The sequence below is a fragment of the Saccostrea echinata genome, unplaced genomic scaffold (assembly GCF_033153115.1).
Source record: "Saccostrea echinata isolate AGI-Se365-2 ecotype Australia unplaced genomic scaffold, CSIRO_AGI_Sech_v1 ptg000029l, whole genome shotgun sequence".
Lineage (NCBI taxonomy): Eukaryota > Metazoa > Mollusca > Bivalvia > Ostreida > Ostreidae > Saccostrea > Saccostrea echinata.
The window spans coordinates 8,278,718-8,350,806 of NW_026889778.1; the positions used below are offsets into that span (position 1 = coordinate 8,278,718).

The 72,089-nt window shown below is 32.5% G+C and overlaps 1 protein-coding gene and 1 long non-coding RNA gene across 2 annotated transcripts; both read left to right on the top strand.

Moving 5' to 3' along the window:
• The first annotated feature begins 11,037 nt into the window (after positions 1 to 11,037).
• On the top strand, positions 11,038 to 13,497 carry LOC133194870 (uncharacterized). The gene is made up of 3 exons (XR_009722198.1): positions 11,038 to 11,073; positions 11,355 to 11,483; positions 13,452 to 13,497. It is a non-coding gene; the product is annotated as an uncharacterized LOC133194870 (long non-coding RNA).
• An 8,147-nt stretch (positions 13,498 to 21,644) lies between these two features.
• Positions 21,645 to 55,521, top strand: LOC133194928 (transient receptor potential cation channel subfamily M member 2-like). Its single transcript, XM_061330826.1, has 9 exons — positions 21,645 to 21,764; positions 25,403 to 25,648; positions 25,987 to 26,164; positions 27,377 to 27,536; positions 28,202 to 28,491; positions 29,100 to 29,181; positions 29,743 to 29,776; positions 55,263 to 55,319; positions 55,381 to 55,521. The coding sequence occupies exons 1-9, from the start codon at positions 21,672 to 21,674 to the stop codon at positions 55,519 to 55,521; spliced, it is 1,281 nt and encodes a 426-aa protein (XP_061186810.1). The 5' UTR covers positions 21,645 to 21,671.
• The last annotated feature ends 16,568 nt before the right edge of the window (positions 55,522 to 72,089 follow it).

The window sequence follows — 72,089 nt, forward strand, 5'->3', positions numbered from 1 at the left end:
GAGTCAATGCGCGATATTAAGGTAGCACAAAATACCTATGAGATCAGTTTTAACCCATTTCTTCTATAACACACCAGAAAAATATAAATAAAATGACTCTCTTATGTAAATAGTCAATTATCTTTGGAAGGAAAAATATAAGTTATGAAATGTGTTTACCCTATTGTGTCAAGAAAATTAAAGACATCCCATATATTGCACTTTGTTGAGCCTACATTTAGAATATGTTTATGTCATTTACATGCAATTTAACAATCCGTTATCAAATAAAATGTAGATTTTGATTCCTTTATAGTAAATACCTAATATTTGAACATATGAACAAGGAAACCCCATGCTTTATGTACAATATCACACTAAGCTGTCAAAAATGTGTGGTGAAATATATGGAGATAACGCACAGTATTCAAGCTCAAAAGTCCATAAACAATACAAAACAGGAGCAGAGCAAACACGGACCTCCAAAACATCAGAGGTGGGATCAGGTGCCATGGAGGAGTGAGCATCCCATGCCAACCGGTCACACCCGCCGTGTGCTCCTTGTCATGATCGGAAAATAAAACGAGAAAATCCGTCGACAATTCAGTGTGTAAATAATGGCCTAACAATTAATATGAAAAACATCAGTCAGCATTTGACTCAATGATGAATTGTAATTGCTGACAAGGTCATTGTGTCGACCATAGAACTTACGAAATGATGACTTTAAACGAGACAGCTGATATTCTTGTTTCATCAACTTGTTTGTCAATAATTTTCCTCGTTTTAGATATTGTACATACGTAGAGCATGCTCTTGCGTATCGAATCAGCAGAGAGATATATACCCCGCATGCAGGTGATGAAGGTATATTGCTGCATAAGTAAAGGAAGTTGACGATTGAAAAGTTAAAATCATCACGTTTATCATAAAGCTTAGCTGTTAGTTTACCATTAACGTATTTTTCAAGTAAAATATCCAAATATGAAACAGATGTGTCAGACTCTGTAGTATCTTTTATCTCAAGCTCACCGGGATATATCGTATCGACATAAGAATGGAAATAACCATTGTTAATTAACAATACGTCGTCGATATATCTAAATGTCGAGTTGAAGGCCACAGCAAGTGTTTTCTTCTTTTCACGTACAAGATTTTGGACAAATTTTGCTTCATATGAATACAAAAAGGTCTGCTAATAACGGAGCGCAAATGGTACCCATGGGAATTCCAATAGATTGTTGGAAGACCTGGTCTCCAAAAAACTACATAACGGAATTTCTTTCATATTGCATGTATAGAGAGATCTTATACTTTAGAACAAAGTATTAAAGTTTCAAACCATTTAAATTTGAGGACAAATTTTCCCTATCTGTTTTATACTACTTAAGTACCATTCAAAATAAAATAAGGTATCTACAGTATATCTCTCCTCCCACTTACAACGTACAAACGTGCAAAAATTTACACATGTAGTACTGGCATGTAAAATAATGCTTTTCAGGTTTCAAGCATAATTATTTTTTTTCTAAACCAAAGATTGTCAGTTCTAACAATGCGCTAGATATTGTGGTTTTTGGTTCAAGAAAATAATTTCAACCAGGCCCGTTCTGAGATAAACCTTTCAAGAAGAAATAACATTAATTAGGATCTTTATTTAATTTTAGGTCTTGAGCATTAAAACATTTAAATTAATTCCAGGCAAGGATTTAAAAATTTGTCCACGTCCAACAGTTACAAAAACTAAGATAAATACGAACCTTTGTACAGAATCGAAAACAACGCACCTTTATATATTGAACAATATTAGTATGCTAAAGACTGAAGTAATTAAAATGCTCTGAAACGGAACGAATGTTAAAAAGAACTAAGTCCATTTTTTGCTTTTTTAAGGAATTGACCACAGCGCATATTGTGACGTTTGTGGAGACTTTACACGTCCTATCACGGGTATTCGTTGGAAATGCACAGAATGTTATGATTTTGATCTTTGTACTTCATGTTACATGAATGATGAAGATGACATTGATCATAAGTATGAAAGGATCATTGACAAAGACAAAAGGTGCTGATTGTATTTATATAATGACAAAAACAAATCAAAGCAAAAGAACTAAGGATAATTTTATTAAATAAAAGAGGCTTCTTTGTATACTAAAAAAAATCGTTTTAAATTTTGATTCTATTCTTAAAATGAAATACGTATAAGCTTTCCAATTGAAACATTTTTTCGTATTTAAAGTGATTTTCTAGAAACTTCAAGGAGAGATTTATCGCAGAAGAAGAAGACGCTGTCCGGAATTTTTCTTCATACCGAAGTTACGGCAATAGAGGGTATGTTTGTTTTTAAAAAATGGTATTAATAATTTAGAATATTCATTTCAAGGTTGTTCAAAACACGATATTCTTTAAGAATTATAACACAAGATTTGAATCCAAAATTTGAATGTTATATATTGAGAGGTCTGCTAGTGGGCCGTTTAATATTTTTAAAGATATTTCATCCTTCCCTGACAAAGGAATAACAATAACTTGATGTATTCAGATGACTTAGATCAGAGCGTAACGAAAAATATAAATTCAAAAAGAAAAAAATTTACTTAAACGTTTTATTCTAGGAAAAGAAAGAAATTGGTTATGATTTTTCATATATGTACTATAAAAAAAGAAGATAAAATGTGCTGAGTGAGAATAATCTGACAGTCTATAGACCCTCTCTCTACTGCACACTTATTTCAGGGTACTTTTATGTAGTTAGACAATTCCACCATTTGATACAAAATAAAATTTATTTCGTTCTGCGCTCAATGACATAATCTGTAATTAATTCAGGTATTCTTAAAATTATTTTACACCAAGATGAAGTAAATGAAATCTTTATTTGCATTATTTCCTCTATTTGAGCAAGCAAATGGGATTTTATATAAGTGCCTGTTTGTCTTTGAAGATTTTTCCTGAGTAAAAGAAGGCACACGCCTATGTTAAAAATGAACGAGATAATTTTAAGATGTACTATAAGCTACATAATTTTTACAAGGTTGTTCAAGAAACATCTTTTATCAGTGTATCGAGTTATCGCAGATATATGGCTGAAATAGTGCCGATTTAGCGTAAAACATTAATTAATCATTCAGTGTACAAAGGGTCATTTAACATGTACACAGGAGAGTGGAGAACAAATTGAACAAATAATGTTCTTCCGATCGTTCCACTCAGTAAGCATATTTCTACAATTATAGTAAAATTATTATAATAAATTTATTGTAGATTTGAGCGCCAAGGGTAAAGTAAAAAAATTTTGCAATTTTAAGATTGATATCGAACGAAACGCTGTCAATGTAAGATGGACAAGGACAAATAGTGAATCATGGAAAGAAATTATTGACCTAATCTGTACAACAAATGAAGAGAGTGATGAAAGATATTATCGTGAACATTTACCAGACCTAGGAAATGGTGAGATATCCTTTTCATGATCATACTATTCATTCTGTATTGAATTAAGTTGTAAAGAAGAAAACTGTTGGTAAATCTAATTACATTACATCATGTACAAAAACATAGTATTCTTTGCATAAAATGAAATGAAACTTTATTCTTATTCCAAATTGAAACAGATACTCGTGGATATATCAAAGTAAAAGAAGGAAATTCTGAGGTGAGTATTAGAGTTAATACTTTTGTATGCCAGGGAAGATCTTACAAAACATGGACCCTGAAAGCTGTAGTTAAGAGATCAGGATATGAATATCCTATCGAAAGGTCATGCCCACAATAAGCCCTCTGTGTTCCTTTGGTGAACGAAGTTGTCGAGACAAGTTTAAAAAAGTGTAACATTTATCAATCAGAATTTTGTCCATTGATACGTTATAAATGCAAAAATCTACTATAGAATTTGCTGAATTACAAATCATGTACTTATAAAAAAATATGTAAAGACAACGAACAGTGATCGATTTCAGAAAGCGCACAATCAATACAAATCTGCGAACAGGGCGAACAATAAAGCCCTCGAAATTCCAGGTGGAACAAGGTGCATAGGAGGAGAATCACATCCCCCTGTCGACCGGTCGATCTGTCGAACCCTTCATGAGCCACATGTATTGGTCAGATGGACGGAATAATCCCTAATCAAATTTAGTATTTAATCAAAAGTCTAACAATTGGTATGGAATATATCTGTCAAAATACGAGCAAACGATACTTTGTAATTGCTAACACAGTCAATATAACAAACATGGAATTAACTAAATGCTGACTTTGAACCAGGTTGTTGAAATCTCTGTAACATCAACTTATTTCTCCCTAGCCTGCCTCGGTTTAAAAATTGATCGTATTGAGAACATGCTCTTGAGAATCTCTGAAAAAAATCATGGGCATCATTACGTGACAAAGATACAGGGTATCACCACGTGGTTCATCTCAAGCGAGAGGCCTACATCTTCATTTTGATGACAATAACTTCTTATCATTTATCACTGAATTTATTACATAGATGAATCAATGTGATGAACAAATGCATTAAAATTTCTATTTATTTTATTTCTTTTAAATTATTGATTTATTTTGCTTTGAGGACAGTCTGAAATAAAAATGACCACTCTTCCAGCTTTGAATATCTTGTGCTTTCCTTGCATGGATGCTTTTAAAATTGTGAAAGTACCTTTTAAAATGCTAAATTTTGTTTGTTTATGTAGTAATTTTCCATTATCATCTGTACATATTCAAACCAATTTTCACTATAGTTCAACAACTTTTCAATTTTTGTTCATTATGCACTTTTACCACTTAATTCCTCAGTATTATCCGGAAAATCATAACGATTTGCTTTCATATCTTGCACACTCCCAGGTTGGGGAGTGCCTATTATAAACTCTTTTTATATAGAAATGAAAATGAAATTGAAACATAAGAACAACAATTAAGACAAAGTTTAAAGCAAGTTTTTAAAATATTATACTCATGATTTTTATAGATGTTAATGTGTTACATTTAAGAATTATTTTACTGAACTAATAAAGACATAACGTCTCATTTCCCCATGTGCACTTTCTAACACAACCACAAATAGATCGACCGCTGCTGCGACCGATAATAAAGAAAGTTGACGACTGAAAAGCTGATGTCATCCCGTTTGATATACAGCTTAGTTGTAAGTTGACCATTATCGCCTTTAGTCAGTAAAACATCCAAATATGAAACAGATGTGGCAAACTCTGTTGTGTCTTTTATTTCGAATTTACTAAGATATATAAAATCAACATATTAATGGAATTAACTGTTATTAAGTGATAAAACACTGTCAATATATAATGAATTATCGAATTAAAAGCAACATGAAGTGTTTTCTTTTTCTCATGTAGATGTTTAAACCTTTATTTCTTAATAAAACAAAGTCAATTTGTTTTACTACATGTGAATTTCATTTTTTCATACTATAATTTTGGTTATAAAAGTGAAATGCTAGTTTTAAGAATTGTTTCCTATGACCAATGAAACAAAAGTGCAACGTCTACATGTATGAAACTCTCCCTTTCTTGTCAGCCCAAGTTTGCAGCGTAGAGACGTTATATTCCATTATGTAGTCATAAATATTTTGCTCAGAGAAGTGACTGTAGATGAAGCAGTGTTTTATTTTACGGATTGCCTTAACGTGTCAGCAGAATGGACATGGTTTTTAATCAATAACAAGAAAGAACGCAAAACTCGGTTCAGGATTGAAAAGTTTACGAGTGGGGGGGGGGGGGGGCGCAGACAACAGACGGACGCCGGGTACCCTTCGGCTCAGGTGAGCCATAAACCAATCTATTCTTATATTTTCTCCTTGTGGGTATGATCGGTTGATAGTGGTTGCTTACATCCACGGCATCTGATTATATTTCTGTTTCATGTTCCCATTTTTTGTATTTTTTAATTGCATTTCAACTTTATAATCGTCACATTTACATCATTCGCAAAGTCGGTTAGCGATTTTGACCAATGAAGAGGTAATTATATGTCATTTTACATGCATCTTGTCCCTTTTTTATTTGATGAAAATGACCATGAAAGAAAATGATTAATATAGTTATAACTGTTTAAGAAACTTTTTATGTCTTGTTATTATACTCAGTCCATTGCTTAGAATTGTATTTTAATTTCGAAAAACAATTATTATTTATATCATTATAATTTTGATAGCGCGTGTTAAAATTTACATTTTTTTCAGTAATTGAACATGATAAGAAAACAATAACGATTTTTGAAAGAATAATAGATACAATTCAGCAATATTTCTTGCCAAATTTCTTATCTTCTGACAGGCTTTGATTAGTCTATGGTTTAACAAAGAGCAGAGTTGTCATAGAAATCATGAAAGACCAAGACTTTATGTAATTTTTGCTGACAATCCAAACAACAACGACAATGATTGCTTGAGAAAGCATCTGAGGGAAATAAAAAAGTTTGCAAGTAAGCTATAATGCGATTTTCTGCCTTCCTTACATGTAACATACCAAATGAAATATAGAAATAACAAACATTTCTGGACACTTCAAGAAAACAGTCAATACATTAGGGCATTGTTTTATCATTATCAATCAAATTAAATAAATGAATAAATACACCCCCTCCAACACACACACACTTACTTGTTTACGTGTTGCAGTTATATATGCATTAGAATTCTTATTTTTTCTTTAGGGAAAAGCAAAACTCCATGTGTTTCCGTGAGTCAAAAGCTGCTTTTCATCGAGGGCAATGTATTCATCCACTACAGAACAGAGGCCTCTGTCATAAAGGTTAATCTTTGATTAAGCTTACGGAAAAGTTCAAAAGAACGAAGATTGCGTGATAAAAACATCGTCCTTTAGTACTTGTATCTGTTTATTGAGTCATTTGTAGGATGAATTTGTTTCGCATCTTCGATTTCTCCAATACCAATCGGTAAACCGCTTCTATACATGCCCGTACATGCCTCGGGTTTGAATGTTTTCAAGTTTCTTGATAAGTAGTGCATTTGTAAAGAAGTAATGAGGAAGTTTTTATTTTCCTCATAAACAAGAACAGTAAGGCCACAACATTGTTTTTTTTCTTGAAATACAACAAATTCATGCGATGTAAACTAAATGATTGTTTAAATCATCAACCCTTTTACTAGAATTGAGGACACTGGTGGGTCAACATCTGGAAAGCATTAATCTAATTAACATTAATCGATGACAGGAATATATGCTCTTATATTTTTTGGAAGAGCACATTTTTACCACTGATCGTTTTTTTTAAAGATGAAATTTGTTACACTTGTACAAAGGACAATGAGACGATATCGCTTATGTTCATTACTTGGAATTTTCTTCATTTTTCATATACTTAAGGTTCAAAGCAATTTATAAAAAAGAATCAACACGTTCTTACTGTTGAGAATTCAAATTTATGACATCGTATAATAATTTGTGATTGGTTTATTGTATCAACATACCTGAATTTCATTATGCTCTATCGTTACAGCTAAAAGTGTTTTCTGTAACACTCACAAATTATTTGTTATAAAAAACTATGCCTCTGGTATCCATAAACAAAACAGTATAAAACGATCGGCAATATATGGACTGTTTTCAGCTGTTGATATCGATGGGATTTTCGACAATTCATAGAGGGGAAGCCAATGAAGATGAAGAAGAGATCGTTTATTTCCAAAGAATGGCTGAATGTAAGAAACATTGAAGATGAGAATTTTTCCTTTATATGCATATGGCTAAAATGGGGAAAGGGGTCCGATTATCTGTTGTAAGCGTCATAAAAAATGATTTGCCAATGACTATGAATAAATAGTCATCAAAACAAAGGTTTTATTGCAAAACGTGTGCTAGTGTTGGTATGGATCAAGTTTTTGTCACTTTCATTCCATTAGGTTACCGATTAATTGATTGATTTTATAATTTCTAACGTTCCATTCGATAGTTTTTCACTCAGAAAGGCTTCAAATTTAGACTTTGCACTCAGGGTCATTCAGCACTGATGGCTCTTTTTCGTGCCAATGCCCAACACGATGTGACACGGGACCTCGGTCCCTAAGGTGTCATCAGAAAGACCTTTGACTATAACATCTAATGCCAAGCGCTTGACGAAGGAACAGACACTACCGGGTACCTATGTTTACGTCTAAATTTTGACGTCGGGAGGTGAACGTGGATCAAACACGGGCCTCTTTATCACGAAGCGAACCCCTACCACTCGGCTACTGTGATCGATAAAATGGGTTATCGAAATCCCTAGGATAGACAAAAGAAATATTTCCCTACAATTGCGTGACTTTTCCTTTGTGCATTTTTATTTTGATCTATTCACTTATCTGCAAATTGTCAAGCCGCAACGAAGTGAAATTTTGTAGTTTCATTTTGTTATAAATATTTTTTTGTGTTATGTTGGAAATGACGAAAATTTGATAATAATTATTATCATACTTTTCGCAGAACTAGATTTATTATACATATTACACTTAATTTCATTTGACATGATTTGGTTAAATAAGCTTAATCTTACACTGTATTAGCAAATGATTTTCTGATTAAATTTTCATCGGAGGTTATGTTCCAAAAGGTGCATCGAGAATTTTTATATATTTTGAATTATCATCAGGGTCATGTAAGATCATTTCCAAAATTATGTTATGATGTTTTCGTGGATCTTACTTCTGTCATAAGTAGTAATTCATTTGTATCATTTTACACACAATATATCATGCACTTTGGACGGAATATGATAAGAAGGGAAATTTATTTTGATACAGATTACTGCGAGGATTTGTTCCTACCAGTTATTATATCAACTGAGAATGGAAAGTCTTGTAAAGAGGTTCTTCAATACGCTTCAGATAAGAAAATACCTATGGTGTATTTCAAGGTAATTGTGTGCTTCAAAGGATCCCAGTGAAAAAGTGTATATCTAAATCCAAAACGTCCTTTAATTGCTGGCTAGACACTTCCCCATGGAGTTTTATGGAATATTGTGAATTTATCATAATAATGAATTTGTAATTTTTTTTCATATCAAAATTCAAGACGATGATAATTGATGTCACTGTCAAACTCGCTGATCGTGTACTTTGGTTCATTTTTCAATAATCAATGTCATCTTGCTGATATAAAGGATGCATTAACGTGGCCCTGTCTGGTTCGAAGTTATGAAAAACGATCATCAAAATAATTTTGAATTTTGAATATTTTTTACATTCTTATGAACCATGCTAAAAAAGAATGAATTTTTAACAAATTGCATTGTTGTAGTGAAATGGTGATCATTTCAAAATGCTGACCATTTTTATTTACACACAACTTTTTAATACAGCCACCTAATCAACAAAGGTATTTGTATATTAAGAAAACAAACAGGCGAAATCTTTTGCTTTCCATAAATAAGGCATCCTTTATTTTAAAAAAAGAATGGAAATTTCTGGTATTCTTTATTGTAGTGAAAAGATGCATATCAAAACAGGGCAATATGGTTAAAATTATCTACTCCCACCTCGCGAGTTTCTAGGGTTTGTGGTTTATGCCCTGTTTTTAACGTATTGTTCCTAATTTTCCTTTGGATCAATTAAAGTTCCTTACATTTTTCTCTTCTGAACCGGTGATGGTTGTGTCTTTTTGAAGCCGGAGTCTGTTTTGGGTAGAAGTACATGTCCACAATAACACTTCAATTTTGACTACTCGTATCGTTTTCACGTATTCATGCTTAAACTTCCTAGTTCATGTTATACACCCAGAAAATTTTACAGAGATATCAAGATTTCTGCTCAGTTTACGGGATTTGGGGACAACCGTTGTTGATATCATTTATCTCCTGATGATTCCATGTGTTTTTCATGAATCCTTAACTGTTATACTGTTAAATGATTTCCCTTAGTCTACTCTGACTCATACTTACATTAAGAAGTGTAAGGTGCAATTCTGAAAGAGCTATTTTGATCAATTTGCAATTAAATTTAAATTGTACTTGTTTTTAGAAGGATGGACACGAAGCCTTTGTCTTAACCCCTGATGAAGAGTTTCGTGAGTCATGCAAAGCAACTGAGCACCGATTTGATCTACGAACACCTTGGCAAAGGCAAAAAGTTGAAAGACGTGAAATTAGAACGGATAGAAATGATTTGGAAAGGGATAACGAGTTATTCTTTGTTGATGCTGTTAAGCTAAAGCAAAACTACCCCTTTGATGCTCTGGTTTGCTATTTACTCATTGGAGGTATTTTGAATGTTTTTTTGTTTGTTTGTTTGTTTGTTTTGTTTTTTGTTTTTTTTTTTTTTTTTTGTAGTACAAGAAAAAAATATTTTGTGTGAAAGGAAATGACACTTTATAACAATTTTCGGTTAAAATTTATTTACACAAAACACAAGGAGTTGAAATTGGACAGAGCAAATCAAATATTTACTTGAAAATTGCTTCACATTCTATGTACCGAAAAACTGCCATATTGTACTTAATAAATTTCATTTCTTTCTGGTAAAAAAAAAGTATAATTTCACTAAAGACATATTATAAAATTTTATGCGTTGTCAATTATTCTCATGAAGCATGACTCTTCCATGTGATATATTTTTTCTTTGCTTTATTTTACTTTATTGTGTGAAGAGGTATTAAATAGACCATGGAAAGTAAAAACTATAACACTAACAATGTACTTCTATCCAATTTCTAAATAAATTAAATACATGTTCCGACAATAAAATAGATATTGTTGTATTGTCCTTTGCAACATTTACGTGCTTGAAGCCCCTCTACATGTACTTTGACAAAGGTTAAGTGAATTTTGTTCCTTCTCAAGTATCCTTATATTAATTTAAATACTCAATACTCTTCCAATGGTAGACAGTTAAGTATCCAAATCAGGTTGTGCTGATTTAGATTTATTATAAATCTAATGTGTCAAGAGGTTAAATTTTTTTCTCTAAGTATTTGAATTTTGTTCTTTTTATTCGACAGTTGCAATGGAATCTGATTTAGATATATTATATATCTAATATGTCAAGAGGTTAAATTTTTTCTCTAAGTATTTCAATTTTGTTCTTTTTATTCGACAGTTGCAATGGAATCTGAACCAGAAGCAGAAATATTTGTAAGATTTTTAAACTGGAATATAACTTTTTATATATTTCCGATTAAAAGACTAATGATAAAACACAAACACAGATATTCATTTCAGCATATTTTTTTTTAAATAATATCAATTAACAAGACATGTATTTATCAGAAGTTTCAAAAACTGTCATTACTGTAATGAATTTAAAATGTATATAACTATGTTTTCTAAATAGCATATTTCTAAAAAAAGAATCTCTATTTCTTTACGACAGTGAAACAATTTAAAAGATTTTTTATTTAATTTTTTTTCTATAGGGAAGCCAAACTGATGTGTATCCAAATGCTCTGTCTATGCACCTTTTAAAAGAAGGACAGTGGAGAATACCAAAGAATGTAATAAAGAAATCTTATAGCCACAGATCCATCGAATACATTAATGGAGAGGTACACAATAACTGAAGAATCATCCCCTCTCTTTCTTTATTTTTTTTTAGCTCACCTGAGCCGAAGGCTCAAGTGACTTTTTCTGATCACATTTTGTCCGTCGTCCGTCTGTCTGTCTGTCTGTCCGTCTGTAAACTTTTCACATTTTCGACTTCTTCTCCACAACCACTCAGCCAAGTTCAACCAAACTTGCCACAAAGCATCCTTTGGTAAAGGGGATTCAAGTTTGTTCAAAAAAGGACCACACCATCTTTCAAGGGGAGATAATTAAGAATTAGTGAAAATTTGGTGGTATCTTCTAAAAATCTTCTTCTCAAGAACCACTGGGCTGTAAAAGTTGAAACTTATGTGAGACCTTCATTACATAGAGTAGATTCAAGTTTGTTCAAATCATGACCCCTTGGGGTAGGGTGGGGCCACAATGGGGGATCAAAGTTTTACATAGGAATATATACGAATAAATCTTTAAAAATCTTCTTCTCAAGAACAACAAAGCCACAATTAGTCATATTGATATGGAATCATCCTCAGGTAGTGCAGATTCAGGTTTGTTCAAATAATGTCCCCCGGGATAAGGATGGGGCCACAATGGGGAATCAAAGTTTTACATAGGAATATATAGAAAAAAAATCTTAAAATCTTCTTCTCAAGAACAACAAAGCCACAATTAGTCATATTGATGTGGAATCATCCTCAGGTACTGCAGATTCAAGTTTGTTCAAATCATGACCCCCGGGGGTAGGGTGGGACCACAATGGGGGATCAAAGTTTTATATAGAAATACATGTATGTAGGAAAAATCTTGAAATTGTTTTTCTCCTAAACAACAAAGCCACAATTAGTCATATTGATATGGAAGCATCCTCAGGTAGTGTAGATTCAAGCTTTTTCAAAACATAACCCCTAGGGGTGGGGTGGAGCCACAATGGGGGATCAAATTTTTACCAAGGAATATATAGGAAAAACCTTTTCAACAAAAGAAAAGCCATGTTTAGTCATATTGATATGGAAGCATCCTCAGGTAGTGTAGAATCAAATTTGTTCAAATGATGGGGGGGGGGGGGTAGGGAGGGTCCACAATGGGGGATCAAATTTTTAACAAGGGAATATATAGGAACAAAATCTTTAAAAACCTGCTCAAGAACAGCAAAGCCATTTGTTATATTGATACGGAAGCATCTTCAGGTAGTTCAAAATCCAAGCCCCCCCCCCCCCTCTTTAAACTTTTCAATACTTTCCTAGCCAATGTGCTCAGGTGAGCGATGTGTGGCCCATAGGCCTCTTATTAATATTTCGTTTTACTTTTTTATATTTTTAAGAAATTCATTCTGAATGTTCCTTTTGATTTTGTTCAAGATTTTTCTTCGTGTTTTTTAATTTAATCTGACATATCTTGCTAACAGAAAAAAAAATTGAATGTCCTACTTTTCTGTCGATGAATATTCCACCAAATTGTAATAGTATACGTATGGTTAGAAATAAAGCTGTTCTAATTTGAAGGTGATGTGTCGTAAAATAAATTTTGCAAAGTAATGTGTTTCGTAAAAAAAAAATTTTTCTAATCTTAAAAAAAGTTTCGATATTATGATCAGTAATTCCAACATTCCTACCTAAGTTAAAACTTATTTCCTTTAAAAGATCTATAGCTCCATTTGTATTAATATATCTTAATTTTTGTAATAACACTCTACTCGTATATCTTTTTTTAAGCATACTTAATTTCGAATCCGTTATTAAAATTTTTAAAGTAGTACCGCACATCAAATTTGATTTTCTAGAATTCTAAAGAAATCAAAACTAACTGATATATTTAAAACATCCGAAAATCATTGCCTTTTTCAGAAACGCAAATGGTACAGGTACACTGTAGAGGGAGTACAAGTTTTCTTTTATGTAACACAGAGAACAGGCAATAAAAATTATCTTTATGCCTCATTCGTACGTTACTCTCATGAAAATGCATTACAGAGTATGACAGAGCAATTTGCAGAAGGTTTGTGGAAGGAATTACAAGAGATCTCTTCGGATGCATACCGACCTCCAGCCTGGATAGAAACTAGAAAATGTAAGTATAAAGATTTTTTTTTTAATAATGATAATAAAGAAATTTTTTACGAATGATAACAAAACTAACATTAACACCTGCATATGGAGTTTATATCTCCCATTTGATTCGATGCGCAAGAGCATATTCTACGAATGAAAAATTTCTAAAACGAGACAAGATATTGACAAATAAGCTGATGAAAAAAAATATCAACAGTCTCGATCAAAGTAAGCATTTCCCAAATTTTTGGTCGATATAATGACCTTGTCAGCAAATACAATATATCATTAAGTTGAATGTTGACAAATTTTTCATACAAATTGTTAGGCCATTATTTTCACTAAATTATCTAGGAATTTTTCCATTTGCCCGATCATGACGAAAAGCACAGGAGGGATGTGATTGGTAGACAGGGGATGTTTTCTCCTCTATGGCACCTGATCCAACCTTTATGTTTACCCTGTTCCAAATTTGTATTGTTCCAATAAACTTTTGAATTTGATTACTGTTTATCTCCATATACATGTATCATATTAGTCCAAGAGGCTGCACACTCTATAGATATCATATAAAGTATATTTTTTCTTCATTTCATTAGACCCAAAACTGAGTGTGACTACATCCGAACTGTATGGCTTGATTTTCTATGCTTTGCTGTTCCGAAAATTTTATCTTGGAGCAAAACAATTGGTTGAGACCGGATGTGTAAGTAAATAAATATCCGTGTAATTCGTTTTTCCTGTTAACACTTACTACTGTAGAAGCAAAAGTTGTCCATTCTTGGATTTTTTAAAGTTTTCTCCAAAATCTCCCTGCCTTTATTTTATTCAAGAATACAACACTTTCCAGAAGTAGCAGAGAAATTAAAAATATGATTGCACTTAAAGGAAACAAAGATCGACAAACTTTTAAAAATTTAACTTTAAAGAATTCTAAATGAAAAAAAAAGAAATTTTTAGTTGGCTACAATGAGGATGCAAACATTCATAATGAATATGCTAAAAATGTTTTACATCTGCAAGTCGGTCTACGAACGTATTTTGTGTAATGATCAAAAGCTTTTTTTCTCAGGTACGCATTCGGCATATCTTGGTTGGTTGTGTTATTTTACAACAAGAAGAGAATAATTGGCAAACAAGTCAATTGGAACAGGAACAGATACAGCTTATGCACAGGTAGAATTGAAATAGAAAACACCAAATTCATACGAATCAAGGCCGCGACTGACCTAACTCGATAATAAATAAGTACGTAGCAACTGTTCCTTAGCCAAGCGTTCGGCAGTTTGAAGTGAAAAGTGCGGGTCCTTCGGATGAGACCTTAAAAAATCGAGGGCATGTGTCGCGGAAGGCGTTGGCACGATAAAGAACCCTCACTGCTCAATGGCCCTGAGTGCCGAGTAAAGGTCTAAATTTGAGTCCTTCACCGGTACATATGGTTACGTCTCTATAGAGAAATACCGACATCTTACGAACGAACGTAACCAAGAAAGGGGATCGTTCATTGTACTCACATTTGCATTATTAAACTCTTCAATGTTATTGCGATTTCAAAAGATAAAATCCCCGCAGGATACCTCAAAACTACTTCTTGTCGTTGTCGCTACCGTGAGGCTACAATACATTTCAATGGACATTTAAACGAGCAAAGGGGTTCCGAAAAGGGAAATACACATGTAAAAGGAAAACAAAAAATTTCTCATTTTGAAGCATGAAGTCAAAGATTCTGTCTTACGAAAAAGAGGGCGAGAGAGAGTTAAAAAAAACAAACAACATAAAACAATGTTCTTTTTGTTCACACTACTAGCTAAACTTCGTACATGTAAATCATATACGGTGCCAATTTTGATGCAGCAGAGGCGCATTTAAAGTTACATAGTGAGTCAATATCATGTGTTTCTTTAAAGTTTTCTTTTTCGTGTTGGGGCAAACTAAAATTATTTTTACTTGCATTTTTCTCCACAAAAGTAGATTTTTTAGGTTTTGAAACCTGTAATTTTCTGAAACGTAATACTTTTTAGAATTGAATTAAATTTGCATGTGTCTTGCAAAAAATTTACTTCTGTAAATTTTCCCGTTTGTCCGTCACAGTGTCTCTTTAAACACATTATGTCTCTTAAGTAGATTCCTTATTTTACGCGAGTACTCAATATCGCAAAATGGCCGAAGGGCGTCAAATCGCGAGAACAATAATTCGCGAATGGTTGATGTATCTAGAGATTTTACATACAGTAAAGCATCATAAAAATAAAAGCGAGTGATTTTATTTCGCGAGTGGTGCTTCTCGCGTAATTACGCGATAATTTATTCCTCGCGTATATTTAGGAATCTACAGTATTGCTCATGCCGAATCGTTGGAAATCCGAAATATTTAATGGAAAAAAAAATCAAAAAGGGGGGAGGGAGGGGGCAAAAACTGGAGCAAAATTACGTCTAAGGATCGTATGTATCTAAGAAGAAGCCTTATCAACCGAAAAATTACGAATGGGCTTTTTTCCCACGGATTCATGATATCGCTATAATACATGTACATGTATATTGAAGCCGGGTTTAATTTTATTTTGATAGTTTTCTTAGCCATTATACAAGGAATTATCACCTCTTACAGTATCTGCGTAGAAAATTAATCAATAGCTTTTCCTGATGTGATATATATGAGAATGATTTTGCAACTGAAACTCATGCACATTTCATTCAAAATATTCAGTTTTTTTTACAAATTAAAATGCAATGCAAATCAGCTGAACAAAAATTGGCCTTAGTAACCCCTGTCCACATGAATGCTGCTTCGGTAAGTAATTTCCAGACACGTGGTATCAGCCAAATTAGGTTAGACCATCTTTAATAAATTGTCTCTTTGCCCTCACCGACTAGGTAAAAATGACCCGACTCAAAACTTGTTTAACCTGAGGAAACGATAATTTTTTCTCCTGAATTTTCTTTCTCCATCAATAAGAATGTTGAAATTTTCAGGAAAAAAAAATTATTACCTATCTACCGACCCAATATTTATATGATAATGTATGAAGAAAATTTTGTTCCAAAAAAGTTGGAACCCCCCCCCCTCCTTGAAAGAAGGAATTTCGACTTTAAACCCCCACCCCCTTTTTTTTGTTTTGTTTTGTTTTTGTTTTTGCTTGTCAGATTTTTTCTTGCAAGTTGATTTTTTTTCTCTGGCTCCCCCAACCCCTCCCACTTTTAAAAACGAAAATTATATGTTTCTAATTCGACTATTGAATGATGTCCTCAAATTATTTATATTTTGAGAACTACAGTATCTTTTTGTCAGTATACTTGAATCAATCTATGATTTTTTTTCTTAAAGATGACGCAAGTTATAATTTCGACTACAGTTTTTTTTTCTCTGTACATTAGAGCTTCGGTCGAAATTACTCTGAGTGCGGGATCAAAGTTACCCTTCACGTATACAGTGTATCTTGTAATTTTATATTCTGACGAATAATGCATCCTTACACTAACAAACAATGACATAATGGTACATAGCTTGAGTACAAAGAAAATTTAATAAATATACAGCACCAACAGACATATAGCATCAGAGGGGTCTGCCCCACCTTTTGCACACATTACTTTTTACTGTTCGAAATGTTCATTGAAAGGCTTGTTGCCCCCCCCCCCTTTTTTTTTTGTTGCAGTACAGTCAAATAAGGCTAATGTAGTAAAGTATGGAAAAAAAATGGTACCGAAAGAAGAATTTTTCTTTGGCTTGTCAGGTTTTTTCAGGTAAGTTGTTTTTTTTTCTCTGCCCCCCCCCCCATTTAAAACGTCTGTGACCCTACCCAAATGCATAATTTGCAGCTTTTATAATCCACATATCTATACAGATATAACATATATCATGAAAGGCAGCCGAAAGATAAATTAAGTGAAGATTGCAACATAAAACATCATCCAAGAAGACACTGTCTATCATATGAATGCTCGTTTATTTCTTTGAAGTGATATTTCACATAAAGAAAAACCTACCCTTCTTTCTTTATGAAGTTACTTTTTCTTTTACTAGATACGGTATGGAAAAAAAATTATTGCATATACATGCATTTCCCCATTCTACTTTTAATCGTAGTATCGTATTATTTCCATGTATTTACTTAAATGTATTGAAAATGGACATTTGATTCGATTAATTGAGCTTCGACCCCCTCTCCCTCCCCAAGTACACAAACATCTACGCGAGACCAATTTAAAAATATTACGTTTTCCGGAGAAGTGCCAACTATTTTCTGATTTTTAATGGTTGATTTCTGAAACGTTAGAAAGCAATGCTACACTGTATAATTCATTACAACAATTATTGTCCATTGTGCTCTCTCTCTCTCTCTCTCTCTCTCTCTTACAAACACATAGATGTACACTTTTAAATACAAGACACTGTATAAGCGCATCACCTAGTAACTTGTTGCCTTCGCATGGATTTATACAGGGTATGAGTTTAGATTCCATCCATGCTATAAAACGTAACTTTCCCCAAATGAACATAGTGCACACTAATATATACACTAGACAAAATTTCTAACGCACCACTTATTTTTTTATTTGTGAACTGATCATTTTCCTGATTGGTACTAGTATATAAAATATGCCATCTTTTCCAAAACAGTTGGATTGACAAATGTCTTGGTGTCATGTCAAGACCCTTAAAGGACCTTCTTGTCCGAAAACCAATTCCCGACGTGCACTGCGCACCGTTTTTGCCAAGATATGAAGTTGATGATTACCGATGGTGGTCCTTGACCTTGCGACGGGAGCAGTCTTCCACTTAAAAATCAAATGGTATACCCTGATTGACTACCATATTGCTTAGTTGTCATCCAGTGCCTTGGTGTCCCTACCAAGTCCACCCAACTTCCGGTTGCCCCAATTTTGTGGAACAATCTTGAAATTATTGTGTGTGGTGCTCAGTTAATGCCGTCGATATCTATTGTAAACATTTTTATGATCAAAAATTCATTTTCAACAGTTTTTCACCAGAGAAATTCATAATCATTTAATTCTTTTAATTTTTCACAAATTTCTTTAAAGGAACCCCCTGCAGACACCATACTGGCTGCCTTAGAACGCTCTTCTAGAGTCAAACACTGCATACGGTGTAACTTTTTTTCTGAGTTTTTGATTAGTACAAACATAAAGAACACAACCACAAAGAAAAAATTAGAAATTTATTCCACCAAAAAAGTATGGATATAATTTTATTTTTTTCTATGAATTGGTTACGCTTCCGTAAACATTGTTGTTATTTATCAGTTAAAGCATTTAAATGTCTCATTTTTTATTAAAGTAACATAATTATATATATCAAAAACATCATAAACAAGTTTTGAAAAGAAAAATGTTAATTTATTTAGGTGGTGCGTTAGAATTTTGTCTAGTGTACATGTATACGTATAACCACTGACGCATGACAAATGTGTTTCCTAACCCGTCATAGGTATTTTGGCGTATTTTCTTCTGTTTGTCCGCTTTTAATTACATTGTAAGATATTACAGAAAATTAGAAAGGAGAAATTATCATTTACAAAGTGATTGAAATACTGTCCGTTCTATTATATACATATACTTAATTTTTCCGATTTATTAATTTTAAACTAGGTGCAATAACTGGTCCCGGGAAAACTACCGAGATACGGGAAGTCAGGGCGAGTTACGTTCGTTCGTAAGATGTCGGTATTTCTCTTATATGAGTGAAAAATTCTCGAACGAGACGTAAAACAACATACAATCAATCAATCAGTCATTAATCAGGGAAAAGAGGATCAAACTGAGTTAAGACGAATCTAAATTTAACGTATGGTTAATAGAATAATGACTAGTTGGTAGAGGGCTGGCTCCGGGATCGGAAGGTCGTGGTTTCAAAACCCGGCAGTGACGGAACTAAGTCGAAAAATAGGTAGCAATTAATTCTTCGACACTTTGAAGTGAAAGTTGCGAGTCTTTCGGATGAGACCTTAACAACAGAGGCCCCCTGTCACGGCAGACGTTGGCACGATAAAGATCCCTCACTGCTCCATGTTTCTGAGTGCCAAATGCCTTTTATGACCAAACATTTGCATGAATCAGACTTATGTCGAAAATGGTCGATATTGTGTGCTAAGTTTAGGTAGGTTATTGATAAAAACGACTTATCATGTACTTTAGCTAAATATCAAGACATCAATCCCAGTTTTCCTTTGCAGAATTTCAGAATATTTTTCCTTTTAAATAGATGATGCACAATTGTGCAATATTTTACAAAATAAAAAAAAAAACTAAATTCTCATATAAAAAACTATGTTAAAATGTTTTAACTCAATTTTTTTCCACAATTTTTCCCACAAAAATACGAGTTTTGGCTGAATTCTTCAATTGTGTTCTTTTTAAAATCAGTTGTTTTTTTTCAATCGCTCACGCGATTATAATATTTTGTAAACAGCCTTTGGAGGCATAATTTAGCGCCACATTTATGGGGTTCGGTATACTAGAAGTGTGCAGAGTATTGAATCCCTTGTATGAATCAGTTGTATAATTAAAGAACTATAGAAGCGTGTCATTACTTCCTGTCCCTCCATTATACTGTAGATTCCTTATTTTTCGCGAGTACTTATTATCGCGAAACGACTCTTTAACGTCAAATCGCGAGAACAATAATTCGCGAGTGAATAGTTGATCAAGTGATTTTAGATTGATTTCAGTACCATAAAAATAAAAGCGAGTAATTTTATTTCGCGATTGGTGCTTCTCGCGTAATTACGCGATAATTAATTCCTCGCGTATATTTAGGAATCTACAGTAATATATTACAATTGTGTCATTGATATATCTTTTTATACATTTGTAATCTACATGTACATTTTAAATCATGAACATGCATTGTAAAATTATGAGACATTTTGAAGTTTGAAAATGAATTTGAAACTACATGTATCTGGCTGATAATAAGTTATACGATGTTGACTACAGAAAACCAAACATTTACCGGTAAGAGATCTTTGGAAGTTTTATTCTTACATTTACAAGACTTTTTTAAAAAATGTTATCTTTGATTTTAAAAATGTTAAATTTGTTTTTATTTATTAAGAACGTTTTCTCATCATGCACTACGTATTATGAGCTGTATACATGATGTTGATAATCGGAATAGTATAAAGAAGAATCGTGATGATGGAAGATTTATAGAATATCTCCTCGGAGATCCTGTTATCCATTCTGGGCGGCTTCTTTTGAATCATGGGTATTTAAAAGATGCTATTAAAACAGAAAACAAAACGTTTTTGGAAAATGAAGTTGTAAAAGATGTTTTAAATGGAATGTGGTACGGAAAAGACAGACTGACTATACGTCGAGTAAGTGACAAATTATCTATCATATATGAATTGTGCTGAGAAAAAAAAATCATATCGTGTAAGGTTTATCTTTACTTTCAGGCAGCTATGTTTCTTTGTCTGTCTCTACTGCATTTTGTATTATTACCTGTTCTCATGATTACAATGGAACATCAGCCTTTGCAAAAGTAAGTGAAACGCTTCCCTAGTATGATCATTGGTTGTTTTATATAATGTTTCATTGTCTTTCAAATTTCACCATAGAAATGTCTTCAAAGGATTGAGAATTCTTACTTGAAGAAGTGATTTACAGAAAATAATACCTATTCCTTAGCAATTATATGTATGTCGTGGAATTCCTCGACCACAATATTTTTTTTTAAATTTTGGATGCTTGCTTTACAGGCTGTATAAACTTTACAATATCCCGTTCATGAAAGTAGCCAATAACTTGGTAAGATATGTTTAATGGTTATTCATTCGCTTTTTATGATCAATCAAGTTCATGAATATACTAGTCTGTGAATTATATACATGTTATATATATTCCAGTCTTCATATGACGAGATTTTATAAAAGTATATCAAAAATAAACTTAGATTAAATATTGTCTTATATACCTGTATTTCATACGGATAACTTCGATAGGCATTTCTGCAGATTTCACACCTAATGATGATTATACCTGTATATTACATGGCACTTTCATTCTTTCAAATATTGATTTAAGAATGTGACTGTTAATATTAAAGTCCAAGCTGCTCAATGATAAAATTTTCAATTTTAGGTTGGATTGTTTTGTCTTCTCCTGGGCTACGCCTATATGTTAATCTGCAGCCACGAGGAAAATATCTCCTATGCTGATGTGTTTCTTATTATTTGGATGGGAAGTTTTTTCATTGATGAAACCAAGCAGGTATTAGAAGCATTTTAAAAAAAATCGTTGACTTGATGTTTTGTTTTTTTTCAAAACTTTAATATTCCTTTGAATGAATAGGTTTGAAGACCTGGGTACTGACTAATTTAAATGAAAACCTATTTAGACTGCAATTGGCGAATAAAGACTATCATAAAATCAGACATGTACACCAATTATAATATGAAAAAAATGGTGTGCCTTTAAGCAAGTTAACCGTATTTAACTTGTTATTCATGTCATACGGAGAAATCTTCTCTCTCTCTCTCTCTCGTAATGAAGACACACTGAATTGTCGACGGATTTTTCCGTTATTTCCCGATCATGACAAGGAGCACACGGCGGGTGTGACCGGTCGGCATGGGATGCTCACTCCTCCATGGCATCTGATCCCAGCTCTGAGGTCCGTGTTTGCTCTACTTCTATTTTGTAATGTTTAATGGACTTTTGAGCACGAATACTGTTCGTTATCTCCACATATTTCATGTTACAAATCATACCTAACAAATATGTAAATTCCTAAGACATTTCTTCAGGATAGTCGTTTGGTAGTACCTGTTTGAAGAAAACAAATATCTACACGCACGCGTTTTACATGTTTTGAGATTTCAGTAAAGCCAAACAAATTGTTTTTAATAGTTGTAAAGCTTGAATAGATAAACTTGCATGTTCTGCTAAATGTTGAAAAAGCTTTAGCTTAATTTTGAAAAAAAGTCTCATTATAAGGTGCTTTTCATTGACAGTAAAATCCATTCTTATCCTTGTTCAAAGAAAAACAATGGCTGCAAAATTTTTTTGTTTATTTTAACAATTTTCAAAAATGAGAGCTTTGTCTGAAGTAAAATATATAATATTGAAATTGAGATGTTGTCATTTCAACAATTTAAATAATGTGATGTGGTCGTCCATCATGAGGATAAATAGGACAGATCCGCAGATGAAGGTTCCGAAATTTATTTAATTTTAATAGTTTTAAATCAATATTAAATTATTTCTTACCAGATGTAAAACCAAGATTCCGTATGGAATATCTTCGATAAACTGCATTAAAGTTTTTATATTTCTCGCAGGAGAACATCGACACATGATCACAGGCACTTAGGGTATGGACTCCCTTCCCCTCCTCTTTTTCCTACTTTTGTATTTAATATGCACTATATGTTATCGATAATGTAACCCTTTTGTCTCTATAAGCTGTTTTATATATATTATTTTCGACTGATACATAAAAAGAAAGAAAACAATATATTTAAAAACAACTTATAGAGACAAAAGGGTTAAATTATCGATAACATATAGTGCATATTAGAATACAACAAGAGGCCCAAGGGCCTTAACGGTCACCTGAGTATAATACAACAATTTAGAGGATCCATAGATTATAAAATAAACTGAAAGGTGAAGCTTTGTAGCAACCGCTAATGATAAAACACCGCTTAATGATAGAAATATGTCATGAAATTCACTACTCTGGAAGAAGCACTACTGCTCATCATAACTATACACTTAGCTTCTTTGCTTTTTAATCAGAAGCAGAAAAAATATTTTCAAAGAAATTTTGCTTTTTTCACTATATATTCAATACCCCCTCCCCTTTTCACCAGAACCCTTGACCCTGGGGCCATGAAATTCACAATTTTGGAAAAGGCATCCTTGTGTATCATAATAATGTACTTAGTTTAAATAATACCCAGGGGCAGAAAAGAAGATTTCAAAGGAATAATTCACCTGAATTACTATACGATCTATATAGCCCCACCCTAGTACCAGAACCCCTGTCCTTGGGGCCATGAATTTCACAATTTTGAAAGAGGCATCCTTGCTTATCATAACAATGTACTTGGTTTGTTTAAATAATACCCAGGAGCAGAGAAGAAGATTTTTAAAGAATTAATGCATTTCCACTATATAATCAAGAGAGCCCCGCCTTAACACCGGAACCCCTGATCAAGGGACCATGACATTCACAATTTTGGAAGAGACATCCTCGTTTATCATAACTATGTATTTAATTTGTTTAAATACATGTAATACCCAGGAGTAGAGAAGAAGATTTTCAAAGAAGTAATGCACTTTTACTATATGTTCTATATAGCTCCGCCCTAGCACCAGAACCCTTGACCCTAAGCCATGAATTTCACAATTTTGGTAGAGGGTTCAATGCTTATTACAATCCTGCCAATAGTTTGACTGCTTCATGTCCAGGAGTAAAGAAGAAGATTTTTAAAGATTGCATTAATTTTGGTGGTTTTAGCCCCACCCCTCAGGTCCCACGGGGGCAGGGACCATGAAATTCACAAATTTTGTTCCCCTTCACACATAGATGCCAAATGCTAAAATTGGCTGAAATTGGTTCAGCGGTTTAAGAGAATAAGGTGAAAATGTTCAAATGTTAACACACGATGCACGACTGACGACACACGAAAACAGATAGCAATAGGTCACCTGAGTGACTCAGGTGACCTAAAAATTAGGAAAAAAGTTGATCCCATATTTCAAAAGATAAAAATGGAAAAAGGGAAGGGGGTCCGAGTGCCCCAAGTGCCTATGACCATGATAATTTAAAGTAACGTCCAAGTTAAAAGAAATAATCGTGCCGCAGTACTCATACTAGCACTCACACATGCGTACATAGCAAATACCGCTCTCATCCAGGAATATACAATAGTCTCAAGACAATCACATGACATTCAAAACCAATAATCAGATGACACGGAACACCTAAAATACCAGAATACAATACAAACTCGATGAGAATGACCACGCATGTTTGTTTGTTTGTTTTATACGTGCCTCTAGAGAATTTTTCACTCATATGGAGACACCAACACTTCCCGGTGAAGGGCTGCAATTTTATACCTATTCTCGGCACTAAGGGCCATTGAGCAGTGAGGGATCTTTTCGTTCCAACACCTACTGCGACACAGGACCTCAGTTTATACGGTCTCACGTCCCGCAGTGAATTCGAACCCGCGACATAATTATCAGCTTTTAACTCCGCAACTCTAGAGCAGACGCTCTAACCACTGCATCACGCGGGCGACAAGACCACGTATGAATGAATGAATAATGAATGAATAAATGAAATTTTATCTACTACTTATACTAGCTGTACTAATTAAATAATAAGTATAAATAAAAATGAAACCAAGTGATTACCACCCTGTTTGCTAAACCTTGTTAAAATGTTTTTACAAATGTTTGTTACAGTTGATATTTATTGGGGTTTTGTTTTGTTAAACTGAAAATGGAAAGAAAGATCGTTGTGGTGTTCGGGTCCTGTTTGTTTTTAGATAAGATATTGTCAAAAATAAGTGATATGAACAAGACAAAAGAATTGTTTACTTTTTACTTTTTTGGATTCGTGAACTATAACAAGTACACATGCTTTTTAACAATTTTCCATAAGTTTACAAAATATACAGTTTATTTGATTATTTGATCTGTTTAAAATTTGTTGAAATTTTCATGAATAACAAGTAATCATATTTTTCTTCAAAGAATTCAACAGTAAAATGAGTGGTTTATATTTGTTGCATTTGTAAATAATACTTTTGATATTCTCCTATTAAACAAAGTCCCCTATTTACCACTTTGTTAACACACCAGTATAGCTACATGTTTCAAAAACGTTTTAGGTTTTCATTGCAATATGGAGAAAGAAATTCACTGCATACATCAGGGATCCATGGAATATACTAGACTGGCTCTCAATGATAACATTTACATGTGGGATGCTGCTCAAGTTAGGAAATGGATTACATTATTACAACGCCTCCAAAATTCTTCTCGTTTTAGCTTTTATCATTCTAAGCATCCGGGTTTTTAACTTGTTCTGCATTTCTGAGCTTCTTGGGCCAAAACTTGTCATCATACGGAAAATGGTAAATATTTTGAAATACACAATTGTAATACTTCTATGACAAAGGCATTTATAAGCGGTATCACATTTATGTTAATTAAAAATTCTTAAAGTGTTTTATACAGTAAAGATTTTTTATTCAATGAAATTCTGTATTTCATGTTTCATTTTAAAAATAATAATAATTGCAATTATTTGATACTAAACAAAATCTGAAAAGAATTCTTCAGTTTGGCGTCATAATGAGTAAAAGTTTCATTCGATGTTTTCAAAGAATAATAGAAAATCAAAATTATCAAAATCAAAGTGTCAAAGTATAAAACGTGCATTCAATTATAAAAAAAAATGTATATATTTCAGTTTATAGACACTTTTGCCTTTATGGCGATTATGACAGTCATTACCATGTGTTACAATGTTTCGTACTACGCCATATTGTATTATGGTAACTCAGACTTCAGCTTTGATACATTGGAAAAAGTTACCAGAAATGGATATTGGATGCTTTTTGGAGAATTAAATTTGGAAGGAGATCGGCGTATGTATTCTCTAACAATCATATTAATATCGAAAAAAATATAGTTAAAAGAATGTCATAATTTTGTTTACGATTTGTTTCTAGTTGTTTACAGTACAACAAATAATGTTTAAACATTAAACACAAATTGTGGGTAAGTCAACCATTTAACAATTTGAATTTACAGTATATATAAGATACATTTCAACGCCATATTAATAAAGTTTAATTTGAAGCTCTTGTCTTTATCCCTTGAATATATATATGACTAATCTTGATCCCATTTTGGGTATATGTTTTTCACAGCTACATGTAAATGTCTCCAATTACATATATACTTGTAATTTTAAAGCGGCCTCTTGAAAATAGATCGGGAGTCAAATTTTAAATATATGTAAACCTACATCTTTGGAAGATACCCATATATCAAGAGGGTTCACTGTTAAGCTGCCAATCTATAGATGCTTTGTCATGTTACTTTTATAAAGGTTTTATTTTTTTAAACTTCTCCAGAAGTACTCGACCTATTTTAAACACCTGTACAATATGCCATATTTCATGTAGTGTCTGTTCAAACCATGACCTTGTCGCAAGGGTTGAACCACAGCAGAGTTCAGTATTTGTCATCATAATATGTACATGTAGCAAACAATAAATTTAAAATTTATTTTTCAGAAGGGGTGGACCAAAGCAGTTACATTAATATGCAAAATTCTTTATGTAGAATGGTCCAAGTTTTTTTTTTTAAATCATGGTTTCTGTTGCCAGTGTGGGGTCAAAGTTTTAATCAGGAACACTTAGGAATATTTTGTTAAAAAAAAAAATCCCGCCTTTCGACTGCATACGTAGGATCAGCAGGACCACAGTAGGTCATATAAATATAAAAGCATCCTCATTTATTTATTCAGGACTTAAGTTTGCTTTAAAGATATTTCTGACTTATTTCTAGCTAAAGTCGGACCCCTTCTGGCAGCCCCGTCCTTTTAGCAGGGACCATGAATGAAATAATCTTGAATATAGTGCTTACAAGAAGTATTCACCTAAATTTTGTCATTCCTTGTGAAGTGTTTTGGAACTATAAAGAAGGTTTCTTCGCAAGTCTTGTGTTTGGCCATGTAGACATGGTTCTGAAAATATTTTGGAAGTATGAAGCTTGCAGATATTATTTTAGTATCTGTTTCAAGTGATCTTAAAATCCCTTTTTCACAATTTGAATTTTAATATCTTTGATAGTAATAGAACCAGAGTGCTCATTTGAAAAAGTGTTTTATTCCAATGGAACACTGGAGAGATGTCCTTCATCGCTTGGAAGATTTCTGGCACCTTATCTAAAGGCACTGTACGGATTGGTAGCTGTTATTTTGATGCTTAACCTATTGATAGCCATGTACAGGTTGTTGTTTATCTATATTTACAATTCTAACAGATTCTTTATTTCAATACTAGATTCTTTCAGTTTTCAGCATAATTGAACGATTTGAAGCCACACGCAGAATTACAATCATTTAACAGATAAATACATGTATAACCTGAGTTCCTTTACCAATCCAATTTTTCTGTTATAAAAATATACCTACTTCGCAGTTGTCTTATACCTCCATTTTTTTTCTCTTCAATATATCAGCTGATATATCTGATTAAACAAAATGAAAATTTACATAATTATATACTCAGCTGAATATTATGAACGCGTTATTCTTGTTAAGCAAGGGTATGTCATAAATCTTCATTTATTTACTACATTTTTTGTTTCATTTTTTGATGAATAATAGTGTATATAAATCATGTATCTTTTTGATGTTCCTACTATCTGTCTCTTGAATTTTTAATTTGCAAAATTAAAAATGTCTTTCATTCGAAGATTATCCAAATTATTTCGTTAACTTTTAAATAAATTTCATTCTAACATTAAAGATCAGTATGCAATATCTTGTTTGATATAACTACGAACATTCTATTCTGTAACATAGAGAAAAATTGCTTTCGTTTTTTTTAAATGCATGTAATCAGTTACATGTAAGTAGAAAAATCTTGTTTTCATTTCATGCTTGTATTAAGCCACACATTCTCCGAGGTGCATGTGAAATCAAAGTTTTACTGGTCACAGCTTCAGACTGACTTTTTAGAGGAATATAGCGTTAAATCGATATTTCCCTTTCACATGCAATGGATAGCCATGATCTTCTGTTTATTCCATCTTTTGCTTTGGGGAATACAATATGGTTGTGTGAAACTTCGTGCAAGAAAGGAGAACCATGATGAGTCAACAATCAGTATCAGTCAGACTGATGGAGGATATAAGGAAGAGGGGGATAAGAAACTCAACAAACACCCTATGTTTGTCAGAGGTATACGGTTTTGCAAAGGAAATGTATGAGATATCTTTCTAAAAGAAATTCTGTATTGAAAATGAAATGTACTAAAGAAATCTGATATATAGTACAGGCCGGAATGTTTACTATTTTCCGTATAAATTAAACTTAAATTATGCTTATAATGAGTTTATGAGAAAAGAAAAAAGAAAAAAAAATGCAAAAAAGAACATGAGCTAAGTGAAACGTTTAGACATAATCCTTTCAGGAACATTCAGAAGCGTTATTTCTCCTTCAAAATTCTGTAAAAAATTCAGTTTCTTGAAAATCTTTCATGGAAACCTATATCTTTAATACATTGAATCCGAAGACTAACATTGATGCAGAATATGCTTACTGAAAATTGTTTCTTTTTTTTCATTAAAATCATAATCTGCCCATAGGTTTCTATGTAAAACTAGTTTGGTCAAGTCTTTTAGGAGAAAAATTAGAAATAAAATCCCTTTATTAAGCTCATTTTTTAGTTTGTTCGATGAAATATTGACATATTTCCTTACTTTGACTTTGAGAAGACACTAATATCTTTTACTATTTATTCATCAAAATGTTAGGGAATGACTGGGCCAATATACATGTACTTTCAGTATTTTTGTTTGACACAAACTTTGACATCAAACTGAGGAAAACGAGAAAAGTTGAAGGTTATGCTGCTTTACAAGCTAGACGGTAAGTAGTTCACACTTGATTTAATTCGTCATGTACATTTTATTGATAACTATATAATATTTATTTATAATTTATTGTATATTGATTTTTTTAAACGACAAATAATGGATTGGGTACTTGTACTTTTTATTTTTATGACATTTATTTTAATTATTTTCATTTAGTGGTGTACATGAGTATTATTTCATTTTTCCTTGTAACAGTGGATATTATTGGTCAGTGCTGTATATTTCCAAGTGAATACTATCATACAACACGGACCAATAGAAATCAATGTAACAAGAAATAATACAACATCTACCTGGAATTTAACATTTACAAAATAGAGGTTTTTAGATTATTACAAAAACTGAACAAAAAAATAAAACATTACGTGTGAGTAGAGCATTGAGTAGCACTTAATTAAAAGAATGATTAATAAATGAATAAATCAAATAAAGAAAGAAAATAATATACACCACTTAATCAAAATAAGTATCCTAAATATAAAAAGTACAATTACCACATTTAGCATTATCATTTTGACACTGAAGTTGCTACATCACATGGTTTCTTTTCCAGAGAGATGGATATTGCAGAAGAGGACAAAATATCGGTACTCTCTCTCTCTCTCTCCCTTTCTCTCTCTCTCTTAGCCCATTACCTTTTTTACACCTATCGTTGGACAGACCGTATTATGGAATGGGGTTTGGTCTGTTTGTCTTACCTTATTTATTTTCAAGTCCAATCTGTTCACGCTTTGCATCAAGCACAATATCAAACCTTTCAACTTATTCACCCTTCGAAGTAGGATGGGCGCCCGTAAGTAGTGACCTTGTTTTGGGAATTTATGGTTTCTTTTATAAAATGATATCTAGATCAAATCTTGTACACTACAAAGTTGAGAAATGTCAATTTTTATCCTATATAAAGCGTGGGGCAATTTGTTTTCGAGAAGTGGTATAAATCAGAGGTGGATGCTAAAAAACCTTTAGATAATTTGAAATTACAAAATTTCACCAAAATCCATCAAGACGTACGACTTTTCAACACTTTACACAACCAATGCCAACGATAAATTAAAGTCCGGACAGGCATTTTGACACCATAGTCAGCTTCTTTGTTCAATAAAAATGGAACTCGTAAAGAGCAAGAGCCACGAACCATCAAAAATGGCCCTGTGTCAAAAATTAACGGATTTTTGTCAATTGATAGTGAAGACCTTTAGCTCTGCTTTGCCGTTTTTCTTTTTTCGATATCGATTATATTTTTTGAAAAAGAGAGTCTGAAGTGTGGTGGTGTTTTAAAAGAAAAATGCTAGTAGAACGTCATTTTCTGTAACGTAACATCGTAGGGCGGAAAAATTTCCTTGATCGATTTTGCATGTATGAATATGTGACTTTGAATTAAAACTAGTATTAATAATATAATAAACATCATAATTAATTTAAGACGATTAAAAGCATTTGGAACTTGATTTAACTTGCCGTCTTTATGGTAACCTCGTGTTTAACTGATTGAATTATATAGTTACATGAAGTAAAAACTAGAGGTACTGTGAGCACTGAGCTCACAAAATGATACCCCGCCTATCATATATTTATAATGGCAAAGTCCATGTTTTGCTATGGGAGACCCGAAATATGTGTCTGATCAAAAGTGAAATAGGAGGTGCACAATGGCACAATGTAAAAAGATTCTGTGAAAGTATCATTAAATCTTTAATTTATTCAGGCGTATAAGAGGAGTTGCGGATAAGAGATGGGTACCCTAAATATTATTTAAAGAATGGCAGTGTCTATGTTTTGCTATTGGAAACCTGAAATATGTGTCCGATCAAAAAGTGAAATAGGAGGAGCACAATGGCACTATCTACAAAGATTCTGCGAAAGTATCATTAAATTTTATTGAGTGGTATAGGAGGAGTTGCGGATAAGAGATGTGTACCCCAAAGCGTAATGGACGGACGCACAGACGGACGGAAAGGACACCCCCATCACTATATACCCCAACTTTTCAAGCGGGAGTATAATAATCTGTGTGACTGTCTTGGAATATTTTCATTCTACCTGGTCCCTATGATAATATTAAAAAAAAGGAACATTCTATTTATATCCCTTCAACACATTTTTGAGCGATGCTTCGCTCCTAGTGAAGTATTGTGTATAGATCATCATAAACAATATACGACATGCTTCAAATGCCGATAGTCTGACCAACTAAGTTTTCCGGATTTTTCCCTACAGGCCAGCAGATATTAAGCTGATCTTTGGCATGTGCGTCCAGGCACGTAGTATCGTTTTTCAAAGTTGGGAAGTGGGCAGTCGGGAAAAAAATAATTGACAACATACCTGAAATGATCTTGAAACGAATGTTTCTGAACTGAAGAGCTAATTCTATAACTACAGTGTAGGTAAAAGTTTAATTGCAAAAAGTTTTGTTTAAATTGAAAGAGACTTTCAATGCAAAATTCTTAGATCCTGATATTGCGAGTATTTTAACGTATAAAAGATCTAAATTATTTGGACAAGAGGAAAAAGGAAAAAGTTGGAAGGACTTGTTTCTAATCCATTTATTCATTTGTTTTCGATACAGAAACAGGGAAAATTTTAGATTAATTGGAAAGGGATTTCGCAATTTATCAGAATGGTTTAATTAGTAAACAGAACTCATCAAAACATTTTAGCCCTAAATGTAAGTTTCTTTGGAGTAATATGGAAAACAGTAGAGTACACTTCAAAAAATATTCTTAAGAAAAATAAATTTGTTAAAAAATCACTCGTCACTGTCCATTATTATATATTTAACAGTATTTGCTGGAACCCCCCACCCCCCATTTTTTTGCAAAATATTCGAATTTTTTTCTCCAAATACCTTAATATCTGCAGGGATTTTGTAAAGGTAGAGTCTGCGAAAATTCTATGATTATTTTCCATGTAAATGTATCAAAAGATTAAGCATGAGGAATTTTTCGTTATTATCACACGTAACCATTGTGTAAAATCCACACTTTCGATTTCATTTGCACATTATGGTTTTTATGGTTTATTAAAAGAGTAGAGCTACACTGATATTGCTGATATGTGGGTCACTATCCTATTGAAATACATGTACAGGTGTTCATTTGTCCTTGTTTTATTGTCTCACAATCAGCACAAGATTGATTTTAATCAACAAAAGCTTGCTTAAAAATATTTTACTCGGAGAAGCAATAAGAGTTGTCCGTACATATTTTTTTCAGTTTTCTTTGTGATTTTTTTTTTTCGTGAAAAGAGGCGCTGCCAAACCAGTCCCCACCCCCTTCTCATTGAGGAAAAAATAAGAGGAGTAGGAAAGTCTTTATCAATTTTCAATTTCTAGATTGATTTCTATTAATTAACAATAAAGAAAGTTAAATTCAAGACAACCTAAGAGAATAAAATAAAAATAACTACATTAAATGAAAATTTTGTTGCCATTAGTTTGTAACACCCCCCCCCCTCTTTTTTTCAATCTCAACTGGAAGTCTTGGATCTACCATTCTACATATCATGATACTAATAGTTTATACTGAGGGAGGAGGTACAAGTGGTACAAGTGTACTAACCAGAATAAGCTGACAACAGATTTAAAAAAAGAGTAAAAATTATATCCAAAAAAAAAAAATCTACTTCGTTGGGTTTAAAAAAAATCTAGCTATAAACAACTTACGGCCATACGTTTTAAAGAACATATTCCCGTTTTATTGATTTGTTTTTTAAAACACATTCTAATCTCTCTCTCTCTCTCTCTCTCTCTCTCTCTCTCTCTCTCTCTATGTGTTTTCACTGAATTCTTATATAAAACCGTATACTAATAAAGTTGCAATGAAGAGATGATGACGGATAAAAACTTTGGGTAAATTATATGATTTAATTTATGTTTTGTCTAAATAGACCTATAATCACTACCCTTTCACTGACTGACGATCTGAAGCATAACTATACTAATAATTAAATTGTGTTAGTTACAATGAAATATTTGGAGCACAGTACAAAAAATGCATAAACATTTTATACTGATGTCTAAGACATACGACATGCATTTAATGCAATTTTACTCACTGGGGGTATATTTGAATTATGTTTCGCAAAGGATGACAAGATCGGGTATATGTTTTATGTACATATGCATCAATAGCCTCACTTCGATTTTAATAAATACAGACATATTAAAAATATACCGATATATTCTTTTGTTTTTGATCACGGGCGCGGGATCGTCATGTGCAAGTGATTTGATGAAACCCGATATCGGTGCACACATAACTGTATACTATAACTATACGTTATTTTTTATCAGCATGTATAAGCCATCGATATAACTGAATTTTGTTAATCAACTGAGATGATTCTTCTGCATGAACACAAAAGGGTGGATTTCGGTGCGGAAATGCAGATGATTATCTTAATGCGTATTTTTTTCATTCTTTTTTTTTTTTTTTCATTTTTTTTTTTAATTTTCACTTTGGACAGCAACCCATATCATTATTATTTCGCTTGTTTTAAAAAGGTATAGCGTGATATCTTTGCTACACTCTCAATTTATTTGTTTACAATTTAAGTCATGCTTGATAACACTATTAACAACAGTATTTTGAATTATTTCAGGGAGGGGAGGGGTAGTAAAGAAAGACACCGTGGCGGGAATTTCTGATAACTTATAATTTGATGGTATCATCCAGTTGGGTTTACATGTAATTAAATCATATACATGTAGGGGCACTATCTAGAGCGTTAAAAACTTTTCAGCAACATCCCAAATAATTTACAACCTTTATGACGTCACAACTGACGTATTACTAGTAACGTCATACATAATGACCTAGTCAAGTAAAAAAAAAGTTTTTCCAGACATTTATTTCAGAAAATGTATATAGTTGACTATTTTTCACTTTTAGCGTTTTAAATGAACATTACTGATTTTCTAGCATCTTTTGTGAAATTTATATTTTTTTTATTATTACATGAATTGAATGTAAACGATTGATCTACAAATTAATGATCATTTGATCCATCAAAATTTAAATATAAAATCAAATTTCATATTGGCCACAGCCACGAACAACAACGATATTAAACATAAAGATTTGTATCCGTAATATCTATATCTATGGGAAGTATAAAAGTTGTTCTTGACTGTGGCCACATCTAACTTTGGGAAAATCTGTCGAAAAAACGGCATTTTTTAACGTTTTTATGAAACCGTCGCATTTTCCAACCGTCGCACGTGTTTAATGGCGCATTATATAACGATATAAGTTATGTATGGAAAAGAAGAATGTTGTCCTCTAACATTTAACGTATAGTACTCTTTTTGAACCGAAACTTTATTTTTGTGAAAAACACAGGGCCAAATATGATGGTTCGTGGCTTTAGCTCTTTACTTACCTTGTCATTGGTCTTTTACAAACTTATTTTGTTAAAAACATTCTGATTGTACACACATTTTTAGTACTAAAAAGATGCTTGAGTTTCTGATGACAATATCTTTGTAGTTTTTGAGATTAAGTCATCCAACAATCTGTCGGAATTTCCATGGGTAACAATCGCGCCCCTTTATAACGGAACCTATTTTTAATCCATATGAAGCAGGATTTATTAAAAAAAATCTTCATGAGAAGAAGAAAACACTTGCTGTGGCCTTCAACTCTATATATATATATATATATATATATATATATATATATATATATATATATATATATATATATAGTTTTGTGCCATGCGGATTGTGGGATATTTTGTGTCTTTTTCACTCACGTTGTGGGTATCATGGATGGTTTATGGGTCATTATATATTGACCCACAAACCATGTGCCTAAAAATTTGTTTATGACAATAATATAGTTACTATTTTCATTTTTTACAAAAAAAAATTTTTTGACCCATAATTACACACTCAAAAAATGACCCACAATGCAATTATATATATATATGAAATCTTACCACTCTGTGGATTGGCAGAATTTCGCGCGTGACCCACAATTTTTTATATACTTCCCCATGAGTATTGGAGGGATTATGGGAAACAGCTAGATTTTATAGCCTAATTGTAGTGAATCATTATCAGATTGTAACGCATTATTTATTTACATGTATGTCATGCCATGCATGAGCTTTTGTTTTTAATGTACTATGTACTACATTGTATAAATCTAGAAAAAATAAGGTTAAATAATTTTATAAGTTTTAATCGTTCTATAGTTGTGTTCTTCCTAAAGTCTATATAATTATTCAGATATGAAAGAAAGCTTCAAGTATATCATTTTATAAGATAAAATGACTTTAAAATGTTACTATAAAGAAGGCGCGTTACCCTGATGTGTTTAAGTAATAAAGAAATATGTCAGTATGAAGTCGCAGAAAATCATTCACAACTCAAGGATTATTCAGAAAAAAATTATTACGCGTTAAGATTTTAGGGAAGTGTAATCAAATCAACAGTGATTTTAATATTTTATAGATAGACAAGTACAACTGTACATATCCCACGATGTTCTTTATATCAATATATTGACCCAGAATGATGTATAGTTGCCTGTAATTTGATCCCGCAATATTCTATATCTATATATATGTACATATAAATGACCCATAATTATCCGATACATGCATTACATGTACATGTAGAACCTTGATATAGATATATTTATGTAATATATGTGTTTATAATATTAACACATTTATGTGAGAGAAAGAGATAAAAGATTTGGGAACAAAAAAAAATTTTCGTCAAAAACGTATTGAATAAAACAAGTAATTCAAAATAGGACAATCTCTAACCATTTTACTCGCTAAATAGTCTCGAGTATTTGCTTTCATCCTCCCACGGGATGAACCTCTGCCATTCAGTCATTGAATGGTCCCTGATGGTTTGAAAAGGTGACCACTTCGCGGTTTATAAAGCGTAAACTGCCTAAACCCAGTATATATCCAACAATGTTCTTTCACTTTTTTGGATATATACGTATATCTTTATACTTATATACTATCCCACAACAATATACTCGTACTGTACATTGATCCCGCAACATTATATATATATGTATACAAATTAATGACCCACAATTATATCACATATACCTAAATATTGAGTTATATAAACTAATTAAAAAATAGATCATTAATGACATAAAATGTCTCTAAAATTTATTTTAAAACAAAAGGTTGGGTCATGATGTTGGGGTAAGAAAGATCTGCCACTTACTAACAAGTCTTAAGCATCTGACCATGCAGATATTTGTTTTGTAAGACATAAACACAGCGGTTCTTAATCAATGTAAAGTTTTCCACCAAGAAACTACTCGCACTCGATCATTTTGCTTAGTAACTTATATTATAGAGATACATTGCTTCTAGTAAAAGAGGCTTCGTTTCGGGATAGTGTATTTTGTGTATTGAGTGTTTAAATTCACTAATTATATTAAAAATCGGAAATCGCTGAAATCCATTTTTTTTAAAAAAAATCATATTTCAATGTACATAAAAAAAAGGGATGACACTCGACATCTTCGATACCAGGAAGTGCCTCGGTCCACACTATAAATAGGCGTCGGAACCGGGAGGGGGGGGGGGGGTAGGGGGGTTAACCCCCCACTTTTTTGCTAAGGTATACATAATATAGGCATTAGAATTGAAAATTGAAGCTTACTTCTTCTTTTTTTTTAAGATTTAACCCCCCCCCCACTTTCAATTAGCCCCTCGCTATAATTTGCTTTTGACGCCTATGCTATACAATTATTTAATGCCTGAGCAGTCAATAGACCAGAATATTTTTCCCGAGGTGCACAGAGCAGCTGTGCCTCAGTGTGTTCTATTGCCCGAGGCCAACAGCCGAGCATTGTTTCAATTTATTGTTTACCACTGACGTCTGTTCAATGTTACATATAAATTCGAAACCCAGATCGGTTTTTCCGAAATACGTTGCGGTCCAATAGATCGCAGTATATTGACCAGCAGTTCAATAGATCGGTTTCAAAAAGTAAGATAACTTAAATGAAAAATTACATTAATTTTTAGGGACCTTGTAGAAAAGAGTTATCCGTAGTAAAGTATAAAAACAAAGGCATGAAAATAAGTATGAACTTCGCCAGTAAATTGTTAACGTTCTGAAAACTAATAATTATTATACAATTATTGCTGGCTTTTGAGGTCAATATGATGATTTAGACACCTGAGGAGTACAATATTCACCGAGCCCGAAGGGCGATGTGAATATTGTACTTCGAATCGAAGGTGTCTAAATCATCGTATTGACCGAAAAAAAGCAATAATTGTTTTATCATATGATTCAATGATTAAATGACACACATTCATTAAGCAATCCATGCCATCTTACATAATGTACTTGTTCACATCTACTGAAGTACTAGCCAAACATAATGAGAGAAACGGGGTTAAAAAAACAACATTGTATTATTCTAGAATTTTTAATTCTAGTTTAGGTGCAATGTAGAAAAAATAAATGTTAAGCACTTATATAGGATTGATTTTGAAAAAGGGGGTATTAAAAGGGAAAAAAAAATAACAACTTACCTGAAAACAAATCTTTGACTACCCCCCCCCCCCCAAAAAAAAAAAAGAAAAGAAAAAGAATTCGCAGCAGTGTTAAGGCGTACTTCGAAGAAATCAACGGAATATAAACGTGCATAAATACATACCTTTTTAAACTGAATTTATTTTTGTAAAGGTACTATATTATCACATGGCTTTAAATATTATTTGAAATAACATTGTATACACCGCTCTCTAATGAATTTGGTTTGGTCACGTTATTTGACAGTCACGTGATAAATGCATATAATGTGTACTGTATGTAGCACAGGCACTTGGGGTATGGACCCCCCCCCCCTTTCCATTTTTTTTCTTTTTAAATCTGGTGTCGAGTCACCTTTTTCCTATTTTTGTATTCTAATATGCACTGTATGTTATCAATAATGTAACTCTTTTGTCTCTATAAGCTGTTTTTAAATATATCGTTTTCGACTGATACATAAAAAGAGAGAAGGCTTGCAACTCTTTTCTCATCGTTTTCTCAGTATAGAAGAAATATTTAATATATTCGCCAATTTAGAGAGGGAATATCTATGATACAAGTAACTTACAGAGTTTGAAGTGGTGGTGAGTTGGGGTGGGGTTGCTGATTCATATCTGATAAAGTTCACATCCACTGCGATCCCTGTATTCTGAGGTCAATGATCAAGCCAATATTACAATTAATAATAGATGTGTAGATCATAAGACTGACCTTTTATCCCCCGCTTTTACTGAAAGTGAGGGATATTATTTTCGGTCAGTCCGTCCGACCGTAGGGCTGTCTGTCTGTCTGTAACATTTTCGTTTCCGCGTGATATCTCGAGAAGCTTTTGGACTTTTGCAATGAAATTTTACACAACAACTTCCCATGGCGATTTTGAGGTCGAAAGATCAAAGGTCAAGGTCGTAAATTCATAAATTCTGTCTGTTTTGACACTTTCGTTTCCGCGCGATATCTCGAGAAGCCTTTGAGCTCTTGCAGTGAAATTATATACCACAACTCCCTATGGTCTAAGAAAGACCCCAATTGACTTTTAGGTCAAAGGTCAAAGTCGTAAATTCATACATTCTGTGTGTGTGTAAAACTTTCATTTCCGGGCGATATCTAAAGAAGCATTTGAGTCTTTGCAATTAAATTTTATACCTTAACTCCCCATGGCCCAGTCCGCCCTTCTTAAAGTGCCCCCCTCGGACCCCCCCTTCCCGATCAGCGCATGCTTTTTTTTTTTCCTTAAGCGTGGGACACAGTTTCTCTGAATTAGTTTGTCATGATTACACCACAACAGCATATTATTCAACATCAATATAACATTAATTAACTGTACAGGGTTCGAAATTCACTATATGCAACTCGCAAAATGCGAGTTAGAATTCCCAAATTGCGAGTTAAAAATTAGGTAACTCGCAAAAACTTGCGAGTTGATTTTTTTTTTGCATTGAAACTGTAGCAAAATTATATAATATGACAGAACACAATGCTTTTGATTTAAATCAGTAATTTAGATAAAAGCCACACTGTAGTTGTATTTTGTGTATTGTACAGTAGTTACTTTTTCCTTAAGTTACATGTATTTAATTTATATAAATTTAACTTTATATGAAAATTGCGAGTAGTCTTATAAAATTGCGAGTTCACTTTCTTGGTACTCGCAATTATTTGCGAGTTGTAATTTTAGGGAGTTTCTAACCCTGCTGTACAAATCACAATACTTTTTTACTGGTAAGAATACAATTCAATTAAAAAAGAGAACAAAATAAATATTCAATACAGTCAATTTATTCTAACAGCTTGGTCAATTTCGTATTACTTTGAATTTAAAGTCGACCTTCGAAACGTTTGGGCCGGAATGTGTCAAGCACATTCTGTCGTCGGCGACAATATGTACTGTGAATATTTGCACATTTTGTCGCCTATATATTGTGTTGAAGAATATTTACTAAGGTCGTGAAAAAAGAGAGAGAGAGATATTGAGACACACAGAAACAGAGAGAGAGAGAGAGAGAGAGAGAGAGAGAGAGAGAGAGAGAGAGAGAAGGATAGGCAAAGTGTATGGCAGATAAATAAGTAAACAAGTTGTATTTATCTAGCATAACTCCCAATAATGTAGGGGAAAGGTTTTGGTCAGAAAATTGTGTCCAGGATTGGTGTATATCATTATGATATGTCAAGATACCGTATTTCTTGAGATATCTGATAAATCAGTCTAACCTTTTTTTCTCGTTGTATATACATGTACTTCGATATAGATTTTTTTTCAGTAGTAATGATTATCTGGAAATTATTTTCGCGTTATTCTTATTCATGTGCCGATATTATTGGTGCTGGGGTTAACATATTTTGCTCACCTGAGCTGAAAGCTCGTGACCTTTCCGGATCACATTTTGTCTGTCATTCTTCTGTAAACTTTTTCACATTTTCAGCTTCTTCTTATTATACCCCACGCAACAAGTTGCGTGAGGTATAATGTTTTTGACCCGTCCGTCAGTCAGTCAGTGTGTCAGTCAGTCAGTCAGTGTGTCAGTCAGTCAGTCAGTCCGTCAGTCCTGTTTTTTTGTCAGCGCAACTCCTCATAAACCGCTGCACAGAATTTCGTCAAACTTTGCAGATATTTAGGACAGAATGTGTAAATGTGCATATTACCAGGAAATTCCGATTCCTTTATTTTTTCTTGGAATTTTGGCACTTTTCAACTTTTATTTTTTGCCATATCTTGAATATAGAGATGAACAGTTTGTTAGCGCAACTCCTCTTAAACCGCTGCACAGAATTTGGTCAAACTTTGCAGATATTTAGTACACAGTGTGTAAATGTGCATATTTCCAGGAAATCCCTATTCCATTATTTTTCTGGGAATTTCGGCACTTTTCAACTTAGATTTTTGGCCATATCTTGAATATAGAGATGAACAGTTTGTCAGTGCAACTCCTCTTAAACCGCTGCGTAGAATTTGGTCAAACTTTGCAGATATTTAGTATACAGTGTGTGGATGTGCATATTACCAGGAAATTCCGATTCCATTATTTTTGCCTTAAGAGTTTTAATGCCTATTATTGAAGAAACTTTCCAACTAGGTAATAAGGAAATCCACTGGAATCAGCTTTTGTAATGAAACTTTATGTGAAATATTTTATGACCTTAAAAGACCCCTATTGATTTTGAGATCAAAATATTAATGATTTAATACACACACAAAATCTTGGATAGTTCTCTTCCCCCCCCCCCCCAATCAAATTGGTGCTTTGCCTTAAATAATTTCATAAGTACAGTATATAAACAAATTCATGAATTATACTGTGTATTTAAAATGCACTGTGCCATTCATTGCGTGTTGCATTGTCGAGTTTTGGGGGAGCGTGGGGTATGTGAGCTTGCTCACTTTTTCTTTCATTATAAGTAGATCTACTTCTGAGACAATTTCAACCAAACTTGCCACAAAGCATCCGTGGATAAAGGGGATTCAAGTTTGTCTAAATGAAGGACCATGCCCTCTTTCAAGGGAAGTATAATTATGAATTAGTGAAAATTTAGTGACATCTTTTAAAAATTTTCTCAATAACCACTTTGTCAGAAAAGTTAAAATTCATATTAAAGCTTTCTTATAAAGTGTAATTCAGTTTTTTTTAGAGCATGTCCCTCGGGGAAATGGTGGGGCTACAATAGGTGATCAGTTTTTTCATACATGTAGAATAATTCTTTCAAAATCTTTTAAAATTCTGAAATACGCATACTTTTTCTTTTCACTTGCATCTAAAAACGTACTGCCCGACTATTGCATTTTCACGTGACCCACAATCATATATATATGTAGTACTGCATAATGCCGATGTCGGCCGCTAACTAGTGAGTGTGGATCGTAGTTGCTGATTTGAGGGAAGAAATTCTGTGGATGCTTTAGACTGAACTGAATCGAAGTGCAATTAACGCTAATCTTTATAATTCCCATGAGAGTAGTGCGAGGCAAATGATGTCAGCAGTTTTGAGGAAAGGATGCAAACTTTTACAAATTTCAAATTAAAGCTTTAAAACTTTATTCTCATAGAACAATATGAGGGCTTTCAACATTTTTTTTGGAGGGGGGTGGGGGAAGTAATGATTTCAATATCCTACGTGCTCAATAACAATAATGAGTAAAACTATAAAATAAACATATGGCAGGAAATAAACGAGTAAACAATAAGCAAAGTAAAATAAGAAAAGAAATTAAATGTTCGAAACTGTAACCTTTAATTTGATGTTATAGAAAGCATAAGTACTTAATTTACTCCATTTCATTGAGCATGCAAGTAATACCAATTAAAAAATACATTTTTTTCCATACAAATATCTGGAAATGTATACGGGATGGAATGGTCTGATTTAAGGGCATAGATGGAAAGGAGAGTGTCTGTGAAAAAAAAGAGAAATGTGCCTTTGATTGCATAGTAGAAAAGGTGTAAATAGGCCATATTTCCCTTTTTTGAAGGGGTAAGTGAAATATGAGGGTAGGGTACATGTAACATGCGGTGTTTTAGCAGGACTTGCACAACTATGGATTCTCCTTAAATTCAGAAATATTTTGGGGCTTGAATCAAAATTAATTCTTCATTAAATTGAAATACATTCCACATGTAAGAAAAGAAGAACGCATGGTAGCAAAATAACTGACCATATTTGATACAGGAAATGAATGCTATAAATGACATTCGAAGATAATATTAGTTTTTTATTTTATTTTTATTTTTTCCCAAAGCTTCTAGCTACAATCAATTTTCTCGAATCATTCTTAGGAGAATATCAGTAGCACTTTTATTGTGTTCAGCTCAATGCTAAATTGGCAAGGAATTCTTAGGATGTATCTGACAGTGAATATCGCCACCCTTACATTTTTTTCGCCGGCGATAATATGTACCTGGCTACCCTTACTGTACATGTCGTTCATTGATACAAATTAACACCGACGCCAATTTGAGACTTTTTTCCCTTTATGAACAATGGACGATGGAATGGTCCCTGCATACATATCGGCACATAATGTTGTCGGTGATAATACAATGTAAGTGCAGCGAACTTTCTGCATATTTTATCACCAAAAATATCGTTTTAAAGAATGTTTTACTGGGGTCGGAGAAAGAGAGATTCTTTTATTTTTTTTCGAAGAATCCATATCTCTTAAGATCAGCCCGAATACACGTTTTACATGCAATATGGCATTTTATTGCAGCTGCTTCCACGGAGTAAAAAATGACTTGTGCTTGAAAAAAAAAATGATTTGTCATTTAGTGAACATGCAATCTCATGAAATTTAAATATTTGATTCTCGATTTGAATACGATTTTCGTGTATACTCACGCGTATTGATGTACACAGAGAAATTTTGATTTATGAACTTAATAGTAGCTCAACTCAGTAGCTTATTGAAATATGCCTACTTAACAAGTCTGTATGAATTACACGTCAATAATATACATATTTGATATATAGTGTGTAAGTGTTTGAAAGTTGCCTTGTATTTCAAGTTTAAACGTTATCCAACAATTATTGCTGAACACCACTAATTCTGTATCAGATGTAGGTAATTTCGGGAGGGTTCACTCTTCATTAAGAAGCTCCAATGGATCGATTCCCTCTCTGGGAGAGTAATCTTTTGATTTGAACTTTGAAGCGACATTTCATATCAGCAAGTAGCCCTATAGAGCATACGGATAACATAAAAGTTTCTGAAGATATTTTTTAGGTTTGGGAGTCTGATGCACAAACACTACATATAATATGTCAAGATGACACTATTCTGACGTTTGAAATGAAGATACACTTAATTGTTCATTCACTTGTTAATAAAATTTGTTTAAATAACTGAGCCCATCCATGCCAAGAAAAGGTACGCATTCTAGCTGTAGAGCGAACTCAATAAAAGCCGACTTAGCGTTAATCTGTTATTTTCCCCCAGGGAGATGTGTGCGAGGCAATTAATTCATCAGTTTTGAGGGAGGGATCTTAAGTTTTACTGGGTTTAAATTAAAGCGAGAATACTAATTATTTAGAAGCCTTTGCACCTTTTCCCCAGTTTTTTTTTTTTTTTTTTTTTTGGGGGGGGGGGGGGGTTCCATCCAAATCAAATGCGGTTAAAAAAAGTAAAAGAAAAGGAAAAGAAAAGTTAAATTAATTATAGTAAACTAATTGTTCATTAAAAATTAGATGCCTTTCAAATTTTTAAGTATTTCCATATCAAAATATTTTTTTTCCTATAGTATAAATTAACATCGGGCACGATGAACTTGGTTGCGCCGTATTATGGTATCATACCGTCAATTGTAGTTCCATACATATAGAATTATTATTTTTTTCTTTTGATTTTTTTTATTTCCTTCCAGTCTATTTTTACAAACTTGGTACCTGTGCCTGAGACATTTTACGTACTTTGTAAATAAATAAAGGTTTTTGACAGGAACTATTTTTTTTTCAGGGCATAGGAGGCTACTTCTTGGGGTAGAAGTTTATTTTTCTTTAACTAAGAAAACTGAAAACTTAGGATCCACCCCCTCAAATCTGCTGCCGTTAATTGTCTTGCCAGCGTTAGGGAAATATGGGTGATTTGCATCAATTACACTTTTATTGACCCCATTGCTGTGGAAAACTGGACGGGATTTCTTGGCATGTTTAGCAGAAATAAAACATGTTTGCATATGCATTAATATTTATAAAATATCCTGTTTACACTATAAACACAAAGTGCATGTTATGTATTATGCTAACATGTATCACACCCCATTTGATGTTTGTGCTTCTTCTACAGAAAAAGCAGATAAAATGAAACGAAACTCAATCTTCTTATTTATATATGGTTGGGCAGTATCAGGTACAGAGTCCCTGAACTCTCTGAATGACAAAATAAATTGTATTCATAATTGATAATTGACGAAAGTGAATAACAGATGTCATGAGTTGTTTTACAAATTGAGTCGAAGACTGCATTTTAAATAAACAATAGTTGTGTCACTCAAAATACCTACTTCTGGCCATATAATTATTATACCCCCGCTTGAAAAGCAGGGGGGTATATAGTGATGGGGGTGTCAGGCCGTCAGTTTGTACGTCCGTCCATCCGTTACGCTTTGGGGTACCCATCTCTTATCCGCAACCCCTCTTATACCAATGAATGAAATTTAATGTGACTTTCACAGAATCTTTGTTACATATATAAAACCGTCATATACGGAATTACACAACAAATTTCTAAAAAGGTATAGATTTCATTGTGGAGAAAATGTAACGCTTATCCAAAAATGCAGCAGTTCTAAATACAATTTTTTTTATTTTAAAAAGGCTGTGGTCACACTTTTATAGGGTAATTTTAATTTTAATCTCTGAAGAGGAGAAAATCACCCTAAATTGGAGAAATCCGGAATGTTTGACGGTTTTTGAACACACGTAATTGGAGAAATATAGAATCTCCCATGCTTTGTGGTTGGATACGATTTTTATCCAACGAGTTGTGTGTTTTATCCCCGAGCCTTAGCAATTATTTTTATCACATGTTTTTTAATAACTATCAATATTTTAGATTGTTTTTATGTTATGAATCCACACTATTTACTTCATCATTTTCATGCAAAACCCATTGTGACGTCGCAGCAGTGGTATATGATAAAAATATCTAATGAGTGATATCCACGGGATAAAGTGGTAAAAATGTGATAAAAATTGTTTCCCATTTCATACACAGGTAAACCTTAACAATTAATATATACACAATCGATAAACTGTAAACGTGTGTTTAATTTTGCAAAACAAGGGCTGACAATTGTTACCATACAATTAGTATGAGGAAAAATCCTAAGAAACGTGTTTCATAAAAACAAAACAAAACTGCATTATGCATTATTGGAATATTTGATACTCTTCAATTATATAAATGTGACGGTGATGGTGCGGGGGTGGGGATGGGGGGGGGGTAGATTTTTCTGACCAAGAATTCACAATGTTTTCAGTATAGAATTGATCAAGTATGATATGCATTTTCTCAATACCTTGGAACTTAATCATCAATTTCTACGGGAGAGAAGGGGAAAGGAGGTTGAAGAAGGCCGAATTTAAGATATTTATCTACCTAGCCTGTTGACCAGGCACCCTTATAATCTGAATTTAGCTCCAAGCATAAGCGTAATCACAGGGGAAGGGCAGATGAGGTTAGTGTCCTATCTTTTTTTTTTTGAGGGGGCAATGGAATCTTTGTGCCCACACCTACACCTCGGGTAAAATTGTACAAAAAGAAGATATAGTAACATGTTTACTAGGAAATGCTCGTAGTAGGTTTCAAATTGTAAAAAAAAACAAAAAAAAAAAAAACTGTTACTTTATTTGCTTCTCAAATATTTTACTCAGTTGACACCCCCACCACTTCCACTTAATGACTGCGTCTTTGGCAGGTTTGTAATGGAAAAATGATCTGAAAAAAGGATACATCGTACTCGTCCATTCCATTTTTTTTTATGAGCTACATACCTTCAATTACAGAAACGCGTCACGAATAACATATTATAGACTTTTTTAAGCACCGTCAAATCACTAAATATAAGAGACAGAATTTCATGTAGGGAATACCCCCCTTTTCAAAACTTGTGTACAGACATGTGGAGTAAATTCATTGAATCTTGATTTTGGTAATCTTAGATTAATTTTATCATTATTTACCCAGTTCTGTTAAGGATTATAAGAATAATAACTTGATTTATAAACATTGATAGTAGTGTACTTCATATTTAAGTAAAAGTTACAGCAGCATAGAATATTTAAATAATAATATATAAATGGTGCCTGTTTTGGAGGGTAACAGTTGAAATTGAATGTTACCCTCCACAACAGGCACCATTTATTTTATTACACTGAATGTCTTATTGATTTAGGATGTCAGCAAAAAAATTGTCGATCGTTTAGAAAACTTTCAAACTCCAATCTTCTATTTTTCTCAATAAGAAAGCTTCGAAAAAGATTTACCGACTTCTTTATTTATTATTATTATTATTATTTTTTTTTTTTTTTTTTTTTGATACTCGAAAAGTCCTTTATCATTTAAAGTTTGTTTCGTTCGCGTAGGTTGTTTTCAAGTAAGCTACATCGGACGCAAGCTTTTATTGACGTCAAGTTTATTCGGCTTCTTTCAAACGCACAACTGACGTTTTGGGTATCTACGGCAAACCGTACGCGCATGATTTGCACGCATGTGACATTTTCGTAATGTTACCCGCTGTCAAGTGTGTTGCAAACGCTGAGGGTAACATTACGGATTGTTAAATGCGTCTAAACCAATCAGATTTTAGTGTTTAACAGGAAAGTATAATATACAGTTTGTTACATTTTCAACAGTGAAACACTGTAATATTTATTGAATGAGAGTGATATTTTTGGAACTCTCAAAAGAACGTTTTTATTTTCACATTGTGAAAATAATTTTGGTTTCACATAGTGAAAAAAAAACAACCGAACGCGCCACGTACATGTAATACAAATGGGAACTTATGGGAAACGATCCCGGATTCTTAAGAGAAGGTTTATAGACCACGAAAAAGGTAAAAAAAAAATTATGTAGTTAAAAAGAATTAACTGTGTCTCACGGTCTGCATTTACTTTCCGATATTATTGAAAATCTTGAACTTTTATTTTCCGGTGTTCTATGCTTTTCATATTTGGCCATAAAATTAAACTGGAAACTTTACTCGTTATAAAATATGTTCTTGATGAAAGGTCTTCTTTGACTTCTGTATTAATATTCCATGAAGAAATACATGTATATGTTTAGCTTATGTGATTTAGGTCTGGGATGGCCGTTCTTTTGTTTGTCTATTTTTCTGTAAATACATTTTCGAAGTGCTACATTTTCTACAGTTTTCGTCCAGTTTTAATATAGCTGCAGAACTGTAGCTCCGCGGAAAAAAATATTGACAGACCGGAGAGCTACAGTGCCACCCATTGAAAAAAAGTGTATATTTATTGCGCACAAAACGTGCGCTTTTTCTCGATAAATTTCTCTGTGTTTTTCAAAGTGCCATCTCAAAATATTACTACCCGTGTGTACCTAACATATTCTTTTACTATTTCCACAACAAAACATTCCTTATAGCCGGTGTAAATAGCCCTCCTGGGTCTTAAATATAAACCGTCGAAAATTTTGCCTATGTACACTGCCATTTTGGGCGGCAAGATAATGCGGTCCAACGCGCTTCGTGCAGATATCAAATATGAGAGTTGTTGACAGAAATCAAAGGAATATTTTAATATCGAGCTTTTCTGCAGTTGAGGTAAGAATTTGGAGAAATTTATCCAAAACTGAGTGCAACTTTGTGTGCGTAATAAATATACTGTTTTTTCTATGGGTGGCACTGTTGCTCTCTGGTCACCCATCACAATTTTTTTTTTTCAGAGCAGCGAGCTACAAATCTGCAGCTAGTTTTAATAAAACTCGGAACATAAGTTAGTAGACTACATAAAGATAGAATTTATTAGGCGTATTATATGTACTAGGGATGTCATCGAGTATTCGAGTACTCGACTATTGTTCGGACATAAAGACTATCGACTAAATATTTTTTTACTCGGTTACTGACGTTAAAAATTTGCTATTGTAATCTAAATTCATCTGTAAATCGATTTTTTCTTCGGTTGTTATCAAAGCTTAGACCCTTTGATTTGCGAACCAAATTACTTTCAACTAGAATGTTTACGTACTTAAATTCTAATTAAATAAATTCCATAGTGGAATTTGCTGTTTGCACAAAACTTGCATAATTAAGAATTATCACAGGCTTTTCTTAAATTTTGATGAAAAAAAAAAACAGTCGAACTGTTCCGCTGTCATAAATGAGTTGGAATTATAGACACGATTGATCGTTCAATTACTTATACATGTATTAGCATCTGGAGAAGAAATTACAAGCCATAGTTAGTATTTGATAAAGTGAACTTAAGGACAAGATATGCGGTAAAGATTTTAATTTTAATTGATATACAGAAGCATAAAGTATAGGTGTGACAGTGGCTTGATTTGCTATTGAGTGTACAAGCATTTTGACAGGAATTACAGACTAAAGACCCCGGTTATTCGGCTAGGCTACCCAAGTAAAATTGACATCCCTAATATGTACATTTTTAAAGATACGTTTATATGTATATACATGTGAAGGAAAAAACTGTTATTATACTAAAATGTTTAAAGTAATTGTGTTGAAATAGAAACATGTTAATGACTTAGAACATACGCGGAAGTCTGATTTTGCCATCTATGAGATCTTACACGATGATCTGTATCTTGGGCCGAAACTGCAAGTATCCGAAAAAGCATAAGGATTGAAAATCTTTAAGCCAAAATTATGTGTTCTCATCTGCATCCCCCACTGTTTAAAATAATATCCTTACACATTACAAATATTTCATAAAAAGTCAATGTTTGGTAAATTTTCAAGAAATGTTTTGATGCTTATGTAGTGTTGTAATGATAAACTAATATATCCTGATACAATGTACGTTTGGACCAAAGTCGGTACATATAACCGGTCAGTACGGCAATCCAGAAAATTCCTTTTTATTTGATACGGTTTATAAGTTAAAGCTGAACGCGATTCGTAAAGGGAAGAAATCTAGGTTTGTCCACCATATTACTTTGCATTTTCCGTTACCTGTACGGACCCAAAATAAGCCGTTAACTTGGTCACAGTTTAATGTAATCAGTTTTCACCGGTTACGTATTGTATTCTACATAGCTATTGTAAAACTCTAGGGTAGCGACAAAAGTAACTCCTTCCACGGCAGAAAACAAAGTTACCAAAGAAACTTACATCAGTTGCACAGGTCAGTGAAAAACAAACACAAATACACGTGAACTGCAATAAAATGTTTGTTTGTTTGTATGTTGTTTAACGTCCCTCTCGAGAATTTTTCACTCATATGGAGACGCCACAATTTGCCAGTGAGAGCTGTGAATTTTGTCCTATACTCGGCACTCAGGGCCTTTGAGCAGTGAGGGATCTTTTTCGTGCCAGCACCTTCTGCGACACGGGACCTCGGTTTTTACGGTCTCATCCGAAGGACCGGTCTCCACGTCCCACAGTGGGATTCGAACCCGAGACGTAAGGATCAACTCCTTACTCCGCGACTCTAGACCAGACGCTCTAACCACTGCGCCATGCGGGCGACGCAATAAAATGTAAACAAAGGTAATGTAAGATAACCAACAGGAACACTTGTCATACATTCCACGCAGGTACCCCTGACAAGAAAACAGTCAGGTATAACAAATGCGAAAAGTATACCCCGTTGCTTATATCGGAGATAGGAAAACTAATATGGCGTATGCATTTTTACGAGTTGTGCTTTGCATTTAAAAGCAATAAACGCAGTCTTTTTTGTTTGTTTAAACGCATTAATTACTGCGATTAAGGAGATGGATCATGTTACAAAAAGCATTAAAAATACCCAGTAGTATATTTTTTTATACAACACATAGAGCTTCATTAAAAATGGAAAACGTATTTTTAAGTCGGTTGGATGGGACATTAAATGGTGCCCCGTGTCAAGGATTACAACAAGATCGTTTCTCTGGATTTCGAAAAAGAGTAGGCTCATCGGGGGCAACCAGAGAAACCAAAACTTTCAAAAACTGATCATTTAAACAGAATAATCGGCGTTAAACATTAAACAAGCAGTCAATCATTTCAGAATATAAAGATTTTGCTGAATTTCAGCAGAATGGTTATAATTATATTAAAAAAAATTAAATGTGGGGGTTTATGTAATTTTTTTCTTTTTTCATAGATATTATTAAATGGTGTCAATTTTTAGCATAAAGTGAGGCTATTATTTTATCTGGACTTTCACAATAAATTTGCTATATTTTTCACAAGATGATAATAAAATTCATGGCAGTTAATTTGATGAATAATTTGGGACCAAGATAAAACATTTCACTGCACAGAATAACTCTGTGTGCAACTTGCATGGAAAAATAGGAATTCAAACTTAACAGTGGTGTAAATTCTTTGAAAAAGAAAAATCTCATTTTTTTTCTGAAAAAAAAAAAAACTTCCGTCAGAAGATATATTTCCTCTCCTAATGCTTTTGGTATGGAATTTAATCTTGGAATTTTAATTGAATATAGTTTAATTGGCATTGTAGACTCAAAATTTATTGAAGGAACTAAAATAATATGCAGATTTTTTTAATAGACATCAAACCAAAAATATGCTCAAAATCTGAGGAGCGAACCTCTTTAAACGCAGTTTTCTCAGCGGGTCTCCGTTCAATCCCTTACTCCTAAAGTTATACCAAACCTTTTATAATTTTTGATATTTTTTTAACTTACAGAACAGATATGAAAAATGATATATATTTTTCAATATCAACATACATGTATCACGAATTTCTTTTTTTAATCTGTGTGTATCGATACCTATATCGTACAAAATAAAGTTGTATTCAAATTAGGTTGGTTTGTGAGGAAACAATAAAAGAGACATGGCCCGCCCCAAAATCCTCTCTCAGGATCAAATCTTAGAATCATCCTTCAATAATAATCCCCTAAATAATGACCATGATGACCAGTTATCAAAATTAACTTTATTGATTCTGTTCACAATGTACATGTACATGTCAGATATCACGCCGTTTGCATTGTCGGTTTATGATACAGAATACGATAGATGTGTTCGGTATAAAATTTATCACTTCTTTATTGAAAATGTCCTTCCATTGTCAAAATTCGAGTGTTGGTAAAATGGGTTGGTGCTGTCGGACCTGTACGGGCAAATTAAAACCCTGGTTGTAAAATATTCTTCGTTAATACTCAGTCAATTGAATTGAAATGGGTGGATTATGAAGGTCGATTATAATAAGAATATTTATTAAATGAGATGTTTAACTATTAGTAATTCTTATTGAATAATATCAAAGTTGTGTAAAATGGGAGTAAAATTTCTTGTCATATATTTGCTTTCAAATACATTTTGTTGAGTGTGTTCAGCAGATAATATTAGTCGGAATATTGCAGTTTTAAATTAGCCTTTTGATGTTTGTTGTGTCGGCATATATCCATCAAAATTCATACAATCTTTAAAATCTTCTTAACTACTGTACATTATGTAAAATTTTTCACAGGGTGCACCCCCTTCCTGTAAATTATTAGGACCAATGCACAGGCACTTGACGCTTTAAACCTTTCTCTTCAATGATAAGAATATCATCATATTATAATGATATTATGGTATGGGATGGACATTATGTGATGAATGAAGTGATTATACCGGTTTCTGGGTCACTGTATAAATGTATATATCGAATTGTGGGATAACTATATTCACTATACCTGTTTGTGGGTCACTGTATATATGTATATATCGAATTGTGGGATAACTATAGTCACTATACCTGCATGTTTGTGGGTCACTGTGCATATGTATATATAAATATATTGTGGGATAAATAAAGTGATTATATGCCACTCTGAGGTTCACTATTTTTAAATATGCATAAAAACTATTGGATACGTAAGCATATATATAGATTAAATATATCTTGTTAAAAATCTCATAATATAAGGTGATAAGCAGCTCTGTGTTGAAGAAATAAATAATACATTTTGGGATGGACATTATGTGATTAATTTAGCAATCATACCAGTTTGTGGGTCACTATATGTATATTACGAATTGTTGGATAAACAGGCGATTACATGAAATATATTGTGAATATCTAATAATATTAATTTGATAACTTGTATGTTGAATAAAGAACAAAATACGTTATGGATTGGCCATTAAGGGATTTAAACGCGATGATTATACTTGTTTTTGGTTAAATAATAATTACATTTAAAAGAAATTCTGGGATAAGGAGGCGTTTAGATAAAATATCTTGTTAAGAATCAAATAAATTCGGCTGATAAGTTGCATAATGAATAAATAATTAATACACTTTCGAGTTGGACATTATGGGATCAATGTATAGTACATTCTAATACCTGTTTGTGGGTCACTATATACATGATTTACATGTATATGAGAAATTGTTTGAAAAGTAAGCGATTGCAAGAAAAGTGTAACATGCAAGAGTGTCATAATATAAGGCTAATTAGCTGTATATTGATATATAAAATATTAGTACGATACGATAAACATTACGGGATCAGTCTAATGAATGCACCAGTTTGTGGGTCACTACATGTATATGTAAGAAATTATTGGATAAGTATAGGTGTTATGCATGAAATAATATTTTTAATAATGTCATAATATTGAATAAATGAATAAAATATTATGAGATGGACATTACCGGGCTAAGGTAATGATTATACCTATTTTATTTCACTTTCTATGCGTATATAGCAACTGTGGGATATGTAGGCGCAGGGATAAAATATTTTGTTAAGAATTTCTAATATATGGCTGATAAGCTGTATGTTGAATAAATAAATTATGGTAATAGTAAATATATTATGGTAACGGACTGAATTATGGGATAGATGAAGTGATTATACCTGTTTGTGGGTCATTGTATATATAGATATGACGAATTGTGGGATAAATATATTGCACGTGATTATACCTGATAGTTGGTCACTGTATATAATGTATATAAAAATGTAGTGCTTGTAACAGTTTGTGGGTCACTGTATATATGTATAAATGAATTGGGGGATAAATATAGTGATTATACCTGTTTGTGGGTCACTGTATATATGTATATAATGAATTGTGGGATAAATATAGTGATTATACATGTTTGTGGGTCCCTGTATATATGTATATAATGAATTGTGGGATAAATATAGTGAATATACATGTTTGTGGGTCACTGTATATATATGTATATAATGAACTGTGGGATAAATATAGTGATTATACCTGGTTGTGGGTCACGATATAAATATGTCTATAATAAACTTTTGGATATGTAAGCATATACGTAAGATATTGTCTTTAAAATCTCATAATATAAGGTTGATAAGCTCTTTATTGTTTAAATAAATAATTCACGAATGGAAGGTCATTATGTTATAAACGTATAGTGATCATAGCTGTTTGTGGGTCACTATATATATACATGTATATAACGAATTGTGGGACAGGCGATTGCATAAAATATGTAGTGTAGAATCTCATAATATTAGTCTGCTATCCTATATGTTGAATCAATAAAAATACGTTACGGATTGGACATTATGGAATCAATGCAGTGATTATACCTGTATAATTACTTTCAAAAATAAGAATTCAATGCTTAAATGTGGTTCACTATATATATGTATATAAGAAAATCTGGGATAAGTAGGTGTATAGATAAAATATGCCGTTCAATATCTAACATTGCTTAATGAATAAATAAATTATAAATAATACATTGTGGGATGGACATTATTTGATTAATCATCTTTGTCACTATATATATGTGTATGTAAGAGATTGTGGGATATATATATATATATAGAGAGAGAGGATATCCCTAAAATATCTTGTTCAGAATCTCACAAATCGTATATCGCAGTGAGTCATTAATATGCAATATGACCCCAAAATACTTGAAAAGTAATAGTTAAAATCTTATATTGAATCCCCCAAAACTGTTCTTAATGATTCATTCTATTTTGTGCATATGTAAATATACATATATATTATTTATATCAAATATTAATTCTTATGTCTTTCATTGTGAAATCCAGGACATGATATATATAGCATGTGATAATATTGTGGGTCATAATATTCATAAATAGAGCATTGTGCGATGTATATACTTTATCCCACAATGCTCTATATATATGAAAATAATGACCCACAATGATATACAACATTTTTAACCTTATCTCAAAAATTATATTATATATTATATAAGGACCATATATAACGCTTAAATCATGAATATGACATAGCTATTCAATGTAGAAATGCGAGATCCCACAAACCTGTTTAGAAGGTCGGTGCCCACAAACAACCTCATATACCTATATATATATATATATATATATATATATATTTATTCATTGTCGATTTATAAACAATAAATTCGAATCATATGCATGTATCCCATGAAATAAAAGATACCTCAGAGTCTGACGCATCTGTTTCATATTTGGATATTTTACTAGAAAAAAGACGTTAATGGTAACCTAAAAAGAAAAATTTATAATGAAGTGATGACTTCAAGTTTTTTAACTTCAAGTTCCCTTACTTATGAAGAAATATACCCTTATCACCTGCATATTGAGTTTATGTCTCTCAGTTGATTCGATATGCAATAGAACGCTCTACCTACGAACAATTTATGAAATTTATGATAAACAAGTTGATAAAAGAAGGATATCAACAGTCTGGTTGGAAGTCAAAATTTCACAAAGCCTGTAGTCGATACAATGACCTTTATTAGCAAATATGATCTATCATAAAGTCGAATACTGACTGACGTTTTCATACTAATTGTTAGGCCGTTATTTATACACTGAATATTCCTTTTATGTTAACACATTTGACATTTTTGAGAAGCTGTAAAAGTTTCTGCTGGGTCACAAAATTAATGTTTCTTTATAGGTGTTGAAAAAAGAAATGAAGACGATGAAAAGAGAAATGATGGAAAATAACCAAAAGGTATTGATATTACATTAACTAGGATAACTATAGATAAATATAGAACGTAATTCTTATTTAGACCATACTTCTGTGTCTTCCTCTGCAATCAGAAGGTTGTGCATTGTCAAACGAAGCTGATGTCGATTTTTCATCTAAAGGGCGTTGTTCCACGGACATCCCTACAACATCTACACTCCGTGATCTTACCATCTACAACTGATTCTGCCATTTATAATCATAAAATTAGTCAATTCATGTTTCAAATTTATAATTATTAAAGGATATCTTTAATCCAACGAAAGCCCAAATCGTCTGCATTCCTTTGCACAAGTAAACAAATAGATTGACCATTTGGTTTTAAATGGAACAGCCTAATCGCGACATCGTGATCTAATTCGTTTCTCTATAAAGGAAATGATTAGCTGTATTTTAGAGCATTTTTATCGTGTTTGATGCAGGATTACCTCCTTGGTTTAAATAATGTTTTAAATATAAATGCCTCGGCTTTTAAATTTCAAAACAAACTTCCTCGATCTCAGAGCTTATCCTGTTACGTCCACGAAAACACAAACTTCTTAACGAGGTTCGCTCCTGAGCTTTTGAGCAGATTTTTATCTTAACCTATATTTCAAAAATTCTGCATAATGTTTTAATTCTTACAATAAATTTGGATTCTACAATGCCAATTTAACTATATTCAGTTAAAACTCCATGATTAAATTCCATACCAAAAGCATTAAGTGAGGAACTATATTTTGTGGCGGAAGGTTTTCTTAGAAGAGAATGATCATTTTTTCTCTTTCGAAGTATTCAAAGTATGTTAAGTTTGGATTCCTATTTTTACATGCAGTCTGCACACATAGTTATTTTGTGCAGTGGACTGTTTTATACTGGTCCTAAATTATCTATTAAATAAACTGTCATGAATTCTATCATCATATTTGATAAATATAGCAAATATTTTGTGAAAATGAAGAAAAAAATAGCCCTAATTTAAGCTTAAAATTAGCACTATTTTAGTTATATCTAAAAATTAACATCACAGACCCTCACTTTTAATTTTCTTTTCTGAATATATACGATACTTTTAACCATTCTTCTTAAATTCAGTAAAATGTCATTACTTTCAAACGATTTTTTGGCTTGTTAAATTTTTAATGCCAGAAAAATGAAAATGTTTTAGTGCAAAAAGGTCAAATAATTGAACATGCGGAGTAATTTGAAAAATACTTCATTGTCACAAATTTTAATGTGTCTATTTTAGATGAAATAAGACTGTTTTTGTTCCCATAATTTATTTGAACAAAAATATTGGAGGAAAAACTTTAAAAATTGATTTATAAGTAAGACGTATTTACAGTGCAAAAAGGTCAAACTAAATGCTCTGTAGCGCCAAAGGAAGTGCATTGACCCCCATTTTTTGTTTTGATTTTTAATAAAGTTATGTGTATAAATTCTAAAAATATACTTGATAAAAAATTCTCATTACTTTTGATGGCAGGATCCAACCTCCTTAAGTAATTTCTCTTTTTTTTTATGAATGACCGTCGTCCACTTTGATTAATTGATTGTATGTTGTTTAACGTCCGATTCGAGAATTCTACCACTTTGAATATCCTTGATAATACATGTATCTCTATTTATTTATTTTCTTACATACTATTTTTTCATTAATAAATTAGTTGATGGACGAACTCAAAAAGATCTCTGAAAGACTGAAACAACAAGGTAAGAAATAAATACGTTTACGTGCCTCTGATATGAGTTTTTATCAAATGATACTTAAGAGCTATTTTTTGTAGTGATTTGCAAACATGGTCACAGATTAGATTTTCTCCTTTGGATAGCATAAAGGTTTTCTTAAAAAATAATCCCGGGAAACTATTGATATTAGGGATTAATGACTACCATGGCGAAAGGTCTCAAAGTTTGATGTTGAACACATTTAAATTCTTGTGGCAGCGTGAAACTATAATCACTGCTGACACATGATTCACAAAAAACGTGTATGGAGAGTTTCATCAATTTATGATGTTAAAATTGGGGAAAAGTGAAACATACACACGATATTTCTTGGAATTTCAAATAGTTTCAATATTTTAAACATAGAATGGTGATAAAACATACAAATAAAAGAATAAGCAATTTATGTCATTGAAGGTTAAACCATAGATTAAGACAGCTGTTGTATGAAAACAAAGTTTGTTTGATGCATTTAAATTGCAAACAGAACTAAACATGCCCATAAAAAAATGTTTTACAGACAAGGGAACTCCACGAAGACATAGCAGGTTAAGCTCCTCTCGGCCATCGGGAAGCGACTCTTCCAGTTCTGAAGGTAAAACTATACACAAAATGTTTCATGTATGTAAAAAAAACTTCACTTTGGCTGGTAAAAATATCGATTGTTTAACTATCCCTTCCCCACCAGTACTTTTTGATTTGAATCTATTATAGCCCCTCAGATAGTTTCTATTTGGGAAGCTAATCCAAAGCATAGCAATATCAGATCAAGTTGCTAACGGTCTAAAGAACAATTGACAAAAAGTATTTTTAAAAAAGAATATCAATAGATATGTTTTGGGCTATTAGGTTGATATTTTTATAAAATAATGATTCTCTTTGATTTCTGTAAAGTTCTGTATGACTTTTAATTAATTAATTAATTAATTTTTTTATAGATTCAGAAAATTAAGAGCTGGACATCAAAACCTGAACTTCATCACACAGAAGATTACAACTTACAATAAAACTTGAACGTATTGCATTTAAAGTTTGACACAGGGAAGTAGCATATCTTTTATTTTTTTAAGTGTGAATTTGTGTATGTATTTGTTCCTTATAAAATGGAAATTACATGCAAATAATGTATATTCTATTAACGCATATAAACTTTTATGATAATTCAATGCAATCAAAATGTGTAGAAGTAAAGAAAGCTTAGTTTGTCCTTTTGATACTTAGTGCAACGTGTGTAGTGTTTTAATGAATGATCTTAAATGGTCTCAAACATGTGAGAAACATATAAAGTAATGCATGAACCAAGACAACCACGGGTAAATATATTCAGTAGTCAATCCAAAAAGAAGATGATAGTAATATTAATCAAAAGGACATCAGATGTTATCATTCTTTAATATCCAAACTTACTGAAACTTTTATAAAATTAATTTCTGTTTGGGTATTACTGTGGAATTATTTTGATGGGGTTCAATGTTCGTGGGCAAACAAAATGGTTCGAGTGGACGTAATTTCGTGGGCAATTCTTCTATATATGATATAAAATGAATACAGACGTTGACATAATATTTGTTTGTGGAAATGTAAATTCGTAGATGATGGAGTCCAACGAAATCCACGAACATTGGTTCTCCAGAATAATGATGATTCCTCAGTGTGTGTCTTAACAAAGTTGTTTATACCAAAAGAAATTAGATTAAAAAGACTTGCTGATGTTTAATCTTTTGCCTATAATAAAATATTTAAATTTATTTGCTTTTGTGGTAATTAAGGTTTCTCTATATACAGATTTATATACTTATATAGATATTTATTCAAACAAAGTATCATTTTAGTGCACTGATCGTTGATTAGTCTCGTTTTCAGAGACTTTCATTAAGTTATAGATTAAACTTTCATTTTTGCTGTTTTATATCTTATTGGGAATGACATTAAATTAGCAGAACTATGTTTGTATTCATATGAAGCAGAATAAATTCAAAAACTTCTACATGAGAAGACGAAAACGCTTGCTGCGGCGTTCAACTCGACATTTTGATATATCGACGACGCATAATCAATTATCAATAGTTACTTCCATTCATATGTTGATTCAATATATTCCAGTGAACTTGAAATAAAAGACACCACAAAGTCTGACACATCTATCAAATAACTGGAAATTTTACTAGAAAAAGACGTTAAAGGTAACCTAACAACAACACTTTATGATAAACGTGATGACTTCAACTTTTCTATCGTCAATTTTCCTTATTTATGTAGTAATATACTCTTATCACCTGCATATGGAGTTTGTATCTCCCAGTGGATTCGATACGCAATTCCAAGAGCATGCTCTACGTACGATCAATTTTAAAAAAGAGGCAAGCTATTGACCAACAAGTTAATGAAACAAGGATATCAACAGTCTGGTTTCATATCATCATTTCGCAAGTTCTATGGTCGATACAATGACTTTATCAGCAAATACAGTCTATCATTAGGACAAAAGGACTTACTTTTTCGTACTTGTTGTTAGGCCATCTTTTAAACGATCATGAGAGGGTTCAAATGGCGGGTGTGACCGGTCGACAGGGGATGCTTCCTCCTCCATGGCACCTAATCCCGCCTCTGATTTTTTTTATTTTGAAGCTCCGTTTTTTCTCTGCTCCCGATTTGTAATGTTTAAATAGACTATAACTGTATTTCGTACAGTTGGTTTTTTTTTCAAATAAAATATGGAGATAACGAACATTATTATCGATCATAATCCATTTAAACAATATAAATATAGTTTCTTTTACTATAAACCTCGTTATCTCGAACTCGATGGGATCGAGAAAAAACTTTAAGATATCCGAGGATCCGAGATATCTAGGGTAGAATACTTAAAGAATAAGTACTTGAGACTTTAAAATCACTTTGACATATCCATTGTATTCAAAATATCGGTGTTCGAGATACCGAAGTTCACCTGTATATGTAAAAAAAAAACCCTATGAAATAAATGATAAATTTGTGTGTATGATAACGCCTAAATAAATTTATATAACATGAAGTCGCAAAATGAAAAAGGTCAGAATTCGAGACATTCCTGTTGGATGTTGTTTCACGTAAAACGTTGCTGTGTTTACACCGTCACTACACAACTAGTTTTTTTATGTCTGATGTCTGGTAATATAATTTATGTTTCCCTTTTAAAGTCTTTATCAGTTGACGTGTACATTTACAAGTAAAGCATGTGCATTACCCATCAGCCACACAATTCCAAATTTAGTGGACTGGACACTGCAAATTTCCGTTTTCCTTTCAGCTCCCCTGAGCTGATGGCCCAAGAGAGCTTTTCTAATCAAAGAGTGTCCCGTTTCCGCATGTCGTCTGTCGCAAAGCACCCTTGGGAGAAAGGGATTTAAGTTTGTTCAAATAAAGGACCAATCCCTCTTTCAAGGGGAGATAATTTAGAATAAGTGAAAACTTAATGGCAGCTTTTAATATGTTTTTGTCAATAATGACTGGGCCTGAAAAGAAGAAACCTATTTGAAAACATAATTACATAATCATATCATGACCCCCAGGGCTTGGGCGGGGGCAGACTAGGTGTTTAAAGTTTTTCATAAGAATATATAGGAATCAATCTTTAAAGAATCTTCTTTTCAGGAACAACAAAGATATGATTAGTCTTGTTTATTTGGCAGCACCCACAGGTAGTGTAGATTCAAACTGGTTAAAATTATCACCTCCCACGAGGAAGGGTTGGGCAACAGACGGCGATCAAATTTTTAACCAGGAATAAATTGGTTTATAAGAAATTTAAATCACAATTCGGCCTTCATCGGGGATACAACTGTAAGTTCTGGGGCTAAATAGAGTTTCTAAGCAAATTACCAATAATTTTGTTTTTAGCGTAGGCAATAATTAGTTTTGTTTGAAGGATATGTTTGCAGGTTTAGTCTTTTACAACTGCTACCAAAAGTTATTTGCTGTCAACAAGGCAGTCATTAATTGTTAATCCATTGATAATTCATTTAAAACTGATGTCAATATTTAAATGATTAAAGAAAAATCGCAGTACTGTGTCGGATATTTTAAATTTAGAATTACGTGGCTGATTGGTGTTGTCAAATTGCACTCACATTCAAATGATTTGTTTCAATTCAGTCAGTGAATTATATCTTAAATCTAATTAAATTCAACCGGTCACGGTAGCCTAGTGGCAAGGCGTTGGCTTCGTGAGGCCCAGGTTCGATTCAAGCGCTCGGCACTAGAAGTGAATGTCACGAATCTTTCGGATAGACCTTAAAATCGAGGCTGGGATAGGCTTTGGTACGATAAAGGACCCTCACTGCTCACTGGCCCTGAGTGACGAGTAAAGGTCTAAATTTTAAGCCCTTCACCGGTATATGGTGACTTCTCTATATGAGTGAAAAAGTCTCCAGTGGGATGTAAAACAACATACAACAACAACAAATTAAATTCAGGAAATCTGATATCCGATATGTCGCTAAATTTACAAACACATATTTGAATTGTGAATAATTGAATATCCTTTAAAGTGAAAATTGCGGGTCTTTCGAGTGATACGTTAAAATCCGAGGCCTCGTGTCACGGTAGGCGTAATCTCAATCCCTACCTGCTCAATGACGCTGAGTGCCGAGAAGAGGTCTGAATTTGAAGTCCTTCACCAGTATACATTTACGTCTCAGTAAAATTGAAAAATTCTCTAATGGGACGTAAAATAACATACTATTAATCAATCAATCAAAAGAATAATACACACAAAATTCTGGCCCTAGAGCTTCATGAAGCAGGGCGCCAAGCACCCAAGTCACTATGCCTCTATCAACTTGGTAACATGAAGCGGACACCGATCCAAGGGATAGACAGGCTCGTTGTACCTTATCTTGCCTTAAACTGAGGGAGATTCTACAGCATAGCTAGAAAAGGTGATCACTGATGAGGCAGTATAAGTTCCCTTTTTTTCCTGTCCGCTATAATACTTACCAAAAGCAGTTTTAGATCTATCCTTTTCGTCTCCTAAACATCGTAATAATTAAAAGAAATTTGAATAAATGAACATGACGACATAAAACAGAGATCATATGCAAGGGAAAAATATACCTCATACTGTAACATACATTTACTATGAATTAATTCCAAATACTTTAGACAAGTATTAAACTATGTTTAATATGCAATCAACATTTTCCCCAGATTTCATTTTATCGTATGATCAACACAAACTCTACTGCACATATAAAAATGGCATTTTTGAATCACCCTAATGAAAGTTTGCAAAGATATGATCTAAATGTAATTTTTGACCGAAGTTCGTTTTTATATCTCACTTTGATTGAACCTCCATAAAACTTTGTTTAAACTCCATATCACTTTTTTATACAATAATCTTTGCGTTCTACATATTTTATTCAACCCTATTACATGTGGCAATGGCAAAATTTTTCATTCATTTACATGTACCACTTGACATACCAAACTTTTAAAAAAAAACTCTAAAGGGGTGTAAGAAAGCTGCAGCAATTTATATATTAGTAAGTTGACCTACTTTGGAAAATGAAAAACATAATAATAATGTTAAGGAAAGATTACGAGTAAGAGAGCATAATCTGCTTATTCTTTTCTCAGCTCAGTGACACAAGTGAAACAGGATATAGGTATTAATATTTTCTTCCTTTATCACTTAGTATAAAGTCTGACTTACAAATAAATAAATATTAATAAGTCATGGAAAACACAACGGACTATGCTTTGCTGTTACAAAATTACTATTTTGATCTTGCTTTTGGTTGTACAATACTGATTGGTATTGCAGCTTTCATAGGGATTGTTGGGAACTTTATAATTATCTTCTTTTATTTCTTTCGAATCAAAGAAAGAGGAGAACGATACTTTATTCCGATTCTTGCAGTTGTGGATTTTCTTGCCAGCGTCACTAGCTCCTCTTACAACATCATGGACAACTCGTATTTTTATAACTACCCGAATGACGTCATTTGTCGACTACTGAGCACACTACAGGTTTGTGTACCTGGGATATCTGCCCATGTATTACTGTTAATTTCCATACAAAGATATCTTTTGGTGTGTAAACCATTTGGACCAAAAATGACTTTATTTTGGAAAAGGTTTGCCTTAGGACTAGTGTGTGGAATCACAGTAGTCTATTCAGCTCCCATCTTGGGCACAGCTGGCGTGAAAACGTCCGAGGAGGTGTACCTAAATCACAATGTTACTGTTAACATTTGTAAATTTTCGGCTGATTCATCCTCATACATAACGATTTATTTTGGAATTTTATCCCTTATCATAGTGGGTAATATTGTAGCAACGACAGCATTTTACATTCCTGTTCTTAAGCAAGTGAAAATAGCCTTTCGTTCGTTTCGTAAAAAGGTTGCCAACAAAACTAAAGAGGACACGGTACCCACAGAACTAGAACCTGTCTCGGATTCAAACATTGAGCAAATTGAAATGCAAACTATCACAGCTGCTAATGCTTTAGCACAATCAAGAAATGAATCCTCAGTCTCTAATTTATCTCCGAGAGAAACCACAGAACATGAAAGAATTACAGAGAAAGGCGATGCAGAGGATATCAGTTCCACTACAAAATCAAATATCCCAAAGGAAGTTGACGAGAAAACAGATAAAAATGCTAAAGAAATGAAAGAAACCAAGTCAACGCGTAAATCAGTACAGAGAAGACTGACGATGATGTTTTTTGTGCTCATACTAGCATACATAATATCTTATATCCCTCCGCTTGTGTTCTTAATATTAACATACGCCATTGAAGAATTTAATTTTATATCTTTAACAAAGACGGAGGCTGTGCTATGGATATATCTTCCACGTCTTGTGTTTTTAAACCACGTGATTAATCCATTCATCTATGGATATTATGATACAAAACTAAGAGAACAGTTGCTAATTTGTTTTAAAAGACAAAACCGAAGAATCTGATTAACTAGTTTAATAGCACCCTGGGCTCAAATCATGAAAAGAATTAATCAACTATCTATAAAATCATGAACTATTCCGAGTTTGGGAACAAGCAATCAAATAATACCTTCACAGCCTTACGAAATAATATAATACACTAGGTTTTGCTTTGTGTTTTGTAGAATCTATCCGTTTTTTTTTAATTCTGAAATCTGGTGTTTGACGACACCATTATTGAATATGGAACTGTAATTAGGAACAAACAATGAAAATGATTCATACAATATCACCCAGTCTTAACCAAAATCCTCTATAAGGCTACTGTTGTGCAAGCAGTGGAGCTCTGAAATTTTGCATACACATACTAACAAACATACGCTTTTCTCCATTAATATGGAACTAGACTTTGCCTTATCATTATAAATATATCTTTAAAAACAGACTGTCAAATAAATGATTTTAAATAGCTTTACTTAAGGACATACGCAACGTTGTTTGAACTTTATTGTCTTTTTCCCTAGAGTTGAAGAGTTCCAATACTTAAAGGACCTGTGTGCTACATTTTAATATCTATATATGCTATTGTACACTTCTTCTAAAACAAGCTAGGATAAAAAAAAAATCTAGAATGTATGTTCAGTAATTTTTGTATATTTTTCTTTGAATTTTACAAGAATTTTCATCAATTGATATCTTTTCAAAACCCCTGGTAATGCATGCTGATTTTTTGTCTACGAACATCTGATGGCACTATAATCTTATATTAAGAATATTTTGAAAAATTATCAGTAGCTAAGGTACGTTGCGTATGTCCTTAATCTGTAATGAAAAAAATAGTTTTACTTTATATTAACACGGACCCCTGGAAATTCCAGAGGTTGGATCAGGTGCCTAGGAGGACTAAGTATCTCCTGTCGACCGGTCACACCCGCTGTGAGCCCCAATGATTAAGTCAAATGCTGACTGACGTTTTTCATACAAATTGTTCGGCCATTATTTAAACACTGAATTGTTTAAGCATTTTTTTCCGTTTGCCCGATCATGACAATGAGCATACGGGGTGTGTGACCTTTTGACTGGGGATGCTAACTCCTTATTCCACCTCTGATGTTTTTTCAAAGGTCTGAATTCGCTCTGCTCCAGATTTGTTTTGTTTCGATGAACTTTTGAGTTTCATTACTGTTCGTTATCCCCATATTTTATTAAACAATACTTTGGATATTAAAGCGTTAGATAGCGGGTAGACCAATATGAGTTATTCGTAACAAAAAATTAATTGTATGTACACTTTGTATAAGTATCTTATTTACAGGAAGTTCCGTTCTTGCTTACATTTTTTCTACTTATGAACTTGATGAATCTCCCATTTAAAATATAATTCTATTACTGGACCTCAGCTCATGAGAGATTGTCCTGCTACATACATTTGGATACAGATACGTATATGTTTAAATTTGAATCATATATAAAAACGACAATGAATCAATCTTTTTCATTTAATCTATTTGATTTAAAAACCTTTTTTTATTAAAAAAAAATCACAATGTTTTTGAAAGAAAGGTGTTGATGATAAGACCAGATCCATGAAAGACAATGACATACCGATTTCAGAGTTATATAATAGACTATATGGTATTGATCAGGTTGTCCAACTGTTTTTTTTTCTGACCATGTACATAACTTCATAAAAACCGAAAATTTTACAGTGAGATTAAAATTTGAAATTACTTTTATATGATGGGAATAAAGAAATATTATTATTTTCATTTTTAGTATACATGTACTTTTCTCTCTCTCTCTCTCTCTCTCTCTCTCTCTCTCTCTCTCTCTCTCTCTCTCTCTCTCTCTCTCTCTCCATTATAAATTATTACTATTTTTTTAGTTAGATAAAGGGAGACAGGGTCCTTGAATAATGATTAATTGAGAGGTTAATTTCTAATTTCTAAGTACTATAACAAATAGGTTGATTAATTTGCATCGTTAAAGTATTCTCTCGTATCGTAATTCCGAAACAGATATAATGTTGTCGTGAAAAAAGCTTTCCATTCATTACTAAAATAATTGCATCATTTATCAACCTTCATTTTAACGATGATACAAATTATTACCATTATGGATATCCGTATTATCTACAGAATTGTCCAGTTATAATAAAAACAAGTTGTGATTCTTTAAAAAGGGACTCGCTCGCAGCAATTGTGGGCCATAGGCATGTGTTCTACATAAAATCCTTAAGAGTTTTTAGAAAATGTGTTAACTTTAAAATTAAATTCCGTTCATTTTGAACCATGATCTTATCATGTTTTATTTATTGTATGTAGCTTTGACGCTTAAAGGTGCTTAGACACAGATTTGAAGTTAATAGTTACTCAAATTTTCTGTATAATTTCATGACTTATATGTTGCTATAGCATTTCCTACGAAAATTTGATAAAAATCTTATTTTATCTGGAAGTTATTGAAACTTCGAATTTCTGGACGGTTTGATAGACACATCCTTGAACTTTTACAAATTTTAACTTAATCCTTAGTACTTTAGAAAAGTAGCAATTTTGTTGTTTATTAATGAAAAATATTAAAACTATAATGCAGAAATTCCAGAGTTGCTTTTTGTAGAAAGCAAAATCCTCTCACCAGTATTGTCAGTCCGTGCTCAGTGGTGTGTGCAGAGTTTAACAATTGAACACACCCGGTGAAACGTAAACATTAACAACAACAGAGCTCGTGCCCTGTTTACAAAAACAGTTTACGTTTCACGGGTGTATTCAATTTGTTAAACTCTGTACACAACTACACAACACTGAGCACGGGCTGACAATACTTAAGTGAGTGGGTTTTGCTTTCGCACATTTTTACTCTGAATTTTTTGGATTATAGTTGTAATATTCTTCATTAATACACAACAAAATTGCTACTTTTCTTAAGTATTAAGGATAGAGTTAAATATTTGTGAAAGTGCAAGGATATGTTAATAAAACGCCTCCCGAAATTCATAGTTTCAATAATTTCCAGATTAAATAAGTTTTTATTGTTATTTTCGTGTGAAATACTATAGCAACATATAAGTTGTGATATAATACAGAAAATTTGAGAAAATATAAACTTCAAATCTGTGTCTAAGCACCTTTAACATTGGATTCTAAAGAGTGCATCCATGTATCGTAATTAATGTGAATATTTTCTTATTCATTGTTATTGTGTGGAATTGACTTCAGAATAAGGTTAGGTCAATAATGGGTTATTTTCATATTACTTACAAACCTTGGAGATTATGAAACAATACAGGTAGGAGACAATATAACTTATTAATGTTTGCCTTGAACCTTGATCTTGTTTGAAATATATAAGAACAAAATAAAAATGGATATTTAAATGTTGTTGTATCAATGGTATGGCTATCATATGCATGTAAGCTTGAATGTAAGAGCATTCACAGAGTTGTTTTATGGTTTTAAGATAGGTTTAAAACATGGACAAAACCGGCAAAGAATATAAGGAATATAAAAGCAGGAAGGAAGAAAAAATTATACAATCTTTAACATAATCTTGATTTTCTAAAGATATCTGGAAGACTAGATGTAAAAAAGATAAAGAGCGGAAGAAAAGATAATTTAAAAGAGTGGAAAAATATTACACAGTAGTCACTGTCATTGTTATCTTGATTAGCTTTATTCATACTTAGGAAATATTTTAGATTTCCTATTCTACATAGCTAGCATTTTAATTTTTAAACCTGGATGATCAACAGTCTTTACAGCTGATCTATTTTTTTTTTAATTTTAGTTATGCTTTACCTGTGCTTTACCTGAGAATTACTTGAAAATAAAATGAAATTCAAACAAACGAACAAAAATTAAATTCAAACAATAAATTTAAAAAACACAATAAAAGAAAAGTTTCAGTTTATAATAACAGGAAATAAGCATATATAAATGTCTTCAAATAAATTATAAATCTGTATCATTTAAAATTAAGAATTTCAATTTCTTTAGACTGTTCATGATCAGATCAGATTTGAGTAGAGCCGTTATAGAGAAAACACCCAGACTTAACTTACATTGGATTCATTCTGCACTAAGACAAGCACCTAGCCATATGGGTTGTGATGGACTTATGCATATATATATATATATATATATATATATATATATATATATATATATATATATATATATATATATATATATATATATATATATATATATATATATATATATATATATATATATATATATATATAATTATAGAGAGAGAGAGAGAGAGAGAGAAAGGGAGAGAGAGATGTTAAATTATGTGGTTAATTTGAATGAAATAAAAAATAATGTTGAGTTTAAGCCAATTGTCCCCATATGGAAAGGATAAGAGGAATTATACTTGTACCTAAGGTAAACAATTAGATTCAACATGTATGTCTGAACCTGATTTTTGTAGATATCTGAGGTTACTTGTATATTTAAACATGTATGACTAATAATGAACTAATGAAAATAAGCTACTGATGCTAATGAAAATAAGCTACTAGAGAACCATGAAGTCAGAAAACTCGTACCTTGTGTGCCTCCTTCTCACATCTGTCACAGATATGATTTTCCCGTCCATTTAATTGATGGGTGCATTAACATTGATGGGTGCATTAACCTTTCTTTTCGGGATATTATTCCACTGTTCCAAGGAACTTTAGTTTGTGAAGAGTATCAGAGGCATTCTACTGTCCAGTTAGTCCCACAGATTTTCGATTGAGGACAAATGTGGACAATACGAAAAGTGTGATGATTTCTGATAAGATCTTGACAAACTCTAGCTACTTGGTGCCTGGCGTTATCATGGAAAATAGCCATAGGACGCGAACGCGCGCAAGTAAGAGAGGACGAGCACGCATAAGATAGAAATGTCAAATGTCATTGAGTCAAATGTCGTTAAATTCCCTATTCCAAGGGCCCAGACCCCATTCCAAAAATAAAGTGTCATATCCCTGGGTTAGGATATTTAAAAAAAAGTGATGAAACTTTGAATAAGCTTCACTATTGTTAAACAAATTTTAATATGAAATTTTCTTATCATGCCATCCTCATTTCGGACTACTGTTTTAGAAATTTTTCAAATGCTCTTTAATTTTTTCCCTATTTTCATATTACCCCCGCTATGACGTTAGATATGACGTTAAATGTTCACAAACAAGAACTTCCCACATAAGACATAAAAAGATATTCTATGACAATTTTGATTGAAATTTTCATAAAATTTTCTAGCAAAATTAAAAAAAAAAAGAGAAAAGATAATAAGATTTATAGGCATATACAGAAAGATGAAGACCTTAAGTCAGTTGAAATGAAATATATGGAGAAAAAAACATTATTCAAACTCAAAATTCCATTTACGCAATACAAATCAGGAGCAGAGCAAACACGGACCTCTAAAACTTCAGAGGTGGGATCAGTTATATTCTATGATCAGAAAAATTCAGCCCCATCCTGGTACATGTAGCTTATTAGATAAAGACAAATCTTTGCTACAACCTGTACATGTTATGGTATAATATTTATGGTTGAGAACCCTGGTAGATTTTTTTGACTATCACATTCAATTTGGAAACTGCCTGTTCATTTTTTTCTCGATGTCTTCGTTTTCCTTCTCAATGAAATGGCAGCGCATTTCAAGAAGGCTTGTTTTTTCTTTAGGTGAGGCATCCTAAAAAAAGTAATTATTCAATAAATATTAAGATTTATTTCTCTCAAGCCATTGAACACATTATAGACTCTTAAATTCCTAATCCGCTGCCAAGTTAAACATTTCATAATGAATGGAGCATCATTCATGCTAGTTTATAATTCTCCAAGCAAATATTCATGGCCTGATGTCATTAAGGGCTCACTTCATATTCCCTGGCCAAGGGAAGAACTTGCTCAAGAATAGAATCTGCAAAGTTTTGAAAAATGCTGCATTATAATGGATATTGATTTATTTCCATATTTCCGTTCTTATTGAGACTAATTCAGTTTCTGTGCCTTCTAAAAGTCCACTTAGATAGTTCCCAAACATCTCAAATGTACCATTTTTAAAAAAAAAAATTAGTGAGGGATGAGGATAATTAAATTCTTATTCACAAGAGAAAAAAATACTAATAAATGTACATAAATGAAGTCAGCAGGATTTTGTGTTTACATGAAAATAGAAAAAAAATGATATTCTAAAATTGATTGTAAATGCTAGGATATTACCTAGAAACGGATGATAAGGGGGGGGGGGGGGGGCAAATAGGATAAAACTGCACACGAATAGAGTCTGAATTCCCCTACCATGTTACATACAGTGGTCTTCTTGTCCACAACATAGTTACATGTAAGGAATAAAAACTGTACCGCAATTTGTTTTATTTTTTATTCGTTCTTTTTCATTTAAAAAAATAACGTATCATTTTAAAACATATATCGGTATATAAATAGGGGTAGGTCACATGGTAAAATCTCATAAACTTAAAAGACCGAATGGATAATTAAATGAAGCCAATTATAATGTCTTTTAAGACTGCAGTCATATTTTAACATGTTTAATCCCGAAAAGCAAGGAATTAGAATAGTTTCAAAACTAGGATTTACAGCTGATATTAGGATACTCATATTTTATCTTTTGGGGGGGGGGGGGGGTTCCTGCATCGGGCTTACTTAAATAGAAGTGGTAGTTCCTTCGTTTTAAATTTTAAATAAAAATCTTTTATTTTCAGCATATTGAGTAATTTACATACCATTGAGTTCAACGTGCTCATCAGGGTTAAACACCCAAGAAACATGACAAGATCTTGGAAATTTTTTTCCGGAAATTTTACTATCAGTGCTTTAATTTTTTTTTCTCATTCAATGCAGACATAAACATTACGCGGAACACAAGAGAAGATCATACAAGGATTGGATTGGTCAGGTGAATCTTCTTAACCTCCACAATAAAAACTTTATTTGTCAACTCTGGATCTTCTTTAAAAGACACAATGTGGCATCTCTCCTTGTTAAGTGACTCCATTTTAGAAAGGGAACTCTTTACACATTATACATAAATGACAGCTAAGAGTTATCTTTCTTAACACGGAAATCTTCCCTCAATGTACAGCTCTCTACTTTAGAACTTGATACTAAATACAGTTTTTGTATCTTCTGTGAATCACACATTTCGCATGACTTCATTTCTTTCCAGATTATTTTACATTTCATGTACATAATAACATTAAATATATTTCAAACGTACAGCAATCATGGTTTTAAAAAGTAAAGTTATTTCAGGCTTCAAATTGACAAAGATTTAAATGTTTGGTGAAACAATCTAGAAATTTTAAAAGGCAAATCAGGTTTTCAGGTATAAATTATGATTTACAAAAATACTATTTCTTAAAGGCACCATATAAAATTTAGTTTGTTCTATACTTAACTTTTTTAATACTTTGAATTCTTTATGCTCTCTCTCATATATTGTAATTGTTTTTACAACAAAGAAAATTGCCTCTGGGTATCTCCGATGATCAACGTCAAAAAACTGTCTTGAATTCAATGTCAGTTGAGGTAAATTGCAAGATATACCTTATATTAAAGTGAATTGCTTTAAAAATCAGAACATTAACTTTCAACTGGAGCTTTTAGAAAATTTGAAAGAAAAAAAATTACCAAAAACAAAAATTCCCACATTAACTTAGAGAACATACTCTTTGACTTTATTGACAACTGCTTCTTCAATAAAAATGAAACATCTAATTGTCCATACCTTGTCATTTGTCATACATTACTTAATTTTCTCAAAGTTAAGGCTACAAAAAGAAGGCGTGGCCTAAATTCGAGAAATATTTTCTATGACACCAAACAAAGTGACAATTCTTCAAAAAATGATTTGCGATCTTACATTTCGGAGAGCTTTAAACTACATCAAACCGTACTTCTGCATGCAATTTTGTCGTTAATTAAATCCCATACAGCTAGGTATAAACAATTCACTGATAGAACTGCACTTGTCAATGCGACGTCATATCTTAAAAATTGACGTAGTTTGTATGCAATGAGAGGCAGATCAATTGATAATTATTTTATGCAGTAAATTAAATGTTATTCCAAGATAAGTAAGAGGCCACAA

Excerpts from the sequence above, each read along its gene's own strand:
- LOC133194928 (XM_061330826.1), top strand. The coding sequence starts at position 21,672 with ATGTTAATCTGCAGCCACGAGGAAAATATCTCCTATGCTGATGTGTTT. Across the intron at positions 26,165-27,376 it reads AAATTTGGAAGGAGATCGGC|TAATAGAACCAGAGTGCTCA; the intron begins GTATGTATTCTC and ends TATCTTTGATAG. Across the intron at positions 55,320-55,380 it reads TGATGGAAAATAACCAAAAG|ACCATACTTCTGTGTCTTCC; the intron begins GTATTGATATTA and ends ATTCTTATTTAG.